This window comes from Phaethon lepturus, unplaced genomic scaffold, assembly GCF_000687285.1.
Source record: "Phaethon lepturus isolate BGI_N335 unplaced genomic scaffold, ASM68728v1 scaffold6496, whole genome shotgun sequence".
NCBI lineage: Eukaryota > Metazoa > Chordata > Aves > Phaethontiformes > Phaethontidae > Phaethon > Phaethon lepturus.
The window spans coordinates 96,328-160,315 of record NW_010545465.1 but is presented as its reverse complement, the minus strand read 5'-3'; the positions used below and the strand labels follow the sequence as shown (position 1 = coordinate 160,315).

The following is a 63,988-nucleotide window of genomic DNA, read 5'->3' as shown; positions in this document are numbered from 1 at the left end:
AAAGCTTGCAGAATTAGTGTAAATAAACACTACAAGGCAAAAGTCATGGCAGGATGGCAAATATGACACCTTAAAATCTGTCTGTGAGGTTTAATTAAGAAGTTCAGTTGAGGAGTGTTGCCTTTCGGTGTTTCTGATCTTGGTGCACTGGCTTCATTTGTTCAGGAACTTTGTTTTTGGAAACCCTATGCTGTTTTTAAAGCTTATTAAAAGCATTTCTAAGTAGTCAGCTGTTACTCAATTACTCTTTTATAAGCACATATAGAACTTATATCTCCCTTTATAAAATCATCCTGTGTATATAATTTGTATATTGCTAGCAGAAATTTATGTGCACCTAGCACTTCTCTTTTAATATATAATGCAAAATTTCTTCCTTCACTGGTATCTACCTTTTTCTGTTATGAAATGTCATATAAATTTAAAAAAAGAAAAACACATTTTTAAAAGGACTTTATTCCTGAGACAAAACAAAGATGACATTGCCCTTGCCTTGATATCCCACAGTGTGCCATGGTTAAAGTATTTTCATTGTCTAGTCCATAAACTTCATTTTCAAGCGTGTCTATTTTAATTCACATCCCCTTAAAATTCACTGTCTAAATTCTCAGCACAGATGTATAATCGTTATTTTTACTGCAGGACTATCTAGAAGGCCCAGCTTACTTTGAGGCTCTGTGGTGCTTGATACTGTATGACCAAAAAGACACAATCCTTGCACCTAGGCATTTTTTTTCTATATATGTAAGTATAGGAGGTATAAAGTATGGATTGCAGGGTTTTTTCAGTGTTGTAATTAAATTATTCATGCTGCTTTTGCAAAAGATAATCAAAAGCCTGTCAAATAATCTCATTACATATTAAAGGAGAACTCTGTTGCTCCGAACAGAAAGAATTACTCTGTTCCTGATGTTAAAAGGTCTTTTCTACTCTGTATGCTAAACTGCACCATCTGATGTCAGTGCACGGCAAGTGAAAGCAGCAAGAACTGCCCACACGTTTCCAAAGGTCGGGTTTTTCTCTGAATAGTTAACGCAGAGATTCTTCAAAATCTGCTTGGATTTCAGTGATATTTGTAGCATTGCAAGGCAATGGTACAACTCTGATTCATGCAGCGTATTCAGTGGCCAGCTGACTGCACAGCCTTGGCTACCAGCTGTGTGTAAGCTCCCTGCCATATTTTTCAGCCATTTGGTCCTTAACAGCCTTGGAGAGCTGGAGCAGCAGCTCTGACAGAGCCTTGCCATGCACCCGGAATTTCCTGGGAAAAGGAAACTGGTGAGCCTTGTGATCTTCTTCAGTAATTGCCCTTTGCTGTTTTTTTTAGAGTCCATTGCAGAAACGAGGCAGCTACTTCACGCTCTCCTGAAGCCGGCATGGGCGGCTTCACATGTGGGCTTCACGCAGGGGAAGGTGCCCTTTGCAGGTGGTAGGTAGCAAAGCCGTACACGAGTGGCTGCTGCGGCTGCTACTGCAGAGGCCGAACTCAAGAAGAGAAAGGAAGTCAAAGGAGCAAGAGAAGGATAAGGAAGGGAAGCCAAAGGGGCAAATGGAATAAAAGAGAGAAAGGAAGTGGTGAGGGAAGGCAGAGATATGGAGAGAGGAAGGAGAGAGATACTCCAGAAGGAAGAACAGACATAGAAACACTGGGACAGAAATAGCAGCTGTAATTGATTTTCAGCCAGGAAGGAGCTGCAGCTCGTACTACTGAAGATGTGTACACAGCCATGGTGCTGTATAAATAAGATAGAATTAAGCTTGTCCGATATTCACATCCCTTACCATTTTTCCTGCTAAGAAGGAATGTGGCAATTAAACTTCAGAAACGAGCAGCTTAAAATATTTCTGTGTCAGTGTAGTAAGCCATCACTCGGTAGAAAAATAAAGTAATCCTACATGACTATATGGTCTTTAAAGAAGGATCAAAGTAGGAGAGAGAGAAGCAAAAGGGAAGAAACGGACACAAATATGTTTCATAAGGTCCCTTTTCTATGCATCTACATGTAGGTTTTTCTGTGTTCATTGTGTGTAACTAAACATGTACAAGCACAATAATAGTATGTGCTATCATTAATATTACCTGCTCTCTTGATGTTCAAATAAAAATTGTTGCTAAGCTTTCCTAAGAGCTATTGGAAGTTTCTGGTACAGAAGCATCCAAGAGACTTTTGAATGGCAGGTAAGGCTCCATCACTTGCTCCGTTTTATCAGATGAGTAGTGCCTCTTAATTTCCATTTTCTTCATCTTTGAAAAAGAGATCAAGGAAGTTGCCATATGCCATGTTCCAGAGACAGGATGAAGTTAAACTTCATTGTAATCTATTGCTGTGTCAGCCCCCATGGCTGACCAAATCTAAATACATGTGAGCTTGTGAAAATTATTTTTTTAATGTTTATTCCCATCAGAAATCAGAAGGAATTTTTGCAAGTACCATTATGCCAAAAAAAATTGACAATACGCTTCTTCTGGAGTAAAGCCATCAATGGAGAGCAACCATGTCAAATTAGCATTGAGGCAGCATGAGAGAAGAATGGAAAAATAATGAAAGGGACCCAACAAGTTTTATTTCAAGAGAGGAGGAGCTTTTTCTATTCCTTCAAGATGAAAATTAAAACAGGTACACAGTAAGAAACGTACGTCAAAGTAGAGCAAGTCTGTTGTACGTTCATTAAAGAAAAGCGAGCACAGGTGCTTTCAAGGAGCGCTCTAACCTTAGGACTTCATGTGGGTGGCACCCCAGCAGGACATCGGCTTGGGCTAGACGTGTGGCAACACCTGGGAACCGGCCACGGTTTCAGCCAGGGTTGGGACCAGGCTCAGGGCTCTGACGTTGGGTTTAACATCACTGCTGCTTTGCAGCGTGAAATGCTGGCACGTGGGGCACCCTCTCGGCCAAGGCAAAACTCCGCTCACCAGAGGGGCTGGAGGCAATGTGCTGTCGGCAGCTCCTCTCTGCAGCTTCGTAAGAGCCAGCCCAGGGTGCCGGTGCTCGCTGGTGCTGGCAGAAACGTGCTCCCTTGCCGGGGCGAGGATTGCTGTGCGCAGGGGAAGCCGGATCCCGCTGCTGGAGACCCAGTGAGACCCGGCCAAGCTGCCTGCGCAGCCGCAGCCGTCTGTCCCGCTCCGGCACAGCTGGGGCGGGCGGGAATTAGTCCTCAGCTCTGGGACGGCTCTAGCTCTTGCTGTGCTACCTTAAATTGAATTTGAAAATAAAAAATAAAATCTGCTTTGTGCTTAACTGCACACCTTAAATGGGGAATTTTAATAATGTGCCAACAGCAGCAGTTTGGAGTGTCTTACTGAGGAAAAGGTCACTGTGCCCATAAGTTATCCTAGCATTTGATCAGTGGACTCTTTTCCAAAGACTTTAAGTCTCATTATTCACTGCTTATAAAGTCACTTGAGATATAAAAAGTCTTTTTATAGTAATGAAAGAACTCCCACAATTAGCCAGAAGGCAGCCATCTATCTTTTTAAACTGCTCAGTTCGGAGGAGACCAGGAGTTTCAGGCATCTGTATGTGGATGAATTGTTATGACAGTGATAAGCGTAACATTCATGTGGCAAAGCCAGCCGTGGCTGAGTTCATGGAAGGCTGGAGTTTTTATCTAGAGGTGAAAGAGAGACTTTTTTTATTAGTGAAATGTAAAATATGGTTCTCTGAAAAGAGAAAAGTGACTACACATTATTTACAAAGTCCTGAAATCTGCCATTCATTCTCTCCCATTATTCTTTTGGAATTGCAGTTGATTAAAGAATATTGTTAATTTTATCTTCTAAAACTTTAATGGCAAGTACCTTTTGAAGTGCCTCTTCCCTGCGAAAAATGCATACCCTGGAAGAGAAATTGGAGAGTGAGCTTGTGGTAGAGCAGAGACACCGTGAAGTTCACAGGAGAATACAGCATTCAGTGCCAGGCCTTCGCGATAAAAATGATTCGTTCTGAGCACACACACTGGCCTTTGATTGTATTTTTCCCCACCATCAAAGGGTTGCTGTGTGTGGTAGATATCATAAGAGATTTATATAATGTCCTATCCACAAACAGAAAAAGTTTGTAATAATTAATGGAATAAATGATGGTCTAATTATATCAAGAAGTAACTTGACGTATTTTATGCATGCCACAGCTAGTTTAGTCTTTATTGCCCTCAGGCAGAATCCTAATATCATCAGAAAAACTGTTTGTCAATACTAAGAGCAATTTACATAGTAAATACACTCCAGCCTTGTTACATACCCTCTGGGTTAGCGGAGCGTTCGTGCTGGTGGCAGGAGGTGCTGGTGAAGGCAGACCTCACGAGTGGGCAGACTCTCCAGCTGTCACTGTGGGAGGATGACGAGTGCCGGCGTTCCCACCCTGCGGGAAGGGGACGGGTTCAGTGAGAGGGCAGCAGAAGGCCTTCGTAGAGAAGGGTTCAGGAAAGGAAAGGTGGAGGGTGCTGGAACAGGCAGGCGTGAGATAAAGGAGACCCCTCAGGAGCAAAGAAGAAAAAGGCAGAGCGAGAAGAGCAGACAGCCTGAGAGAGAGGAGAGAGAGGCCAGAGGTAGCAAGGCAAGGGAGAGGAGAATGAGACTGGGAATACCAGCTGGAAGAGGATGTAAGAAAGATGGCCGTAGCAACTAGTAGCATGTCTGCTGGGCAAACTGAGGGAGTCAGAAAAGGAGAATAACAGCTGTTCACAAAGGCGCGTCTCCAGGCAGCTCGCTATGGAACTAATGCAGTGGTTCCTCAATTTAATGTGGTGTTTTCATTTCACTCACAAACAAAAGGATTGCAGATAATGGTGCGTTCTCTCTTTGGAAACTCAAGTGGACCTTTTCAGAGCAGTTGCTGTGCTTTCTGAGCTGTGCTTTCTGAGCTGAGCTTTCTGAGCTGTTCTGGTGTTGAAAATCAGCACTAAAGGACTTGAAAGGATCTTTGTGAGATGTGCATTGCTCTAACACACAGTGAGGAGGTGGAGGGGGTATTCTCCAGTTACACAGACTGCCAAGCCTCATGTGATGAAGTGCAGGAATTCAGGTTGTATTTTGACCACAGATTAAAACTGTTAACTCAGTAGTGCTTTTAAACTTGTTGGAGCGGGCATAGTTATCCTGGAGGTGTGAATTGTAGCATCCAAGTGTTTTTCTGAAATATGTCCCAAGGTGAGGGCCCAGATCCACAAAGAGACTAGGTATGGAAATGTCAGATGTCTCCCGGGGAGACTTTTCCATACACTGTTAGAGGAGATTGAAGTGCTCAAAGGCATTTGTGGTGAATGATGGTTATGCCTAACCCCACCAGCTGGAAGCAGGCTATAGGCATGCATCTAAAACACCACCCTTTTTCTATATTCAATACCTTAAATGCAATTAGGCAGTCAGTAAATTCCAGATTTAAAACCCCAAACCTCCTCCTAAAGAGCAGGGGCGGGGGGCGGGGAGGGGGGGGAGATCTTCAGTGATTTCTTTGCTTACAGTGGACTTGACTTCTTTCAAAACATGGAGCACAATCTGCACACAAAGTTTTGGGAGACTCTTCTTGTAGTAGCGCTTTTGTTTTAGTTAGAGATGGCAAAGATGGCTAGAGAAGGCAAAATCATGGAGAAAAATATATTAAACTAGAGTTTGTATTTGTTGGAGAACCAAAGTTGCACAAGTACTTCTCTATTAGTTACTTTGCTCACTTGGTTGCTGTTGTGATGAGAACTATTTCTCCATTCCCTGTACATCTATCTGGGGCACTTTTTCCAATCCATTTTAAAAATCTTTTGAATTCTCTCAGGTAGCTCATTAGGCAATACTTCCAGGCAGTGTCCAGCTGTTCGCTGGGGTCTTTTGGCAATGTCACGTGTCCTTCAAAGAGAGGAGTTGCAGCTGTCAGACCTGCCCACAGATACACTGATTGTGGTGGACTACTCTGACAAAATGAAGCATCGTCTTGAGGTCAGTTGAGAGAAGGGTGCTTTTTTCTGACAGCTGCTGTTTAGGTAATCAAAATTGCTGAGAAGTGACTGGGTTGTCTCCCTCTGGAAGGAAACTTTACAGAGTGGAAATAGGTACATTTCTATGTTTTCCCACTTTTTGTAGCATTGATTTTGTCTTGCTTAGGTTAAGGCTTATCCATAGGCTTTTCAGCCACGGTAGGTTTCTGCTAAATACTGGGAAACGGAAGCGGTGCTGGTTACACATAGGAAGATGCACAGAAGGCTGCAGTACTGGGCATTGCCTTGGTCTATTCAATATCATCAAACCAGCTACGTGAACTATCAAACAGGACAAGCCCCAGCTCTACAGGTAATGGAGATGTAATTCTCATTACAAGCCTGTGGTTCAGCCTGAGGGAAGCAGCCAGAGCCTGCGTCTTCAGCTGCTTGTGTCGCTTTCAGGAGGGATGACAAGATTTGGCGGTCAGGGCAACAAAGAATCAAATGGGAACAAGCATCACTTAACTCATCTGGCTAAGGAAGAGGAAATGTTATTAACCACCATAATAAAAGTTGTCCCTTTACTGAACTTGCATGAACCCTGACTGAGATAGTGATATTGGGTAATGGCTGAATTTGCTGCCTTTTGGATTAGCTTGCTCAAGAAATGCAGCTTAGTACTGAACTGTAACCTAAAAGGTCAGTGTGTCGAATGCCCTTTCTGTAGATGAGCTGTCACATTTGTGTTAGCAGAGCTGCAGTGTCCTCTCCAGCACACGTGTCCCTGGTAGCTCACATGTCCTCTGCCCCCCTGTCCTGCCCGGAGAGCCTCACAGCTGGTGGCCCTCAGCGGTGGAAGTTTTCTAGAGTCTCTATGCGCCGAAAGCTGTAAGTCTGGGAGGAAGGTGGTATGTTTTTGTTCTTTTTCTGTGACTTGCAGTTAGGGAGGGCTCAAATTCCTGTCCTAAAGAAGGACTGGTCAAACTAAGGGACAGTGTTCGATCCGTTGTGCCAGTTTGCCATCCAAGGATGCACCCAGGGTGTGGTAGCCTGGATATATTTAGGGTGAGGGACTGGAGGCAGAGTCAGCTGTGATGAGAGCAGATTTAGCACCTGTCAGGTCAGAAGTATCTTCTGCATGGGTGTTGAAATCTCCTAGGACAGTGAGCCTTGTGTGAACTCCATCATCACGTCAGACGGCATGTCTGTCACTTCTCCGGGAAACCCTTCTGTCTGGATGTCTCTGCTCAAGCAGAATGCTCCGGTTATTCTTCCCTTCGCTTTTACTTATTAAACAGAGGGTCTCCAAGGATTTTACTTCAGCAGAGCTGATCTTAAATTTCAACTTGCATATGCTAGCTATTTGCTGAGGATAGGAGGTTATCTCATGAGCTGCTAATGTGACACCATTTGTGATGGTTGCATTCACATGACTACGCATCTTTTTTCCTTTTTTCCCCGTTTTTCTTTTTTTCTTAATATTGAGGAAGTAAAGATGACAGGAAACATATCAACATTTCTAGCCCTCCTGATTCAAAAATTCTGGCCAGTGTTAGAAGAAATTATCAAGACCAGAAAAGTGTTAGTAGACAAGGCTACTTCATTTCTCAGTCACATGCACTTAAATCCGGGAAGCAGTCTTCATTGAAGGATTGATTGTTTTATTATTTTTTAGAGTTCAAAGCATGAGGATAACCTAACAACCATTTGCCTACTTCTTTCTGTAGTCACTGTTTTGTTATTTAGTCCTGTTCCTCCTTCCTTCTCTGCTGTCCACCTCTGGGTGAGTGGGAATAAGCCTATGTGCAGTGGTGCTGGCATTAGAAGTGGCAGTTGGCCAATGTCAGCTGATTTGTGCTGACAGATGAAAAACAAAGCCCATTTGCTTGTTTATTTCCTGATGCTGATGAAGTTTTGCATGTGGCTGGATTTAGAGCAAGAATGCAAAAGGGGATGGCCAGGATCCAGGCAGTGGCCACCAGTCCCTCTAGGGGAGATGTCAACAAGTGGTCTAGACTTTGCAGTGTGTCCAAAAGCAGAGAAGGAGGAGAGTATTCACTAAACAGAAGCTTAATCAAACAGGGCAGGAGGATGGTTTACATGAGAAAAGATATATTCTTTACTTAACATTCACAACTTGCTTGTGGATTAATTAGCCCATCTGCTACAACAAATGTATTCCCATGTCTTTGTGTTGACTGTTGAAAGTGACTGATTTCTCTATCCACTTAAAATAGTACCCTGGATTCCACTGAAAGTAAGCTTTCCAAGGCAAGGAATTTATTTAATCATCCACTAAGAACCTGTAAGTGGCTTGCTGTAAATAAGTGCTCAGCTGTCTACGGCTCCCAGGGTAACTAGATGTGAGTGTTAAGTTGGGGGATAATGCAGGAGGCAGAAAACCCTTAAAGAAGCTACGTGAAGAGAGCTTCCAACCCCATCTGTAGTATTGGCTTTAGGTTTTAAAATAAATTCTCTCTTCCCAGCCCCGAGTGGGCAGGACAGCTGCCAGCATAGAGTAATTCAGCTATAGATTTTCTTCTGAGAAAGGCGGCATTCATAAATTAGGTGACCTTTATGCAGATCGACAAAGTGGGTTGATGAACTTCAAGTGACAATTTAAACAAGTATTGGGTGTCTGAAGTGCTTCTATTTCATAAGAAAGCAACATAAAGGATGGAATGTTTTTGAAGTCTTTAAATTAAATAGGCATTTAAATGAAAATAGAGGTCAGCCGTAGGTTTCCAGGATAAATGAAAATGTGTATCTTTTGTGATTTTTAACACTCATGTGATTTTAAAATATTATTATTCTTTAGAAATAAATTTGCATGTAAATGGCATTGTTGTGAATTTATGTCTATTTCCTCAGAATAAGGGATAAGTACTGACTGATGTGAATAAACAGAGCTTCTGGTTTTCAAAAAAAAATCTAATAATATATTTTGTATGCTATCCAAATATCTTTTTGCTTTGCTGATGTGGATCTGTGATAAAATGGTCAGCTTGTGCCAAAAATCATGTGGTTCAGCTGGGATACAGAAGGATTGTGTGTTTTATACTTGAATAGGGGAAAAAATGATACGGTACTATGTGGTATTTATTCCCAAGCATTTGCTTTTAGAAGAAACACCATACAGTTATTTGAAACTTAAAAAGTATTAAAAAAGTTTTGTGAGACAGGAAAGTAATTTTTCTGTTCCTAGGGCCTTAGGAATGAGAGTTACTCAGAGGGCCTATAGGATGCTCTTGTTACAAAAACTGCAGAAACTGTGGAAAATTGTGTCCTTGATAGGATCTGAGTTAGAAGCAAGAATGAAGCAAAGGCTGGAACTGAAGAGTGACTAGAAGACCCAGGCCTGAAGCTTTATCTCTGATTGCTCTATTAGGCAGGGCTAAGTCTGAACACCCTGGCAGTATAACTCGTGCTATTGGAGAGGGTTTGTAGAAGCTCACTTCTTGGGGAAATTTCTTTTATTTTCTTATAACATAACTTGTTCTTTGACTGTTCTGGCCCTTCCTCTTATACACCACTGATACTTTTCCATGTAACTTAGATTAATATAACCCGATATAATTTGATGGATGGTTATTTAAACAATAAAATCTTAACATTTTTGGCTTGAGTCATCAGAGAAACCATACATATGCATTAAACTTAAGTGACCAATCCAGAGGCTCTTCATATTACTTGATGACAGTCTAGGCTGCAGTGGTATGGTACTTCTGGGGACCTGCGGCATTCAGCACAGGGAGTTTTGAGCTTTTTTATGTATAGAAAACTGTTCAGATAATTTCTAGCCTTCTAATCACCACATGCATCATCAGAACTAGCCAGAAAGATCAACTGACCTTTGCGTTGGTGGCTACACTACAGTGTGGTTATTTTGCATGTCCTCCTGAGTAACGTGGCCATGAAAGCACTGCTTCTTTGGAAATTGTGTCAGAGGAAAGATGGTTCTACTTTGTACTCATGCACATACTCTGGAAGTGTATGGAGTTGATATATACATGTAATTAATAGTCAACAATATCATAGCCATCCACTATATGAATAGACTATGGTTACACATGTTGCCTCAAATATGACATTTTTAATTGCAAATGCTTCTCCTGACAGGCTTAAAAATGTTACTGAAAGCTGCCAAATGTCTCTTTTGAGTTTACTGGTGGTGTTCTTGTTCGTGTGTTTTCCCTTTTTGACAAGAAAGTTCCAAGAATTTCTTGAATGAAAGAGTGATGTAGCAAAGAAATTTTGGTTTCAAGCAGTATTTGCAGGCATTGGGGAAAAGTCAGTGATGCGATCTGTCCTATTTCTGGGGAGGGTTTAGATGTAGCTCATTAAGCAAAAGTTTTATGACTTCATTGTCTATAGAACAAAGTTAATTCAGGCATGAACTTGCAGTAGAATCCTGTTTCTGATTTGCTGCCAGTGTAGAGATTTTCACAGGGATAAAAATTTTAATCATGTTTTGGTACCCTTCAGATTTTTGCATTTCTTACTTAGAAAACCTTGCCTTTCTACCCCAGCACAGGGTATCATCTCATCTCCACAGTACCTCCCAACAGTTAGGACCTGTGCAGCAGTCAACAGCAGTCCCATTGCTCTGGAAACAGCAGAATGGTATTTTAAGTGTAAAGATCTTCCACAGCCCCTGTGTCCAAGAGCTTAGCTACTGACTGACATTGACAAATTAGCTCTCACATTCTGTAGCGGGCTGATAGTTGGGGAATTTTGCCCTAAACACCTGAATTTGTATGAATTTAGCATCACACAGCTTTGCAGTTACCTTTTTTAATACCTTAAGGCCTCATCTAGACTGGGAGGAATTTGCTGCTTTGCCTGTAGCAGAGAGAAATCTTGCCACAGTCTTTCTGTTTTGACAAGCTATGCTGCATTTGCAGCATAATTTTCTCTGGTTTATTATTCGTCTGTTTGTAGCAATTTCTTCAGTTTTTTTGATTTAGATTCCTCTTTCGTTAAAAGAGCAGCAGCTGACTGTGTTAGTCAAATCTTCCTATCTTTGGTCTTAATGCTTGTATAATGGCCATAGCAGATTAAGTGACAAAACATTGAAAATTGGCCTTGTTTCTTTTTAGACATCAGAGACATGTTTATTGACATCTGCATTAATAACAATGCTGTGCCAGAAATCCTTTAAAACAGTTGCATGCCACAGAAAATGCTGAAATTGAAAATTAAAGACATTCCTCCTCTTTTATTTGTATTTTATGAGGTGAATAAAATAGCATGAGAGAAATAATTTTACATGTCCTTTTTAAATACTGCAGTTTCTTTGCTGTGTTCAGATTCCGTTGGGACAGTTATGGAAGGTTCCAAACCATTTCTGATTTCTAGCAAAGATTGAAGAATTCATTTCTCCTCCCAGCTTTATCTTAACTCTTGCGTGGATGCCAAAATATGGTCCAGTCAGTGTCAGCACATGGCTTGATATACTACAGAAACAATTCGTCCTCCTATATTTTACACCCATATTTTTATGCTGCCTTTTCTCTTGTGAGTAACCCTTGGTATATTTTTCTGTTTTTCTCTAGGTCAATGGGAAGGACCTCTCCAAGGCCACTCACGAAGAGGCGGTGGAAGCTTTTCGCAATGCCAAGGAGCCAATTGTAGTTCAGGTTTTACGACGAGCCCCAATTAGCAAAGCTCATGGTAGTTCTCAGGATGTTCGGCTTGTGGATGCCAGCACTCAGACTGACATCACTTTCGAGCACATAATGGCTCTGGCCAAACTAAGGCCTTCCACACCACCAGTTCCTGATATCTGCCCTTTCCTACTTTCAGACAGGTATGGTTTATCTTCTCCTGTGGGCTTGAGGCATGGCAGTGGTAGGCTTATAGTCTTCTCTTGAAAAAGTCTCAGGAACACTTTAAATAAAATATAAATGTTGTTGATAACCACTGTCCCATTCAGGCTTCAGTGACAGTTTTCCTAAACTTAATTCCTGGGAACTTGCCAGCCAAATGCTGGCTTGAGCCTACCACTTACTGCTGCGCAGCTAGGACCATGATATGTGTATATTTTTGAATTGTTACTGGATATTACTAAACTGTGTGCTACTGCGATTGAAGTTCCCACACCCTCAGCATGGGCAAAGGTTTCCTACCTCTGCTAAGACAGATACACACTGGGAGCTGCATGGTTGGGATCCAGCCTTGGGTCTAAGGCTGTACCTCAGTGCACATTATAAAGACCTCATTCTTTGTGCTCCAAGCCCCTTTAACAGTGCAGTTTACTGACATTTTTAAGTGTGCGGTTACTCAAATGCACTTCACCACCCTGTTATCACTTTAACAGAATAAGATAATGCAAGTTGTTTTATGTGAGTTCTTGAACAATCTGTGAGCCTGGTGTGGGTTGTAGATTGTGGATGTTTAAGATTTTATAACCAGATAATTAGTGAGTTGCCCCCAGCCATGACACAGCGCATGAATCTGGAGTTAGGTACCTTCATGAGCATAAGAAATCCCAAATTGTCACAACTAAGTAGTTTGGCCCAAAACAGACCCTTTTAAGAAATCACCCTGTGTAAATGTAACAAAAGGTGAACCCAGCAAAATGAACTCAGCCAGAGTATGAGTTTTTGAAAAGAAAACAGCTCATGCTACTTCTTGGTACAGTTTCTTTCAGCCTTTCAGGCCATTCACAGTAGCATTCGAGAGATGAGAAAACTACAGAGAAGTGGGGGGCTTATCACTTTTTAATTTAAAAAAAAATATTGTCTGATCTACTGTTGTTGTACTGCTTTGTTCCACATAGCTGCCATTCTCTTCACCCAGTGGAGCATGAATTTTATGAAGGTAATGAGTATCTTTCCAGCCTGCCTGCTGATGCAGATAGAGCAGAGGACTTTGAGTATGAGGTAAGATCACTGGCGCACTGCAGCCTCTCTTTCTGTTATTACAGATACGGTATTTGCACAGCTGATAGCAGTCTCCTCTGAGAAAAATAAGAGTGGGAACACTTAAAAAATTGGCACCAAATACTGTTTTATTTTACACCTGTGTAATGTCACAGGCTTTACTGCAGTTAGACTACACATGTGAAATGTGAAAGCCAAATTCTGCAGTGGGTGACTACATACAAGTCCAAGAGGCATATTAAACATGTTCCCTCTTAGTGCAGTGGAGACTGTAACTCAGATGCTTTGCTTTTTCAGTTTTAACAGTTTAAAGCAAGCCTCTCCAAAATTAAAAATAGCAACTGGAAGCTTAATTGCTCCTCCCTCCCCCAATTTTAAGAATTAATTGGCCTTGTATCTCATGCCTTAGGGATCAGTCTTCCAGATACTTGGGTGTATACTTGAGTGTTTGGAAGATCAGGCTACAACTTTGAAAATTAGTGTAATTTCTATTACTTGCTCTTTGATATTTGACATCGTAAGTATTGCAATTATAAGAAATCGTGCTCTGTGCCACCAATCTCCCTTTGCTGTTAATGCATTGTACTCTCCAGTGACAAGGGTGTTTCCGAGTCACTGGAAAATCATTATGTGAGGCTTCCCAAAATGATAACATGAGATTGGTGAGGTGGTTTTTCATCAGATTTTCATTTCAATATCTAAAGTCTTCTTGCTGGCCAGTCATTAGCTTTTCATGTTTTCCACTATCATCCAGTAACAAAATATTTGTAGGGACAGGCATAAGAAGCAGGTTCTTTTTATTATTAAACAGTGCTGAGTCTTTCCATAAGTTCAAGTTACTGTATTTTAAATAGGAGTAACTGTAAATAATTAAATATCTTTAATGCAAGGTTAAATATATCCTAGCCTCCTGTTTGCTCTACCTTAAGAAACCTTTTTAAAGGTTTCATAAAACTGGTTGACATTTGGAAATTAAATGAATGGCAAAAGCTTTGGCAAATATGCAGTGTGTTCACTTTTATCGTGTCTTTAGCAGCTAAGATGCTCTATTGCAAGTTCAGCCCATTGTTCGTGCCTTCTAGCAGCCTGGGGAATCAGAAGTTCTTCCCCCAGGAAGCAGAAAAGTCAAATAACATCTACTTACTGAATCTCAATCAGAACAAGCTAACTTTTATTTGAACTCCTCAAAAAATCATTGCTAGGGATTAGGGAAATCATTATTTCCTCCCAGTTGGGTTTTGGTGTGATATCTCGCAGCACAAGATTCTCAGAGCTTAAGTTCTGTTTTGACCCCCCATGTGTAATGTAATATTAAATTTCTCTGTCGAGTGTGCTTGTTTATGATATTTCTTCCTTACATGTAATAGAAGCTATTTTTCTAGTAATATTTAAATAAATAATGTAAGCACCTAGAAAGAATATTTTAAAAAATTGTTAGAGAAAAATAATTTTCACCATTTAATCAGAATATCAGTGACATATTAAAATACTGACAGTTTTTAAAGAGTCTACCTGGTGGAATCAAGTCCTCTTTATGACCATTATTAATCCCTAATAATAGCTGGCATAAGTATTGTGACAACGACAAATGCTTGGGCAGGTTCTCAGTTGCCTGTAATCTCTACTAATCACAGCATCATAGTCATTAATTTGCTGTCAGCTGTGATTCAGTTGCCCAGGGCAAATTCACTGAGCGACTGAAATAAAGTTTTTCATGTGAAATTTAAATAGGGAAGGAACTGCTAGCTTCCTTTGAGAAGAATGCTTTCTACTAAATATGAAAGTTTTGATGGAGAAACAAGAACACCTCGGAGCCTTTAACCAGCAGAGCTCTAAACATGAAAGACATTCCAAAAATTTAAGCCTGTATGGTAGTATTATGATTGAGGTTGGTTGTATTATCTGTTATCTCAGGTCCTTATAAGATGTTATTAAGCTCCCTTGCCATAACTAGGTAGACGAAAAAATTGAGAGCATTGTCCCCAGAGATGTGTCTCTCCATCCAGAAAAAAGTTTCATAACTGACAGAGTCAAAAGGGATTTACTAGTTGCTGTTGCCGATCCAGGGGAGAAGCAGCAGGACAGTGAGTGGAACAGAAGCTATGGTCTCTACAACAGTATTGGCTTAGGTGTACCCCACTGTGGCCACTCAGTCCCACGCTTGCCCTGATGTTTTCTGGCTCCTCGGTTATGCCAGTGTTACATTTTGTGAAACAGATGTGAGAAGTACTCCAATATTTTTTAAAAATAGATGTCTAGAAGGGTTGTTTTTAGCTGTCCCAGCTGCCTGATCTAGTTTCCAGCATAGCTCCACAAATTACTGTGCTGTGGCAGCAGCATCACAGAAGGAAAAAATGCCCAAGCACTTGGGAAGACAACAACTTATAAAATCAGCATTGTCCACCCACCACCTACGGGTGAAAGCAGCAAGAAGAGAGGGTGCAGAAGCTCTGCTCACACCACCCTGCAGGCTGCAAGCGCTGGTGTTTAGGGGAAAGAGGTTTCTTGTTAGTACTGTGCTTTCTGTAGAAGGAGGATTGTATCAGTGCTCCCTGATTTTATCATTGTTTTTTTCTGCGTAACAACTTTCTGGTGTGAACCTTATCTCATCACACACAGCAAAAAACCTACCTGCTGTCAGGAGTATGGTCCAGTTTCCAAACTGCACATTAGCTTTCCCATTGTACTAAAAGGATACAGATAAGCAGCTCACAGGTCTCCGTGGCAAACGTAATAATTTTTAAATGGAACCAAAGCCAAGCCTGGAGATTTCAGAAAGGAATTGAAACAAAATAGTGCGCAGAAAAAGAACTAGAGCAGCACCTCGTTATTTCCTAGAAATGGCTTGTAAGTGAAGAACTCATCAGTTCTGAGACACAAATGCAAAATACTCAGGCAAATTAGGAAGTAAGGAAATAAGATGACTCACAACTGAGGTGCTGTAAACAAGAATGATTTCCAAGAAAAGGAATGTCCTGGAAAGCTTTGACCAGCTTGGAACTTACTTACAGATACATGTTGGCGTTTAAGTACCTGAGTTACCACCATAAGAAACAAACAGGAGGATCACATATGATAGCCAGCACTGGGGATATGGACTTATACTTGCCAGTGTATTTGGTAGGATTAGACACTTAGAAGACTCTTCTCCATTTGTAAGCTAGGAAAACCCAATGGGTTGTGCTCAGATTGTCGCAGCACAATAAACTCGAGTATGAGCCAATTGTCTTGGAAGGATGAACTGCCTGAGAGGCTCATTAGGCTCCTTACAGTACCATACTTTAAACAAATGGCTGGGAAGATGATGAAGCTGAGGGATTGGTGATAGCCAACTTGAGCATCCTTATATTGCTGCTGCAAAACTTGTCCTAAAAAGAATCCAAATTGTTGGTAGATATTGAAGCAGGGGTCGGAGCCAGCATCTGTCAGTGTTGGCAGAAAGAGATCAAAAGATTTGCAATTCTGGCATAGCCAGATACCCATGAGAACTTTTAAGATAAAGCAGGAATTGACTGATTTGTAAATGCTTGGTTGGACTTGCAGTCAATAGCACTGAGAGAGAGCCAAAGATTCAGGACAAACCCACCCAGTCTGGCTGTGAGTGGCTGTTGTGCTGCTGGAATTACATCATGTGGTGTTAGAGTATACATCACACTCTCTGATACCAATGAGGTGAAAAGACCGAAAGCATCACAGCCCCCAGTAAGTCTGTGTTAAACATGGCTCTAAAATTTGTCCTTCTAAGAAGAACAGAGGATACTGGTGCAAGAGACGAGTAAATAAACTAATGGATGTGCACTGCTTTAATAACATTTCTAAACCTACAATCCAGGACAGAGAAACATCATATACTTGGTCTGGAACATTGGCAGTAATACAGAAATTAAGAGGACAAAGTCACTTAAATGGTGGAACAGTAAAAAAAAAGGAAAAAAACCCAAAGAATGTTGTAAAGACAAAGCTGGACAAGAGAAAGCATCACTGATACATATTCAGTGTGAGACTGCCTTTCAATAAGAGGGGCAGAAGAAAATGAGATGTTACAAGCAGGCACAAGCAGGTAGTGCCATTTAGTCAACAGGTCCTTATGCAAGGGCAGAGACCTTCGTACCATCTATGTACTGAAGTAGCTTTTGAGTAAAAGCAAAACGGGAAGTGATTGGTTTCTGCCGTGAGACCAAATATCTCTGGGGAATTGCAGCTTTGAAAACCTCTTATATCTGACAGAGGAAAAGATTCTTATTTCTGGCTTTCTGGCTGAATGCTTCTTACAAACACAAAAGTAGACAAACCTTGAGAAGGAATAGCAGTGAGTCGAGGTAACTATTCTTCCATATATGAGGAAAAGTAGGATGAAGTTTGCTCTCAGAATGAGGGGGTTTTTTGGAGGGAGGTTGGATTGTTGGAGTTGATGTGGATGTGTGAGGGAGACCAGCATAATTGCCTAAAAGACTACCAGCTCCGATTGTTCTCATTTTTAGGCAAAGGCACAAGTGATTGCTTCAGTACAATGACATAGCTTGCAGGAGCCTGGAAAGCCACATCAGTGGTCCAGCATGCCAGGATTAGCATTTTCACAGTGAAAAAGGCAGAATGGCAGCCATTGTGTTAGCCTGCCTGGGTCTGATGACTCCAGTTTTAATACATGCAAATAGTAGTGCTGACAGATTGGGGCAGTATTAAGACCAGTACCTGGGAGAAGTTGCTAAAGATTGAGTTGACTCTATATGAAATTATGAGGTACTCTGATGCTCTTCACTTAAGGTATTAGAAACCATTGAGGTTTGTTATTTTACTTTTTTGCTCAGGAAGTCAGTGTATGTCACTACATCAACAATCACGAGGCATGCGCAGGTGAAATCTTTCTGTGGTCAATTTTTACGAAGCCTTTTGTGTCCAGAAAATTAAAGGATCGGAGGTCCTGCAGGAAACAGCAGGCACAAAAAAGCAAAAAGAGCATAGTATTTCGAGAAAAAGTCATGTGAGAATTTTCCCACCTGATGCCTCTGTGAAGCTTGGAGCTTGAGCTAGAAACTACACACCTCCAGTTCTGGAAAATTGGACTTCTGGAGATTAGAAGATTCACATAAAAGTTGCTTTACTCCATCATCAGTATCTCCTCCTGCACGGAGCAACCCATAGTGCTCTGCGGGTTGGTTAATACCTCAGGGCAAAAATGAATACTCTTAAGTTCATGTTCTGCTTTGTAGACCCAAAGGACAGATTTTCAGTCAGAATAAGGAAATAAATGTGTGTGTATGTGTGCTGAATGTAAGTGCTAATTTATAGTTATGCACAGACGTTCATTTAAATGTTTTGATAAGTATTTGCACTGATAAATCTGTTAACTGTAAGTGTAGATTAGTCCTTTAAGTTTACCACTGGTGTTATCCAAACCTGTTAAGGTTTCCAGTTGACCTGAGCATTTCTGGATCAGATGCTCCTGGCTGTTTTCAGAAAAGGCTAAAAATGAGCCTTGAAGAGAGAGAAGCTAGAAAACTTTGGGAACTGGCCACAAGTAAGGTTTTGTGTAGACCTCTTCTCACTGACCACTTAAAACTCCCAGAGAGGAAAATTTTATCCTCTTCTCTGTGTTCCTCTTACTGTGTCTGAGCATTGCAGCAGATGCAATGCAGCAGTAACGCATTGGTTTACTCTTCCAGTAACACTCATGCCGTCATGATGAGGGAAGGTACTTCAAGCGCCATTCAGATTTCCCGTTTCTGTGACATAATGCTTTTGAAAGGATCGATTTTAGTGGGTTTTTTCCCTGAGAAAAAAAGGAGTAATGTTGTTCAGATTAGCAGTCTGAGTGAGGCTGTTTCAATAAAGTTACTTGAACACGTGAGTGTTGGTGGGTTGAGGCCCTCATGGGCCGCTAAAGCGTGGTCTCTGGTGACTTTCTGAGAGGCCCACCGCTGCTGTCATAGGCCAAGAGAGACCTGCCTGCCCTGTGAGTTCGTATTTAAGGCCTTTTCAACACATGGATTATTTAACCAGTAAACCAAACAGATCTGTCTATCTTGTAAATACATATTTAGGGCCTTTTTAACATGAGGATTGCTGTGCTGATAGCCCGTAACAGCTCCCTTCAGAGCTGTGATAGCCTGCAAACACCCCCGCGTGAGCATTACAGGCACGTGCGGCAACGCAATTGGCGCTCCTGCTCCGATTGCTAACACCTGAATAAACAGCTTCTATGGGAACAGCTTCTGCGCACACACTGCCAGCGCTTCCGATTGCTGCAGTCGGGCTCTTTTGTTTTGTTACCTGATGAGTGTTTCTGTACAACGAAGCTAACCCAGGAGGTGGACGTGTAACCATCAAAATGGAAAACATTTCTTAGATAAGAGTTTTCTAGAAATTCCTTACATGTAGCATGGAATTTCTCTGCACAGCTATGAAGTCATGTGTTTTACTTAATAGTGTAAAGGGATGAGAGAGAGAGAGAAAGGGAGAGGGAGAGAAGCCTTGTTTTGGCAGGGATCACTCAAGCCCAAGTTCCAGCCGTGTTCAGGTAGGATGACAGCGATGTGAAGGGGCAGAACCACTACAGTACCCCCGTGACTTGCTAATCAGGTTGTGCTTGTTTCTTCTGTATTTCCTACAGCATCCTACTGCATTCTTTTTTTCCTGAACTTCTTAAAACTTGGGATGAATCCAAAAAGAGCCTGTAGCAAATAAAAGGCAGGTTTTTTTAATTCAGCAACTACCAGATGTAACTTAAAAGAGAAGGATCCTATTGGGGAGGTGCGTGTTGCAGTGTAGAAGAGCTGAAATGGTGGACAAGGTTGTGTCTTTCCATTGTCATCCGACCCGACTGGTGTGGTAAGAGGAATGTGAAGAACCTTGCTGGTAAACATGGTGTGGATTTTCAGTGGAAAAGCAGATGCTTCTCACCACATGCCTTACCTTACACACCTGCTGTTGTGGTGAAGGGACTGATCTGACAGCTCAGAGTGGGCTTAGGTAAACTGGGACTTGCTGTATCACGTTTATTTTCTGACCATCAGTTCGTACCAGCCTAGCGGTTATGGCTGCATTGTGGATGCCATGGTATAGAGACATTTTACTGACACCATTATTCTGACTTTTGGTGGCAATTCTTAGTACGGCGTCTGCCGTTGAGAAGTATCATGAAGGAAGTGAACAGGTCTGTGCATGCCTGTGATCTGTGGTCTTAGTTGCTGAGGAGACTCCTTCTGGTTTGTGGGGTCTTGGGCTTTTTTTTTTCCATTCCTACCTTCGTATCGTACAACTCTTGAGGGAAAAAATGGACTGTATTTTAAAGCTATTAATTGAAAAGCTTGTAAGGAAGTCTTCTGGACAAGTAAACAGATTATTAGAGTTGTTTCAGTTGGACCTGAGAAAACACTACAATGATCAGGGCTTCTAAAACCCTTCCTTTAGATTTTTTCCTTTTAACTCAAAAGGAGTTCTGGGCTGCTAACACCTGGCCTGTGATCCAGCTGACTGTCACTACAGACTAAAAATGGAAAAGGTCACAGTTAAAATGGAGAAGTGGCGCTGGAATATTTTTTTTTCTGTAGTCCTTTGAATAATACTGCATAATGATTAAAAGAAGACTCTTTTAGCATGCATTGGGTGTACTACAGCACAAGATCATGTATTTCACTGGCATTTTTATTTTTAAAATGCCTGGGGATTTAAGTCAGCATAATTTACACATAGACAGTAATAAGTATGTAATTTCTCCCTAACTGTGGTCAGTTGTACACTGTAAATGAGCAAAGGAGCGGTAAAAGCAGCAGTCCTTTCCTTTTACTTTTTCAGCTGTCTTCTAAGAATTGAAATCACTTTTCAAGCATAATTTAATTAAACTTAACACCATTCCACTGAGGTTCTTCGGTGTTACTATGTCCTGTATTGCTACAGGAATTCCACAAGCAGGTGAACTAAGGACAGTCATATTGAGAGACTTGCCAAGTCAGTCAGTGACAAAACTGGCAGTAAAACCCAGGAGCCTTTACTTGTAATGCATATCTTTTTTGGCCATTAAATCACTCTTCTCCCTTGCTAGTCCTTGGATCATTTAGATGGAAAAGGATGTCAGGGTAGTTTCTGCCACGGTTGTTTGTTAATTTTGAGTGTGTTACTGTATGTCATCACAAAATTCTGACATTCAAAGTAGATGAAGTTGCTGTCATCTCACCCCCCCTAAGTAATGAATATCCCAATTTAGGGATTTGAACTGTGTCCCCACCTACAGAGGATCATGAGAGAGTGGGGAGAAAAAGACAAAAAGCTGACATGGGTAAATTTATCAAAGTTATTACGATTTATTGTGTTTTAAAACAGGAGGAAAATATATCAAGTCAGTGATACTCATTTTGTTTCATGATTTCATAAAGCAAACACAGAGTTGCTCCTCACTTCACCTGAAAGCTAATGAAAATTCTTCCTTGTTGTCAGAGCTTATGCTTTCCCACGAAAATGAAGAAAAGTGAGCTTAGTTCAGCAGCACTTCATTGTTGGGCAACATTACAACATATGGTATGTGTTTTTCACTCAGCAAAGGAAGAGGAAGATGCTGGCAATATTTTCATATTTATGGAAATCTGTGGATTATAAATCTTCTGTTTTGGAGAAATGCTTTGTTTAGACAGTTTTTATACTATCATCCCACATACCTCCATATATGCTTAACAGTGAAAATGTTTCTAAGGTTTTATTAATGCTATTTTTCATATGCCTTCTGCTTGAAAGCTCATGTAATCTGTCTTGGAGACATGAAATCTAGCTATACACACAAAAGATGTGAGAAAATAATTTCTTTTACACAGTCTTTTAAAAATAACCTAAGTCATGTTAACCAGCTTATTATAATGTCACTATTTTAAAGCTCAGTATCCTAGGAAATTCAAGAGCACAGGAAGCAAGGGCCAAATCCCCCTAGCAAGAGGGAACCTTTTACAAGAAAATGGACTTTAAACAAGGTTTCAATATTATGCATGCTGGGCCTTCAGAGGAGGAATCAAAAAAGCAGGAGAGGTCTTTTCTCTGGAAGTTTGCTTTTTTATTTAATGAGGCAGCTCTTCAAAGAGAATGTGATAGTCGTTCCTGGAGGGCATGGTTTGGTGAGCAGGAGTACAGGTGAAACTGTGCATCAAAAAGCAGATGATGAGTTTGCTTTGTATTTCATCTCATGATTTCACCAATCTATACAAGTATAAGTTTGGGGGTGGAGGACTCTTCCATGTGCAACAGAAGTTTGAACAGCTGAAACTCAGCATGGATATGGTGCCCATAGACCCCATTTTGGTGCCAGAAAAATAAAAATGTGTTTTAAAAGTCATTGCCTATTGCTTCATGTTCTTGATTTATAGGCACATGTATGTGATTAAAATTTGCATATTTTAACTCTACATATTTTAATATGTATGTATCTCAAAGTAAACAAGAGCATGGATGGGGTAGAATTTTAGCTTACTGCTTTCTAAGAATTTCTAATTTTGTAAGCTCAACTTTAAATTTAGCTTTTTCATAGTATTTTACCTTTACTGTGTCTGAAAGGCATAAGCTGAATTACAGGAAGGTACATTTCAAGGTCAGGTTGGACGGGGCTCTGAACAACCTGATCTAGTTGAAGATGCCCCTGCTCATTGCAGGGGGGTTGGCCTAGATGACCTTTAGAGGTCCCTTCCAACCCAAACTCTTCTGTGATTCTATATTTCACATAGCTGTTTAAAACTGAAAAATTACATTTTCAAGTTGATTTTAATTAATATTCAAAAATAGCCTTCACACAGCTGTAGATCAAGGCTGTCCAAACATGTATTTGTAACTGGTTAGGAGTTTGAATCTACAGCTACATGTTCTGCTGTCCAGATAAATGCTTACTGCAACAGATGTTGGTACATCTGTTATGCCTCCCCATTTCGATTGGCTGCCTGGGTGTTTAGGAAGTGCTGATGAGGCAGATAAATCTTCTGGCACGTTTCAGGCCCCAAGCAGGCAGGCAGCAGTACTAATGATGTTTACAGTACGGAGCCAAGTGCTGGGCAGTAATGTTTTGAAATACAGCAAAAATAAAGTATGATTTTACCTGCAATAGGTGAAATTTATTGTAAAAAGTGAAAGCTAATTACACCAGGTGATTCTCAGATGATTTGAACTGCAGCTATGACAACCCCTAAACCTCTGGACTTTGTGTATCTAAGGTTTGTTGCTTAGAAAAAGACACTTTTTAGTTTAGAAAGAGCTCGAAGCTATGAAGGGGCTCTTTAATAAATTTAGGGGAGTTGGGAATCAGGTTTAGAAACAGCTGCAGCATATGAGGTTTTTTGGAAGGGGAATAGCTGTCTTCTGGGGGCTTGAAGTTCCTGATCTTATCAGAATTCTTACTTTCAACAGATTTTCTTCTACCCTTTGAAGCATGTCAGATATGAATGTTTTTTATACCATTAGAGTCAGGAAAACTCCAGACATTGGGGTCTTCTCCTGAGAAGGTCCATGGTATATCAAAGAGGACAAGAAGGATATATCTGACAGTCTCAAGTGTGGAGACTGGTTTCCAAGCACATAGAGCCTTTGCAGGTGTTGGATCCCTTCCAGACTTTAATCTCCAACACAATGAATGGCAAACAGAAATGTAGGAGAAGTCACTGTAAAGATTTTAGCACTGATGTCATGTGCTAATACTGTCACATTCCTTTCTGTAGACATCACCCCGAAATTTTCCAAGTTGCTTTCAAGTACCGCTATTTGAGGCAAGTCCAGAAATTGCAGGGAGACCCTGTCATAGAGGGGCAAAGAAGTGGATGCTGATTATGCAGCTGATATAGTTATAGTTGGTTATGTTTTATAGTGTACAGTCTACAACGTCTCTGGACAACTCTTCTGGTGTTTGACTACCCTCATGGTAAGAAACATTTCCCTAAATATCTAATTGGAATTTTCCTGAGTAGCAACTCATGTCTGTTGTCTCGTGTGGCTGTCACAGTGCACCTCCACAAAGAGTCTGGTTCTGACTTCTCTGGACTCTTGCATTTGGTGCTTGAAGGAAGCAGTAAGATCTCCTTATTAAGAAGATACTTCTCTTCAAAAGGCTAACCGGATGCAGTTCTCCCAGCCTCCCCTCATAGGAGATGTGCTCCAACTCCCTAATTGGTTAGTGGACTTCTAGCCAGATGTGGTGTATTCCTACCTGATAACCAAGAGAAGGTCCATTCTAACATTTTATGTCAAAGCCATTTTCATTGGAAAACAAATTGGGGAGCAAATTCTGGAAAGCCCCAAAATCAAAAAAATTACACTGGTAAAGTTTGAGGGTTTTCTCCCCGCTACCCTTTAAATGGCTCAGACCAGTGATTCCTTAGCTCTATCTCTTATTTTTCAGTGTTGAAAGCCAAAGAGTTTCAATCTGAGGGTCAGGATAGGAGCTTTAATGAAAAGTCCAAATTTTTTTCTTCAAATACATGTAATAATAAATCTTTTTCTTTTATTTTTTGTCAAATTTGTCCAAAAGCAAAGGACTCCTTTGGAATATATAGGCTGTGAGTCAGTTTAGTGTGTTCACACACACTGCACAATGGAATAGTTACTACTCCAGTCTGCTTATCTCATTTTACCATAAGCTTCAGTTTCTGTCTTGTCTGTGCTATTCCCACCTACTTTGTTCAATTAGAAGAAAGTGAGAATGTAGGATCTAAGATTAGTGAAAAGGAAACCCTTCGCTGCATATCATCAGCTAGTTAATTATACTTTAAAGTCTTCCCGTATTCTTGCAACTTCACACTTGTATTGAGTGAAAGACCAAAAGTGAGGACCAAAGATGACTGCTGAGAAATACTATATATAAGCAGTTCATCATGGATATCTCTGATCAGAAAGCAAGAACTCATGGTTTTCACAAGTGCAGAACATACCAGAAGGGGTGTTGTGTCCCAAGCAGGTGAAAACATATATGCATATATAACATAGGGAAATATATGTATCTAGTTAAGTACTTCTAATAAATTAGCATTCATACTGCACTATGGGGAAGTTACAGAAATAAAGACAATTAATAGGGAGGTGGAAGAATTAGGAAGAAAAGTAAGACATCATGGCTTATTTGAAATAACAAAGTATGCTGAGGACATTTTACTTTCCAGAAAGTGCGATCATCCAGACAATAGGAAAAAAAAATGTTTTTTAATAGTGTTTAGGGTACTTTATGTTTAATACTTCCCATAAGGGTTGATTTTTTAATTTATCTTTTTGACAGGGATCTGAAGGTTTGGTATTATGCGTGCTAGCTAAGGGGGAAAACTCAGGTTCAAGTGGATGTTTGTGACTTCCTGGAGGATATGCTGTCAGCTCTTGAGCCTTTTGCAGCCAGGAAGCCTGTAATCTGTAAAGGATTTTTTTTTTTCCTCTTCAACTTCCTTATGAAATACACTCATTGTAAAGTCCACCATGTGTCTTTAAGCTCAAGGCTGAAAATATCCTTTAAAAGCAAGTCAGAAAGGCCACACCAAGCCTGCAAGGCCCACAGAATTAAAAGTTGTGTTTATCTCATCCCCATATGCTTAGACCCTTCCTCCCGCTGCAACGCTAAATTTGTTCATAGCACAGTGATCAAAGGTTTCTCACAGTCGTAGTCCAGCTCCATCGTTCATCCAGCCCAACCTGTTCCCCCATCTGCTCCGTGACTGCTATCCACCCCCCCCACCACCCATTGGGAGTCTTAGCTGACACTTGGGTGTCTTCTTCCTCCTCCTCCTCACAGCCATCAGACTGTTACTGATGATCACACATCAGACTGCTGAATATGCACTGGCAGGCTTGCCATGTCTTAAGTTACTCCACTGTTTGGTTTCCTACATAGAAGTGTAGTTGCGCACCAAAAATTTGCTCTCCAGAGCTGCAGGGAGAGAGTGAATTCCCATATTCGATGGAGCTTCTCTATTATCAAAGGATTCATCAGCTACAGGGCCAAATCCTGCTCCCACAGTTGCAAGATGGTATTTTATTAATAGGTGCCTATATGTCAGCATATTAATTCTGTTTTTTTCTCCTACTTTTTTTTTACTCCTTTTTTTTTTTTTTTAACACTGGTATCATTGTCTACAGCATCCTGCTGTCCCAGAGCATTCTTCGTCTGGACACAAAGCTGTGTGTGGCTCTAAGTATAGCTATAAAGCAGGGATCAGCAGAGAGTGATTTTGTTTTTAAACATTTCTCATTCCATGTTGTATTTGCTTTTGGATTATGCATCAGAGAAATGCTTGCTGATATTTTTCCTTTCCGCTTTGATGTAAACAAATCTTGTATCGGAGATTCTTAAATCTAAACCAGACTTTAAAAAATGAGGATTAAATGAGACCTTAGGCTTTAAAGTAGAGCCCCCACCCCTTGGACAGACCATTGTTTTTCCCCACCATGTGGAATGGAGATAACCCTCTGTTTCTTTGTGGTAAGCTACCAACCAAATCCATTCTGGCAAATCTGACACCCAATGTGATTTGTCCTTTTCGATGCTGTTTATGAGAAGTCAGGACAGTCTTCTGTCAAAATTGATAAGTGAGAAGACAGTGGGGAATGCAATTTTATTTGTAACGGCACAGCTGCCAGCAGTTCCAGCTTGTTTACATCTCGGCTGGCTCTGTCTTGCTCCATAGCTTTTCTATTTCCATCCAAATAGCCCTCAAGTACATTGTGGATGTGCCTGCCTATGTAAAATCTGCATAACAGAATATACTGGGAGTATATTATTAGAGAGGGGGAAAAAAAGAACTTAATTTCCTTAGGTTATTTTCACACCTCAAGAATGTCAGTCACTTTAAAAGCGAAATCTTGAACTCAAACAAATCTCCATACACATTTACAGAATGGGCTCTAAAACTGAACTATAATCTGCTAAAATCCTGCAATAGCAATGCTTGTTACCTTCCATGGTGAAGGTACCAGAGGAGTTAAGGGCTTTGCTTTTCTGATAGACGCGTTCTTTTTCCCGTGGAGGTGGACAGTGTCTGTAAATTAAATCCGCTACAAACATTTAAATATGAGTTTATTCGTCATGATGAGTGAACCTCCCTGCAGTGACCTGTGAAGGGGGGGCAGTTTCATTGCACTCTGTTTCATGCTGAATCCTTCTGCCAGGTAGCCTGCAATGAGCCTGCCTTACGTAGACATTAGTCTATTTCCTGGAAAATCCTTTCGACAAGAGAGCGTAACTCTTGATGGCATTAGGATAGTTCTCAGGTCTAAGAAGCCTTTGTTTGCCTGCGGTGTTACTTGCCTTCAGTCTGGCAGTCCCAGAATCCCGGGCGGTTTTGATCTTTTTTTATCGGTACACTTAAGAAAGCTGCAGTGCTGGACATTCCTTCTATATAGTCTCTCCTGTGAGCTGTTTCTTTACAGTAGCCCACCCCAAACATGCAGTTATCATGGAGGTAAAGTGAGAGAGGGGAGTTATCTCTGACTGATCTAGCTTATGACAGAGGAGCTTTTCTAGCAAACTGAAAATTCTTGCTTCCTTCTGCCATTTCTCTTTTTGAGAACACACTTTCTCTTTTTTTAACCCACCCAAGTTATTAATAAATAATTCGTCTTCTACGTGGTTTCTCATTAAAAGATAGAGTCCAGAGATGGCTGTAAATGTCACTGCTCTGGTTCTGTGAATTGTGGGGTCATCTGACACTTTTGCTTTCTCATTATAAGTGTATATCCTATCACGGTGTTTTCAAGAGTTGCAATCAGGCTGTTAAATGAATTGTTTCGTGATTGCCAGGGGAGACTCTCAGCAGTGTAACTGACCTGCCTGGCACGCGCGTACACACAGATCTAGTCACACTGTATGTACCTATATACTCATGTACATAAATTTACACAACATGCTACCTACCCTCCACACACACAGACATATGCACACACAAGTAAATAATTAAATGTTTGACACCCACCCCAAACCTGAAAACAAAATACCTGCCTTAAAATGAAATTACTTTGTTCAATGTGCATTGGAGGCATCACAGACTCTCTTCATCTAAACAGAGATAGATAGCACATAGGAAAAAAATAAGTCATCATATTTAAAACACATTGTTGTGATGACTTCTACTAGGATTTACACATCTTTTTTCTGAGTTTCCTCAAATTGCTTCTGGTCATTGCTAAAGATATAACTGCTAAACAAAGCCTAGTTAAGAGAGTTGGAAACATGATTTGGGTAAAGGGAAATGTGATACTTGTTTGAAACACAAAGCATCTGTTTTAAGTGTCTGGTCTTACCCTTTGTACGTACCCTGATCATTTGTACGTACAGTCACAACTCCTACTGCATAGTACAAATTCAGAGGTGAAATAAATGGTGTTATAAAAGGAAGTCTAAAGAACACCATTTTTTCTGCTCATGATGCTTTTTTATTGCAAACCCAGGCTGTTGTTTCCTCTGTTTTACACCTGTACTCATTTGCAGCATGTGCTTTTATGTAACATATAATACCATTCTCATCACTTCTGAATTTGAGATTAATTTTTCTTTTTAGTAGCTCCACTGTTAGCTCTCTACCCTCCTAGGACTTCATTAGATTGAATTGTTCCTATAATAAGAGTGAAGGGATATCTCTGGTTCTGTTTGTATTATTCATTTTTATTTCATGAGCAGAATTACTTGCCAGTGATGATGAGTGTGCGACGTTATGAAGATTAAATATTATAGAAGGTAGCAGTGTAAATGACCAGTGATTTGGCAGCCTGGAAAAGGTATATCCTTCCAGTCATGTGGAGGAAGAGGCCAAGAAAGTGAATGTGATTAGCGAGATGCTGCCAGGATGCTCAGCTCTTTGGAGCTCTGCCTGATAACAATCCTGGTGCTTACGTCACTCCCAGTGATGAGATAAGAGCTGCAGAGTTGGATTACTCAACGCAATTATGAGGTTGAGAGCAAGCTTTGCTTGTTTTCCATAGTTTACAGAAACCGCTAGCAAGAAGCTGTGAAAATTGATCTGACTTTGCAGGACAAACTTCTTATAGTAACCCTGACAGAAAGTGTGAAGACCAGCCAAAATTCAGCTATGCATATAAACATATCACCCAGAAAGATGCAGAAACAAGATGATACTGAAGAGTGAACCTTAATTTTAGGGTGTGCGTAGTCTCTGTAGTCCATGTGCACTTCTGTTTGATGCTTCAGAAGAGTGACACTAGCTCAGATGGATGAGGATTTTTTTTCAGTATAACCAGTGTATTAACATAAGTCAGACTTTAATGTACTTTCTCAGTTAATTCTTCATTGAGCTATTCTGTAAGTACTCTGTTCTTGGCCTTTTGTGCTTCATTCATTCAATTAATCATTCTGTCAGTTATACCATTAGCAAGATGAACATTAAAACAGCTTCTCAGCTATTACTACAGGTAAAAAGGAAAAAACAAAGATAAAGGTAACTACTCTTTTCTTATTTTGCTTTATTACTTTGGGGTTTTTTTTCTCTTTTATTTTTTATATTTATGGTTAATGCTACACTCCTCCACCTTGGATCGTGAGATATTGGGTCTGCTCATTGCAATCAATAAGCCTTGATTTCTTCCGAAAGTGCAGTCAAGGCTACAACACAGGGTAACTAGCATGGCACAAAGACACTGTTTTACGAGTGCTTGTGAAAGAAACTGATGAAAACAAGGATATAATCATAAAACCTGTCAACTAAACCTTGGTGTATTTTAGCATTTGCAAACTCTTAGGTCACCCTAGCTATGCGGTAAATTGTGTGAAGTTTGGAGCTCTGCCTGATAATGGTCCCTAAAGGTGTAGAACATGAGGGTGTTTCAGCTCACACCTGGGGTTGTTTCAGAGTATGTACATGGCCACTTATTTAGTGCTGGGCAGTAATTCACTGATTGGTGGTAACTGCATTGGTCTGAGTGGCTATGAAGGTGACATTTTAATTTGTGTATTTTTTTTCCTTGATGTTGCAATAATAGCAACTAGTAACAATTTGTAATCTGATTTTGATCCAAGAGGTACTAATAATCACCCTATGGCATGGAAAAATTGCTTAACCCAGAGAGAACTCTATAGACCACCTCTCCCTGAATTCTTTTGCCTTAGAACACATTACTTTACTGTGGGCTTTGTAGATTGTATTTGTCAGCAACCTTAGAGACTTGAGACAAGATACAAATCTTTCATACATTTTAGGATGAAGATAAAGCGTATCTGAATTGCAATGTTTGTTTCACCACACAAGGATTTCTCCAGACTGGCAGTTTTTTACCTTTCTTCTGGTGAAGTAGGAATCCTTCTCCAGTATGCTGTGGTGACTGCCTTTTCTAAAAGCTATATGTGTACTGTTGAGTTGGCTCTAATTTAAAACCTGGAAATTTCATACTCATAGATAGCAAAACTTCCCTTCTCCTTTCTTTTTTTTTCCCCCTCCCAAGGGGAGTTGTTTGAAGGGGAGAGGGAAGAAAGAACAGTGTGTTTGTTTTACAGGCTGGACTATACTGATACATAATCAGCATGAAAAGCTGACATTTTTCTTTAAAGATAATGCAGTTAAAAGGGACAAGGTAGATGATAGTTAATGCTAAGAGATTAAATAGTTGACTATATCATAAACAGAATATGTTTAGAGTCCTCTATCTTACCATGTCACAAAAATACAAACCCTGCAATATGAATCACAGTTTTTAAAACATCTTTCTGTTACACTGAAGAGTAATGCTCATTAAAATTAATTTGGTATTTGACTATGTCTCAATGATGAAATGATTTTCTCATTGTAATAAGGACTTAAATGTTAACTGAAATGATCACACACTGTCCATTTAGAAAAAATACTGTTGTGTTTTGATTCCGTGCTGTCCCTTCTAATGGTGTTACCAGAGTTCATGGGACCCATTACTCTGATATACTGTACAGGTGAGGAGAACTCAATAGCTATTACGATTTTGATAGTCTCTCTTGATCCTTTTAGTGGTGTACAACAATTGATATAAAGGCAGATGGGGAATATTGGAAGGATGTAGAGTATTTATAATATTTCTACAGTGCCTTTCAAACACTCTGTAATCATTTATTCTTTCATGTCCTGCTACTCTGATGATGTTTGCATTGTTTTCTGGAAGATGGATGAGGAAAAGAAGTCACAAAAAGTTACATGAGTATGCTCGTTTTGGCTGGGATACAGTTAATTTTCTTCAAAGTAGCTAGTATGGGGCCATGTTTTGGATTTCTGCTGGAAACATTTTTGTTATTGCTGAGCAGTGCTTACACAGAGTCAAGGCCTTTTCTGTTTCTCACAGCAGCCCACCAGCAAGCAGGCTGGGGGTGCACAAGAAGTTGGGAGGGGACATGGCTGGGACAGCTGACTTTGGCACCGCCAACTGACCAAAGGGCTATTCCATACCATATGATGTCATGCTCAGTATATAAAGCTGGGGGAAGAAGAGAGAAAGGGGGGACATTTGGAGTTACGGCATTTGTCTTCCCAGTAACCATTACCCATGATGGAGCCCTGCTTTCCTGGAGATGGCTGAACAATGGGAAGTAGTGAACGAATTCCTTGGTTTGCTTTGCTTGTGTGTGCAGTTTTTGCTTTACCTATTAAACTGTCTTTATGTCAACCCATGAGTTTTCTCACTTTTACTCTTCTGATCCTCTCTCCCATCCCACAAGGGGCAGAGTGAGTGAGTGGCTGTGTGGTGCTTAGTTGCTGGCTGGGCTTAAACCACAACAATGAGGTGACTGTACCAAAACAGTGCAGTTGAACAGGGAATAGTGACTTAAAAGCAGAAAACTTCTAGAAACCTGCTAAAGAGGAAAGATCTTACTAATTTTGAGAATGTAGGGAACTAAAGGGTCGTCTTCTAGGAGGGTGACACTGCTGACAGCTCAGCTGAAGTGCCTCTACACCAATGCACACAGCATGGGCAACAAACAGGAGGAGCTGGAACATTCTGTTTCAGTTCTGTGGAAAGAATTCAGTCAATGTCTTTGCTAATTCTGTGAATATGGTAGGTCGAATTCAACAAAAACAATATTATCACATAGAGCGTCAGGGCTTCCCTTAACCCACTTAATCCCCAGCAGTTCCTGGGCAAGGGACATACCAGATCTCAAGTTTATTCTGAGTTTCAAATCCACCCAGTTGTCTCCAAACACTGGAAGTTCTTCTATGGGCTTTGAGTGTCTCTTACCTTGGGAAGAGGGTAGCTTGCTGTTCATCACAACTGATTTGTATTGAGCTCTGATTTCTTTTTTGCCTTATTTTCCACCAGTACAAAAATTTCTTCTCATCACACAGAAGATGGCAAAACAAACAAAGGATTAGAGGATGAGAGAGAGGAAGGAGAACAAAGTGGCAGTAATGATAGGTTATTTTGGTAGTGCCTGGCTGCAGGTATATGTAGTGCATATATGTATAGTGAAGCAGTCCCTTTAGTGGATGGGACTTCCTGCTTACCAGGTAGTAATTTCTTCACGTATTTCTATAGGCTAGATACAGAATGGGTTATAAGATGGGAGTAAAAGGAAGGTGATTCAGGGGCTGTGTGGACATGGGCGCTTACTGACAATGGAAATGTTTAGGGGGAAATGGGAGAAGAGGGTGAGCGAGTCTGCTGTCTGTGAATATGGGTGAGGGACCGCTTTGCGAAAGAGTGAACTGAGAAGGGCTTTGAAGGTGAGGACTGAAGGAATACGTTTGTGGAGAGGCACTCCAGGACGGGGTGGTTCAAATGGAGATGAGAGTGGGTGACAGGCAGTGATGGGGCAGGAGCAGAGCTCAGCCACAGTGTAAATGGTTTGAACAGTGTTGAACAGGGAGTAGTTAATCCTGACAGAAAGTGGGGAAAGGATCAAAGGTGTGCATGGTTTACTAGAGACCACTGTCCGAGTGGTCAGCAAAGAAAAATGGGGCAGAGTAAGCTTTCTATGTGTGCAGTTGTTCCAGCACAGAGTCATCAGATGAGTAAATCTTGTAAACAACTTCTGGGTGTTGCAAGAAGAAACTTTCCCAACTTCCCTCTTAGGCTGTAATCTGTTTTCCAGTGTGTGAAGGGAAAATGTGAAGAGTTCAGAGCACTTTTTGGCCTCAAAAGACTGTTTAAGTTTGGGCACTGAAGGGTTCGTGGTCTGTTTCTTAACAGACCATCAGCTTTATTCTTTGTAACCTAGCTTTCAGTTGGAAGACCCACTAAAATTGCAAACTGATGCAAACTTTTACAAGGTCTCCTTTAACAGCCCTTAACCTCTTATCAGCAATTCTAGAAAGCCAGCAACCCAGCTGATGACGTTTATAATCTACTTCTCTACCACTTGAGAGAAATGACAGTATTAACCTGGCCTTCCCTCCCCAAATTGGTGACAGCTCCTTGTTTGGTCTTATGCTTCCTGAGGCTGGCAGCCTGCAAACTGGTTTTCCATCACTGAAGTGAATGACAGACTTTAACTGGGAGCCAGAGGCTACAGCCACCACTTCATCACTTTAGAGGAGGACCTATCTAACCAACCAGTTTTCAGTCCTTCAAGAGGATGACCTCCACATCTTCACTGTCCTTTCTATGTCTGAAGAAATGAGCTACCTTGGAAAAGCGCACCCCAGCCTTTCAAGACAGGATAATCCTTATTCTAATTTCACTGTCTATGTTATAACAAATAATTTATGGCAAAATAATTTAAAGTACTGTCTTCGCTGTGGCAATGCACTGAATTATTGTTCTGCCCACACAGAGAAAAGAAGCAGCAAGTCAAATATTTAGCAATTTGGCATTTATTTCTGTCGCTTGGCAGCAGAATACTCTTCATGTTGAGAGGCAGCTGCCCCCAGAGTGCCCAAAAGAGGGGGAGGCTGTCAACTCCCAAGCTCTCTCCTTGGTCCCTCTCCTTCCACCATCTGTCTGTCAGAACACTTTGTGAATCCCCAAATATTGTTTCTCACAGGTTTTTAAAATGCTGAATTTTGAAGACTGGCAGTTCAGTCACTACATGCACACACACAAATCCCAAAGAGAAAGCAACTATATGGGTGAGTGTGTGTGTGCCTGTGTGTATGTACCTAAAGGGATTTTAAAGAAGAAAAGTACATCCTTACAAATTCATTACTGCTGCCAAACTTATTGTTTCTTCTGTTGAATACCAGTAGGGAAAAAAACACTAAAAAGCATCTGTTGCAAAATGCAATGTCAAATGCTTTTGACCATGATGGTCCAGGTTCTCTGGTGTCTCGGTTGCTGCTGTTCTGTTGAAGTTGTTTCAGATGTGCTTGTTATATATGGCTAAGGATCAGACTTGTGGGCTTTTGGTCTGAGTGATGATCTAATATTTTATGCAAAGTGTTTTTAAATTTCCAAAGACGTTATATTAATCCTGATTTGTTTGAATGTGACTGAGATGTATTGTATTTGCTGTAAAAAAGGAGATGTCATGAGGTTAGTAGTGCAGATGTGCAGTGGGGAAAAGGCAGTTATCTGGAATGACTTCCAATGCAAAGCAAGAGACATCCAACTTCTCCCTCACACTGAATGAGATATTATTTGAGTAGGTACTTGAGTCTAGACTGAAAAACATGACATGTTGATTGGGCTTTTAACACTAAGTACCAGCGGCTCAATTGTAGGTATCTACAGCTTCTAAGTGACTACAGCCATGCAGAGTTATCAGACTATGCCCCACACAGTCATTTAGGGAAGAGGTAGTTCCAAGAGTACCAAGTACAGATCTCAAGTCTAAGCTCAGTTGCTGGGAGGAGAAAGGAAGGCTGTGGCAACTCAAGCACTATGCACAGTCAGGGCTGGTGCATCCCAGTCAGAGTATATTAGTCACTGATGTTTGTCACCAGCTGGTTCCCAGAGACAGTTTTAGCAAACTTCTTGGACTCCCAGGATGGACCCTTTAGGATCATCCTCATTTTCTTTTGCTCTTTCATGCCCTAAATGGTTAAATTATTCTGCTCATTGAGCCAGCGCACTGAAAGGGTTCAGTTTGTTCGCAGCCTGGAACATTCATACAACTTTGTAGTAACGTTTTGAGACAAATCTCCCACAAGAACTTCAAGGTCATTCCTGACTGAAGAAATTATGTTTGGAGCAGTCCTTGGGGCCCTTGTCCAGCCTCAGCGCAGGGAGACGGGAGGTTGTGCCAGCAGGACAATGAAAGTCAGTGGTTTTCAGCTTGTGCACAGCTCCTCATTTGCCTTGATTTAAAGGTCCCAGTCTCAGTCCTTTATGGTGTATTTAGGCTTCCTTATAGGCCTCCAAGGGACCACAAGCGTCTTTATTCCTCAAAAGTATACCTTGTTGCTGTAATTGAAGCCGTTTTGTTACTGTAATTTCTCCCTAATATTACAGTTCTAGTCAAGTGTTCTTTCCCTCTGGAGGCATCAATTATTATGGGTTTTGAATAGACCTCCCTTCAGTACACATACTTTCACTCCTAATGCCAAAAGCAGGTCACTGCAATTCTCTTCCCTAATAAAACACGGTTCTGTGTTTCTTCTTTCAAATCCGATGTGTAACGTGTACTGGCGACTAATTCCACTTCTTACCACCCTATTTAAAACTCCTGCCATATTTAAGAAAAACTAAAGATTACTACATGTTTAATGGTATTTTCTACATTTTCTTAGCTTTCATTAAGACATTGAATGTCCCAAGTCCAGAGGGAAGTTTATAGGATTTATGCAGGTACTGAACCCGTGTAGATGTGTACGTTGGTGAGGGAGCCAGGGAGCGAGCCATAGCAGTGCACTGCGTGAAAGATGTTCAGCTGAAATGAAAATGGCATGGGGTTCATTGGCTAACCCATGTGTATGAACTGCAGGTTTTTCTGTAAGCTGTAGTATTTCAACACCTGGTCCCCAAAACTTGATCGGACTCAGTTGTGAGTCCACACTGCTGCATGCCCTGTGCCTGCTTATGGATTAATCTGCGTGACATCTCTGGGGATGGGGAGGAACAAGCTCTGTATCACAGCCTGAGAACTGAAGCATGGATTTGGCTCTCTCCCTTTTTTGCACAGCAATGAGAAGCGGAAGCTGTTAAGCTCCAAATGTTGCCTGCAGACTTCCTTAAAATACATATATCAACTAAAGTTTCCCATTTGCAAACAACCTAATACTCTATGCTATTGGATTCATCAAGCTTTATTGCAATTATTTGTTTCACAGTGTTCAAACCAAGTGCAGCTTTGTGTTTTTACGAACGGTTCCCCCATGAAACCCTAAAGATGCTTGACTCAGATGAGTGCATGTAGTAGTTATCACTGGACCATCTGCCCTAAAACTTGCACTTTTCATGAGATGCCACTGCTGAGACATCTGGCACTAAAAATATGTTTTCTGCATCATCTCACAATTGAGGAGGATGCCACGGCTGTTCAGCTCCACATGAGATTCCTTGAAGCATCCTTCTGTTATCTAACAGCTTCTGCAATGAAACTATGGCACTAAACTGGCCAGGGAATGAATTATGCTATTAATGGAAGGCTGTGGTTTTGCTTTATGGCTTGGATTGCTGTTAGAAGGGAGTGGCACTTGCATGATGGATTGATTGATGTGTAGCCAGTCTGTCTTATATCCTATAAATCAATAGTTGGTGTGATAGGATTAAAATGACTATGTAATATACTGTAAGTCTGCTTCTATTATCCAAAAGCAAAAAAACTGCAAAACAGATGCATAGCCCTATTTCTCAAAGTTTGGCAGGTCTTACCGAACTGTCCCTGTATTGCTTGAACCTGCAATGTACTGGAATTTCCTTCTTAATTCACAGAGTATTTTTCCCCTTAAAGATGCACACACAATATTGTGTCTCGAGACTGGGTGGTATGAGTATGTCAGCAGCTTGGTGCTCCCTTGTGCTACTCAATTTTTTCCACCCTTGGCAAAAGCCACCACATGAGCCTGTGTGTCTTCTTGCAGGAAGTGGAGCTGTGCCGCATTAGCAGCCAGGAGAAGCTGGGGCTGACTGTCTGTTACAGAACCGATGACGAGGAGGACACAGGGATCTACGTCAGCGAGGTAAGGATATGGTGATGGGGAGGAGCACGGGAGATGCTTGTGGTAGCGGGTTGAACGTGCCAGGGAATGTAAGAGCAAGTGCTCTGAGACCAGAGCGCAGAAGTGTCGGCCATCAGCCAGCACGTGTCACTTTCAATTCATTTAGATTATCAGTTTAAATTATGTTGCCCAAGCAGTATAATTATTGCTAGTGATCTTATTTAATCTGAATGCTTTTAACTACAACATCATAGTTAAGGAAGTACAAAGCAGTCTGAGCATGGTCTGGATTTCAAAAAAAATGCTCCCTAATGTTGGAAAGCAGGCAGCATTTTTAAGGAGAAAAGTGCCTTTTCCACACCCTGCTTGCATTCTTCCCCTGCCACAGCCCCAGTAATCATAAGAGTGGGTAATAATTATTTTATTATTTGGGTTTTGTAACAGTTGTGGTATGCACAGACATACCACAGGTGGGTGGAGAGAGTAGCTTGCGAGAGGAGTATGTCAGAAAGCCTAATTTTATTTTTTTTTTAACATACAAAAAATAGAATACTGGATACTGAGGTGGGATGAACTCTCAGTTTTTCAATAGCTTCACCAGGAAAACATGGCATACTGCACACATCAGAGTGTTAGTGTTTCACAGGGTCAGTCTACAGTACTTCCAGGCACACTAGTTCCCTTTGAGTCTCCAGCCATTTCAAAGAGGTTTGTTGTTCTGGATAAAGCAGAACTCTTGTGAGTCCAAGCTCACTGGTGAGGCCAAGTGAACTGTGTTCCAAATTTGTTGCTTTTGTGACATGTTGAACCAAATTTGGACATTAGGAAAAGGTTCTTCACCAAGAGGGTGGTTCGATCACTGGAACAGGCTCCCCAGAGAAGTGGTCTGGATGACACTCTTAGTCATATGGTTTAGTTTCAGGTAGTCCTGCAAGGAGCAGGGAGTTGGAATTTATGATCCTTATGGGTCCCTTCCAACTTGAGATATTCTATGATTCTAAATTCTAAGTGAAGCTCATGGACAGAGAGGATCAGTAGAGAGAATTCTCCTATGTATCAGTGAACGGGGATGAAGACAAGGTTGTTCATTCACAGGCCAGCAGCATTGTCAAAGAAGTTGAAAAGCACAGCCTTGGAACAAGATTGAGGAATTAATAAAAAACTACCCAAGAATAAGTCTTCCACCAGTTGTATAAGTGCTGCTATTAAAGTCTGTTTGACCTTGTGAGGACAAAGAAAGTGCAGGAATCTCTTAATACACTCCAGGATTAAATCTGAAATGTGCTGGTTTCCTACATGGTAGAAATTTCTCAGACCTTTTTAAGTGAAGGTAATTATATTGTCTTTCATACTTGATTAAGCACTTCAGAATAATTTTTTTCTATGACAGTGCACCAGAAGAAAATAATAGCTAACAGCTGTAGAGGATGTAACCTGCAAACCAAATGCTCAACTCAAATGTTTGGTTTGAAAAAATAGCTTATGGCATGATGAAGCAAAATAGATGATTTAAGATAATCATCAAGAGAAAGGTGATAGATCGAATTGCCCTGCAATGAACTGTAGGTCATTGCTCAGAGATGAGCAATAGTGACTTTGATAAACTGTTAATGGAGCTCTAAACATCTATTTAGGTTAAACTAACTTAAAATTAACTGACTCAGACCAGGAGCGATATACAGTACCTATGAGTGATCTATACAGTATAGATCCATTGGGGTTTTTTCCTGTTTCCTTGCAAGCTGCAAAATTCCAGAGGAAGTAACAGATCGGTAACTGAGACAACCATTAAACAGTAAATGTTTCCATGAGAGAGAAATAAACCTACTTCTTTCCCAAAGACAAGACCCATTTGTATAGAGGTATCAACTGCTGCAGAACCACCTCAGTCCATGGTGGACTTCCAGAGCAGAGAGGCTCTGTCATTTATTCTTAGTGCTCTGACAGCTGAAGGTTAATGCCTGATGGTGCCATAGGAAAGTATTAATCTGAAAATCATATGCTCCCCCTTTCTGTCTTTAGACTTTTATCTGAAACAAGCTCATACGATTATTTAAAGAACTATTGATTTCATATGCCTGTAAAAGAAACTTCAAATTGCTTCTGTACAGAGTAAATATGCTACTTTTTCACATTGTGCAGTTGTTATTGTTTCCAGTAAAAATCTTTCCATGTTCAGTTACTGGATGTTGTCCTGTACAGGTTGATCCAAACAGCATTGCTGCCAGAGATGGCCGGATCCGTGAAGGAGATCGCATTTTGCAAGTACGTGACAATAGACTCTTCCTTAAACTCTTTCTTCAGACAAACGCGCAGTGCCACCTTCTCTGTGGACTGTTAATGAGGGAAGGTAGTTCTCTTTGTTACTGTGATCGATGAGAAAATCCATGTCTGTCTGTTTTTTAACACAATAGCTGGGAGCTAGAGTGCGTGTACTGAAAAATGAGAATGACAAACTCGTTCTGGCTCATGCCCTTATGTCCCATGTCTTTTTTTGCCGTATTTATTAGCAAATCTCATTTCCCCTATGTTCATCTCAGTGTTACATTCTGAACAGGGATCCTGCAGACATAAATATGAGTGTTAGAGACTTTCTGATCATTCAGCGATCGCATAAATTTGGGTAAAACTCACTCGTGCTGAGCATAGAAGGCAAGAGTTTTCACACAAAAGATGTGCTGTTAGTGAAGGATGATCTTGAACGTACTTGGGCGGGAGGGTTCATTCGGCTTTTGATAATATTTTCTTTCCTCCACCAGTAAAACATTGCTTTTCTGAGTTTTTTTCTAATCCACCATCTTGGCTTTTCTTTTTCCCCTTTGTTTTTATTGATCCACTCATTTAAAGGGCTGCCCTGAAGATAGTTTTTTTTGCACTAGTGACAAAACCACAAGGCTGCTACCAAAAATCAGTAGGCTGGAAAGTCTTTGCTGTATTGTAGCAATTCTTTTCCCAGTGGATTTCCCTTGTATTTTGACCTTTTTTCACTGAAGCCCCCAGAAGTAGTTCCTGGTGTGACAAGTCACTTTTCTGTACTCAGTTCCATAATTGCCCTTCATTAATTTAGGTACGTGAGCTTTCAGGTTGTTGCAAGATCAGCCTATTCCTTCCCTCCAGTCCTTTAATTTCTGCAGGAAACTTCTTTGCTGAAATCCATCACTGCATCTCTTACCCTGGTATCAGATTTGGGAGTCTAGCTAACACAACAGGGTCTACGATGTGGCTCACCAAGCTGGCCCATCTTTTGGAGAGGAAATAATTAGTTACATTTTAATGTCAGGAGTCAATCAGGGGCTGCTGGTTTATTCTCTGTGTGGTTGGGAATGTGAAAATGTTTGCAGGATGGTGTTCCCCTCCAGAAGACATGGGCACTATGGTGCGAGGGCAGTGAGCTCCTCACTGGGACTTGGGATGGCGGGGTGATGGGACCACATCATGAAGTGGAAAAGTCAGTGCACTGTCTTCTGCATCTTTCTAGAAGATACCTACTGAAGAAAACAAACAGGATATAATGGTATTTTAAACTTGTTTATTTGACCAAGCAGAAACAACTTTCATTCCTACTCTATGCATTTTGAAATAAGGAAATAGAGGGTAGGTCTGTTTTCTGCTCCTTTCCTTGCTTTCTAAAATTTCTGGGTGAAGCGGAGAGCCAACAGTAGTTCAGGCAAATATTCACCAGTTCCTAATGAAATTCATTTCATTTGTGAGTAAAGACTCCAGGGGCAAGACAAAAGCATAGGTAATTCTGCTGTCCTTTTGTAGACTGGAGCATTACTTTAATGTCAGTGCTGATATATAGCTATGAGTTTGATCATTAAAGTTAACACCCAGAGAGTTATGTGGGGTTTACTTTCATATCTGAAAACACATTGACCCTCTATGTACTCTTATTGATGAGATAACTCAGAGAAATAGAAGGTGACAGTGCCATTACGGGGGGATTACACTGAGGCTGGGAGAGAGCAGGATCGTTGAGTGTGGGGGTATTTTCTGCGGGTGGTGGATGGCATTGGTTAAGGCTATGGGGGGGGGGCACTCCATTTTATCTTATTTCTCATGAAATTACAGCACGTTTCCTCACGTTTTGGAAGCTGAATCTGTCCTCATTCTCACAAACCTAACCCTTCTCCCATTACCTTCACAGTCTTCCTAAGCATCTAAGAACAGCCTGAATGTTTTACATCAAATGTTACAAAGTCAAGGGGAAGGTTTTATACAGACACTCCTTGTGAGACTTGCCTATATTTCTGCTGGTTTTAGCTGTGAATCTCCAAGCTGACAAGTGCTGTCCATGGGGGTGGGATGCCGTGGGGCAGGCTGAAGTCCTGCTCATCCCCCATGATGGTGCTGCTGGTGTGGGGTGGGCAACTCCAGGCTGTGCGGGGCCAGCAGGGCCGCCGCCTCTGGGGTCTCAGAGGGACAGTTGCTCAGCTGATAAGAGTCACTGGAGCAGCCACCATGACTGGGGGTGTTTTGCCCAAGCTGGAGATCTGCTCCTGGGCTTCTGTGGCTGCATCTCTGCTTTTCAGGTTAGGGCAGCTCTGCATTGCCAAATGGTTGTCCGATCTCCCACAGACCACAGCTGTCCCTTCATGTAAGCTTTGAAGGGTCTCAGACCTTTTACTCATTGCTGGTTAGATGATCAGGATACAATGGGGTTTTCTTTGATCTGAATTAAAGCTGTCTTTTTGAGTGAAGGCTCTCAGGCGAACATGCATGCAGAAATGCAACTTCCTCTCTACTTTTCAACCAGGAAGTTCCTGCTACTTTGAAATAAACTCTTACAAGATTTTATTTCCCCCAAATACTCAGATCCTTCTGTCTTCCAGTTTTGTTTTCATGCATTTTCAGATAGACCAAGTATTTTTTTTTTGTTGCCACAATGAGAGTAATCCACTCGTGCTGTGTATTGGACAAAACCAAATACGTATGGAAAATAAGATTTCTATTTGATTCCCTCAATAAAGGGTTTTCGACAATGCAAACTGTGTTTGTTACCATGTAGTCATGGATGTGGCTGTTTTAATGAGATGGCAAAATAGGAGAAAGATAACGCGAAAACCACGTTCTCGTTGGAGAACCACTTTTATTTTGATTATCCCCTTGTAAGGGAGATACATATGTTTTGTGTGGTTCTGGATCCTAAGCTGTCCACACAAATATGAAATGATTAAATGGAGCAGCAATAAGCAGTGGCCTGTAAGTATTGCCTGGTGAGAGATAATACTGTAGCTCTCTAATTGGCTCTCTACCAGCATACAGTGTGACTGATTTCAGCTGTAGCATTACCAGTCTTGCTTCCCCCAGCACTATTATCTCACAGTGACACTTCCATTACTCTGAACGGAGAAAGATGAACGTCACCTGTCAGGGGCTGGTTAATTGTGTTGCTAGATGTATGTTACCAGGGCGCAGGTTGGACATTTATGAACATAACTGCTTCCTCTGATGTCCACCATCCTTCAACGATCGATGCAGCTCTTACAGTAAGCGCATAATTGAGTGAAGGCACTTACCACTGAGGGGCCGAAGATGAGCCCGTTGCACAAGTTTCATTGTCCATACATTCAGCACAAATGAGCTGATATCTGCCCTTTATTGTGTGTTGCTTTGTGGAAATAGAAACTAATGTGCCACTTTCATTTGTTTTCTAGATAAATGGCCAAGATGTCCAGAATCGGGAAGAGGCAGTGGCATTGCTCTCCAGCGAAGAATGCAAGAAAATCATTTTGCTGGTTGCAAGACCGGAGATGCAGGTTAGACTAAATAGATGCACTGAGCCAGAACCTGGGTTATACCGTACATTCACTGTCACTGTAAGTAATGAACTGATGAGAAATAGGAATGCCAAAGTTCCTGACAAAAGGATGAAACAACTAATTGCAGAGCTTTGCCCCTGTTTAGCCAACAAAGAAAATAACATGATATTGCTAGGGCTTGCTTTCCCCAAACTAAACAATTCCTTTCCAGCAGACAGAATGAGCAGGGATACAAATAAAGCTGACAGCACTAATATGATATTAGTAAAATATGAAGTAGGACTTGAAAACTACATATTACTCATTAGATGATTCTTATTTGTTCTGGGGATAAATTTCCCATACTTACCCGAGTCATTTATGTGAACTTACACAAAGCTGCAGCTGGTCATTGGTGATGTCTCTTTTTATCCTATGCACTTATAAGCAGGCATTTAAACTGTTCATTTATGTTCCAGTTACGGGACTTTCACCACATTCAGCTGGAATGTGGTGAAAACCTGGATCTAACTATTTTCAAAGCACCCTGGTCACAAAAACCTGCTTGTCTCTTGGGAGGTGCATTTTCAAAAGCTTTTAGAAACATTTATATGATTTTAAAAATAACATTATGCCAATGCCAAGAATCTTGCCATGACAAGAATTTTTTATATCATTGCAGGGGGCAGATGTTAGGTTGATCATCAGACTAAAGGAGAAGTAGAGTAGTAGAAGAAGAGTACTGTTCATACTTCCCTTTATATTCTGTTTATAGGCCATTGCAAAGCAAAAGACATTATATTGTCACTGTTCGCTCCATCTGCCAACAATTCAAAGTTGGTTATGTTGCTATTTGTCTCTTATGCTATTGATCTGATATTTCTCAGTCTCGCTAGCTGCATACTCTGTATAAATTAAATTGAGTAAGTGTAATTCTGTGCCACTCGAAATCTCTACTTGAGTAGGGTAGTTATAAAAGATTCACAATTCATTTCCTTTATGTTTTTCAGGAATCTAAACAATTCCCATAAAACTGGTGACATAGTACCGCAAAAAAAGCTATGCATCAATTTATATTGCAAAATTGTAGTCTTCACTGTAAGTTGCAGAATTTTTGAAAGAGTTATTTCAATATTATTCTTACTATTTTTTACTGAGATTTTGTTTTCCAAGTAGAGAATAGAAGCCCACCAACTTACAAAATACATGCCCAGGGAAAGTTCATTCTCTGTATTTGTTTAGACAGGTCTACATGAAAAAGTTACAGCAATACAACCTAAGGAATTACTTAGCTGTACTAATATAGCCTCCCATTTGGATGCTTCTTTGAAATTACAAAAGTGTGTTTTGGGCTGGGTTTTTGGCTTTGGTGGTTTTTTTGTTTGTTTGTTTGTTTAATTTATGGTTTTTTAAGAACATAGTCATACAAAAATGAAGAAAAAGACATAGTATGTCAGAAATCAGGCTGCCCACAAAGTAATTTCTGCTAGTTGTGTTGCTTTGGCTCCAGTAAAAGAGAGCAGGATTAAGCAGGCTTTTTTTTCTAGATAGAAAATGGTAATGGCAGTTTTGCAAACTTGAAGGATGACTGCTGAGTGCATTCATTGGGTAACAGGGAAGAAAACCTTCTCTGATCATTTATTTGTGCAGTGACTACTGATGAATAATTAAGTTTTGAAACAGAGCACCGGAGGAGTGCACAACCTGTTTAATATGTAAACAAATGACACAGGCATGTGCATTCACATGTATGTGCACACAGTGTGTGTAATGCGCATGTATACTAAACTATATGTTATTTTTATTCTAAAAGCTGTAACATTACATAAGCATCCTCATTAGTTAGTTACTGGGTCTGCCACAATCAAAGCAACAGATTTACCCAAGTGAGATTCATCTTTCACCCTCCAGATTTGTTAATCTCTACTATTTCCTCAAATGAGGGAAATTCAACTTCATCCTTTATGGTAGAGGAAGGCTGTGTTCATGCTTTCCTTGGGGGAAAAAAACAAACAAGACAAGTAAACAGAACTAGTGGCCAGTACCAGATGTCCTCAAGAAGAAAGCCCCTTCTAATCCCGAAGTGTTAGAGTCTGGCTTTGCCAAGGGAAACGGTGAAAGGCTTATGTTCTTTATAAGAGGAAAGAGTTCATTGGCATGGGCAAAAACACATCAGAGTTTGTGAAGGAAACAGTGGTTTCCTGCCAGTATTCAGCTAGAAGTACCCACACAGCGTCAGTCACTCCTTGTGTAGCTTTGAACTACTACTCGCTGGTTTGGTGGAACTGTTCTGATTGGCATCTGTGGCCAGAGCTCTCCTGGCTTTGAGGCAGTGGTACTTCTGCTGTAGGTGTTGGCCTGTGTTACGTTGCTCTTGCTGTCTTGGGACATGAATAGTTGGTACTCTTGTGATTGTCTAATGCTGAGACTTTTACCTTTTAGCAGCTTTTTGTCACCTTCTTCCTCTGGTTCCTTCACTAGTGACAAAACAATAAGCGTTTCCTTCTGCTACGATCTCGTCGTTACAGTCAGGAGTGCCGCTGACCAGTATTTTCCTTTCCACCGCAGTGTGCCGTCTAGCAAGGGATGACAGACAGAAACGGCCGTGTGCCCCGTGCACACATGTGCAGTGAACAAAATGGGAGGAATAGCTTTTTAGGCCAGAGGTGCCTGTTTTATCAGTTTAGAAAGATGTGAAGGGTGGAAAGTGGGTGCAGGAAGAGGATATACGCACTTGACAGAAAACATAGCATCCCCTCCTGTCCTTTTGCAACACTGCCTTCACCAAATGTCAAAGTATTATTTTACACTCGGGGGAAAAAAGCAAACAAGGATAAGCCTTGCTTGCAGGCACACCATGAGAACAAAAATAACCTCCCTTCAAATTACCACATCCTTCTGTCACCCTCTTCTGTTTGTTTGTTTACCTGGAAGATCAATGGGAAAGCGGTGACAGAAACGCAACACACGGTTTCTATTGAGGTGGCGGCAGCAGGGCACAGCGCTGGGACGGAGGTTGTTAGAGGAAAGAGCCCGGTTGCCTCCTGGCCCTATTAGTAACGTTGCCGCTCTCCCAGCGCAGGGGCTCTTGGCGGTAATGAACATGACAGCTTCAGGATTATGTGCTGCGCCTTTCATACCTTTTGAAAGGAAATAATGTCTGTGCTGTGCAGTCTCCTTCATTATGAGAGAAAATCAGTCATATACTGTTTCAAGAAAGGATAAAAGGCCTGAGAGTCCCATTTTTTTTATCCTTCTTTTTCTTCTTCTCTTTTTGAGACGTGAACTCCTACCGCCTGGCTTTCTGAAGAGAATCATTAGGATAAAAAGAACTAGTCAGGCATTGCCATTTGGGTTTACCCTGTTTTAGCATGTGTCCTTGCTGACATAATATAATGTACTAATGTATTCTTTGCAGCTGGAAGAAGGGTGGCTGGATGATGAAAGGAATGAATTCTTAGAGGAGTTAAACTTGGAAATGTTGGAAGAACAGCATAATGAAGCGATGCAGTACACAGCCAATGAGGTGGAGCAGGTAGGACTGCTACTAAACATATCGTTTGAAATTTCGCTAGGTGTACTTTTTTATTAATAGAAAATTAAATGGTATGCTGTAAAATGGAGTCAAAGGCTTTGTTAGAATTCTGTCTCAAAAATGCTGTGAACTCCAGCATGCTGTAGGTAAGGAAAAGGAGAACTATAGATGCTTAGATGCAGTATCACAAGTTAGCAAACAATTTAGGAGGCTGTGATAAGTGCATATTTCTCATTTTCTCTGAACTCTCAGGATGATATTGCTTTCTTTCTTTAATTCTGAAATGTTTGGGGTTTATGTTGTTATGTTTTATGTGAATTTTTTTTTAATTAATTGTATCGATGTGGCACCTAGAGCTCCAAGTGGAGATGAAGTCCCTCTTGTTGTATGTGTGTGAGGTATGAGCCAGCCCTTGCACCAGGGAGCTTGCAAAACAAGATGGAAGAGGTATTTAAAATAAACAACAGGTGTTTTGGTAATACAAGTGTATTTTTCTTTTACCAACACCACACAGCTCAGCATTTGTTTTGTTAATGGAGACAAATAAGCACACTGTTAGCATAGTCTCAGCTTGCTACTATCCCAACTTTTACCAGCCTGTATGTGCTGTAAGCGGTGTGACTATGGCAAAGTTGCCTGTGCACCCCCAGCCCTACAGTTTCATCAAGGGATGGGTCTTCTGAGTTGTAATTCATTGTAGAAGGCATAAGTGACCTTATCCACACCTGAACCAGATGATCTGTCAGCATGCACACCTCTGTAGAACCAAGAAAATAAAATCCAATTTCATCTCTTGGCTTATGTGTACGTGCAGCTGGAGAGAAACTGGTTTTCCACCCACAGAAATTTGTGACTTACAGTTTTTTCCCCATTCTGAATTGCTCGAAAGCACAGCCTGAGGCATTTTTCTTTGAAGTGAAGAGAGGGAGAAAGACTGTCAGAGTCTTCCTTCTTCTAGAAACCAGGGAGCTTATTTGGCTAACAGGAGACCTGGCTTCAAATACCTCACCACCTGGTCCAAACTGGGGGCCTGAATGTGCATCTAGTCTCTTTCCTCCTCACCTCCCCTCCAGCCTTGACGCTATTGACTGGGTGATAGCTCCTATTAAAGCTATTCACTGTACATAAATTAAATACTCATTGGGACAGACACAGTGCCAGAATAATTAAGTCAGTTATGTGGAATATGATAGACCAGATCACAAATCCTTGATCTTACACGCATTTAATTATTTACACAAAGTGGAATAACTCCAGGGTCAGAGGTGAAGTGAGCTGTGCAATAGGATTTATAGCGGCCTTTTAGTTATGACCCTCTTTTCCAGGCAGTGATCCAAGCCTCAGTTTCCCAGGTTAAATCTGCTAACTACTGCACTGCTAGCTACTTTGAACTGATATTTGGCATCTTGTTTATTTTTTTAATGACAGATTTTATCTCAGATAGCAAAAGATGCTCTGTGAAGAACAAGTGTTCTTTCTGACAGGAAAATTTCCTTTGCACAGTGACATTTTCACACAAACCCCCACATCTGGAGGAGATTCTTGAGCAGGTCTATCTACAAACTGCTACTAGCCCCTGACGTGACATGTTGGGGCCTCTAAAATCACTTCACAATTGTGACCTTCCACTCCCAAGTTCTTGTCAAGCTTTGGCTTTTTCACTGAATTGGGTTGCAGATAGTGCTAATTATTGAACAGCGGTGTTCTGTGAAGTGGTTTCACAGAAGCCATAGAGATTGCTCATTCTCCATTGGGATCTATACTAAAGATAGGGTGTTTTCCCTGTTGAGATTTTACATTACTGTAGAAGAGAGCTACACTTGAAAAAATTATGGTCATTTGTGCTCTGTCAGTGTCTGATGTTGGGTTGCTTGAAGTATTGTAGGACAGCCAGACATTTCTTTGCCCTTCTGATGAGTGATTGAATCGACCAAATGCAGCTTGGTGTGTAATGGGCCGTCAGTAATTTGTGACAGCTGCTGTCTCTCTAGACTCTATGTACTGACGCGGCAAGTTGGAAAAGTGGTTCTTTACTCCTTGTTAGGCTGGGAAACCTAGCATTTTCCTGAGGTGAATCATATAATCCAGTAGAGCAGTGAAACCACTCTCATCGCAGCTGCCAGTGGCCAAGCTGAGTATCTTCAAGCTCCCTGGTTGACCATGGAGATTTCACTCTAATGCCAGCCTTGATTTTTGTGAACCAAAACAGAGTCCTCTGGCTTCGTAATCATCTGTTGTCATGAATCTTGCGAGCTGCAGAAATGACTACACACTGTAGCAGAATATGGTTCCAAATACGAGTTTGTTTTACAGAATGCCATTTTAATATTTAGTTTGAGCTGTCGCAGAAAAATCTGGTCCGGTTTGTAATAGAAGAATTGAGTAGATAGTCGTTGTCTTTTCTGTATGTTTTTGAGCCACTCTACAGAATTTAATCAAGAATTGTATCTTCTCTGTATAGAATAGTCCAATAAACCTCAAGGAAAGATGTGATTCTCCATTTTTTACAACTCATTGTATTCCTTCCCCGTTACAACATCGTGGTTCATTGTGCAGCAGAGATAACTTTCAGAAGAATACCGTATATTTGCCATGCAGAAATTCTTACCAGTATCGTGGAATATATCAAAACCTATTAAGAAGAGAAAGAATAGGATAAAAAAATTCATTCAAGTTCATTCAAAGCTGAAATGCAGTGAAAATATCTGGGGGAAATTCTTTTTTGATAGAGGCCCATTTTAAAAGAACAGCGTTGTTTGCAGAAGAGCAAACACCCTTTTAGTGCACCACTGAAATCAATCCCAATCTTCCCTCATGGCTGGAGTAGCCCGTGGGTAACCTGCCCCTGGAGATTCCTTTCGCTGTGGTCAGTCTCCCTCTCGCTGTCAGAGACTGACCAGAGCCCAGCAGCTACAGTTCTTAAAACCTTCAACTGAATCTCACTGCCTTCAAACTTTAGTAGCAGCCTGGGTTTTGAGTCCCAATATATATCGTAAGTTGTAAAATGGGAATAGAACAGTGCATGAATTCCTGCAAGATTAGCCATTTTATAGACATGAATGCTTGCTGGAGCTGAAATGCGGAATCATTTGAGGTTCATTTATTGCTTGATTGTATGCACCGCCAGCTTTGCCTTCTCATTATCTGAGTTCTCACTGCAAAGATGAGGCCTAAGGAGCCCTTTGGTATTTCAAACAGATATAATTGTAGAAGAGATTGACAATGTAAGTTTGAAAACAAACACTTTGTTTGGAATAGATAATAGATAACACTGACAAAAGCAACGCACTGACAATTGGAGACTCTCTTGCTTTTCAGAAGGGACTTAACCTGGAATTAGGCTTACTACCTTTCAAAACAAAATTAAAATTAAAATCATCGCACGGTGTAAAAGACTGCTCAGTCTGCACGGGTTTAGAAGCTCTGGCAAGCATGACAAGTCCAGGACAGAAATGCCAGGAGCTACCTTCCTTGAGTCAGAGTGGATATTTTAAAACATGCGGTACAATAAATATCTGTATTACCTTCCATTTTCTTAATTGAACTAGCTGAAAGTATCCACATACTGGGGAAAGATTTATCGTGATATGGATGTCTGCTTTAGGTTGAGAAGAATCTGATTGTACAGGCACTTGTTTCTTCCTGACAGGGAGGGGAACCCAAAGTGACTACCTGACATTCAGGTGCCTGAGCCATAGAGATTTACATTTGGTGAAATCAATCCCACCCATCTGATTTCTGTTAGACTGGAAAGATGCGGTCTGCTTTATTTACGTCTTTTGTGTGTGTATGTTAATTATGGATAGTGTAACTTGAGTACATGGCAGTGTATTATATTCACTTAGTCTAAATCAAGTGGAAGTTGAAGGAGCAAAGCTTAAATTGTTGATAGAAGTGGTGTGCAAGACAAGAGACGCTAATTCTTAAGGTCTTGATTGCGTCGGCCTGAACTGCGAAGTCTGTTGCCAACACCTATACAAATACATTTTTTTTATTACATATATTAAGGGATATTTTCAGAAGTGCTTAAATATGTGCTTTGTTGGTGTGGCACCATGCTGGAGACATCAGAGGAAGCATCATGGGGCTGAGCTCCTGTAAGCTGTGTAACTGTGCTAACACAGTGCGGATAAGCCACCCTCTTCAGGGAGTAAGATGGATTTAGTCATATGAATGCAAGTTGTGCTATGTCACTCACCCTCAGGGTCAGAGAGCCGATCCTGGCCCTCCTTGTTTGCTAACGTGAATGGAGCTCTGCTTTTGGGGCAAGCACTCGAATCCCTGCCTGTTCTGCAGCACAGCCCTCCCAGTGTCTGCTGGAGCTGTTCTCCCTCGTGTCAGTAGTTAACTGTTTTCCAGAGCAGTGGGAAACATGGCTTACACAGTGCATGGTTGCAGTGTATGTGACCCAGGCTGGAGTCACTTCTCTGCTGAAAGGTTTGGAGGCAGAGGAGGTCAATGCAAGGTAGAGCAGCTCCAAAGTGGGTGAGAGAAGGCACCAGAATAGCTTATGTAGCAGCACTCACCGGGCGGAGGTAAACTAGAAAAATATGAAATTAAACTTAAATCTCCAGCATTCCTGGTGAATGCCCTGGCCACTTGGCTGGTTGGAGTGCTCTTCTTTCTGGTTACTCTTGGTTTTCATGAAGAATTCTCTAGACACTGGGTTTTTCCTCTGTGTGTAAAATGTGGTATTTTGGAACTCTTACTAAACAGGTGATGTGGGAAGATATTGCATTCCCACCATTTCTCCAGCTGCTCCTGAAAATGGAAAGTGCTGCAGCCACTTTGGAAAAATATAACAAGAGCCTTAATAAAAGGCTTCCAATATACTTTATAGTCCTCCACAGCAATGCATAGACTGGGGAGAGAAAGATGAATGATAATTACAGAACAACTCTGCAATAGTTAGTTATTTAGAGTGTTATTGGTACTACTCGTCATATCACTTTTTCCTGTGACAACAAGATACCCTTGTTTTTAAAGCAGATAAGCAGAAAGATCTGAGAGATTCTCAGATCGGGAAAATACATACCACTCAATTTTTTAAAACTTGGAGAATTTTCATGAAAGTCTGCCTTTGTCCCTTGCAGTTCCAAAATCTAGTTTCTAGAAAATTCTAACCCTACAACATCAAGAAACATGGAACCTTTGCATTCCAAACCCTGGAATAATGCTGAATACATTCTGTCCCATGATGTTTAAATTCAAGGAGAAAGTTTCTCCCCATTTAGGGAGAGTGAGAGATAGTAATTGGCACATTGTCAGTGTGGCTGCCAAAGCTACATGAAAATTACACATTTATTGTGCAGTTTGTTATCAGCTGCACATGGTACGTGCAAAGGATGAGTATAAAATCTATGCTACGATGTTAAAGAGAAGCTTTTCTTTGCAGGTCTTGCTTGACAACAAATTCCTAAAACACTTTTTCAGAAATTTTTAACTGGCCTGTCAGAGACACTGAATTCTTCAGGTGTTGTGTTTCTTTCAATATTTATTCTATTCCACTATTACATTGTATTTGGGGGGTGGAGGTTATTTTTGGTTTTCTGAGACTAGGCCATTATTTTTTCCTAACAACTGAAGAAAGGAAACCAGTTGAAGGGTGTGTGATCATGAGGTGCACATGAAGAGAGGAAAGGATGAGATAGGAGGCACATTTTCATCCTGTTTTACTGTCTGTCAAAGTAAAGAAAAAGGGAATCATGACAGTGGCCTCTTTGAGTTTGTTACATTCTTTCACTGGGTGCACTGTACCTTTTTTCTCCCTTCATTATTACTACCATTATAACTAATTATGCAATTATACCTCCTAAAAGAGAAACAGCATTTGATTGGTACTATGTACACTTAAATATTTAGCAAACAGGCCATATAAATTGCACTTGTTGTTATTGCTCTGTAAGAGGAATAGGGGGGAATTCTTTGCTTATCTAGTTTGAAAAATAAAAAGCATCTGTCTCTTCAGAGAGGTATTATCTCACATTCTTCGAGAATATAAATAGGTTAGGTACAATGAGTGGAGTGTGAATTAAACAACAGCCTAAAAGCTTGACATTATGCCCATGGCGAGCACTCAGTGTTGTTCGGCGCTTAATGGTAAAAGGCTGCTTTTATTTCTAAGGGACATAAACTCTAACTAGGGAACAAAAATGGTCTCGAGGGATGCAATGCAGAGAGGTCTACTTGAGCAAAACCTTAGAATTCAAAATGAACAGTCTTTCAGAAAAAGACTACTGGAAGCAAGAAGTGTGAGACAGAGCCATGGAGGTTGTAGTGTAACAGGCTAGCCCTCTGCAGGCTTCAACCCTGCCTGTCCCCATGGAGCAAACAAGTTCACTGGTTAAAAAAAAAAAAGCCCCACTAACGAAAGTAGTCTTTTTGCACCCTCTTAGATTCCACTAGCCATTGTTTCATTGGTGCTTGCTCTATTTTTTTGAAGTGATACAGTACTGAAGCTTTTTCTGAAGTTTGAGAAGATTCCGGCTCCTCCAGTCTCTGGCCATAATCCAGAATCAAAAACAGTGCACCATCTGGTGATCATTATCTTTAAGCACTGCAAAGAGATGGCTTAGCTAGAGAGGGAAATATTTCTTTGCAGACTTTAGAAGATATGTCACTAGTGCTGTAATTCATCTACTTCACTCAGTATGGCCACCACAGCGTGATTCTCAGATACATTTAAAAGCCATGAGCAGTAGGACTGCTGCTTAGTGATCTGTTTTAATTCGGCTTAAATCAGATCCCAGCTGTTTAAGCAAAATAAAGCTGAAAAATATTCTCATGTAATATGGTCCGCATTTGATAATCATTTTGGTTTGCTCATTTTTTTAGCCAAAGAAACATGAAGAGGAGGATGGCACTACAGACACTGCGACCTCATCATCCAACAATCATGAGAAGGACAGTGGGGTGGGACCTACAGATGAAAGTCTGCGTAATGACGAGAGCTCGGAGCAAGAAAATGCACCTGAGGAGCAGAGCAGCGCTACCCTGCAGAGCAAACGGGAGCTGGGCCACAGCCAAAATACGTTAGGAAGCGTTGAGCTCCAGTGCAATGAAAGCTTTGTGTCTGGGGAATACATTGAGTCTGATTTCATAGGAAACCCAGAAGAGGAATGTGAAAGGTTTCGGCAGCTGTTGGAACTGAAGTGCAAAATTCGAAACCACGGGGAGTATGACCTGTATTACTCAAGCAGCACTATAGAGTGCAACAGAAGAGAACAAGATGGAGTGGAGCATGAGCTGCAGCTACTCAATGAGGAACTGAGGAACATTGAACTCGAATGTCAGAATATTATGCAAGCTCACCGGCTCCAGAAGGTGAGGGATCAATATGGAGACATTTGGGCTTTACATGACGAAGGGTTCAGGAATTATAACACCAGCATAGATGTACAAAGAGGCAAACTGGATGACATCATGGAGCACCCTGAGAAGTCCGACAAGGACAGTTCCAGTGCCTACAACACAGCCGAAAGTTGCAGGAGCACTCCACTGACAGTGGAGCGATCCCCCGATAATTCTCTCCAGAGGATGATCAGCATCACAAACAGGAAAAACCTGAGGAGCACAATCGTGGCTAATCAGTCATCCTCAGGACAAAGCAACAGGGAGACAACCTCAGCCAAAACCAAACCCACTGAGCAAAACAGTGCTGCTGAGGATGCAGTGCTGGCATCAGAAAGCAGCAAATTCACAGACCAGGAAAAGCAGGGCAGCGAGCACATTCCCTACCTGTCTCCATATCACAGCTCTTCTTACAGGTACGGGAATATACCTGCTCATGCAAAGCATTATCAAAGCTATATGCAACTGATCCAGCAGAAGTCTGCTGTGGAGTACGCCCAAAGCCAGCTCAGCCTGGTGAGCATGTGCAAAGACTCGCAGAAGTGTGCGGAGCCCAAGATGGAATGGAAAGTGAAAATAAGGAGTGATGGGACGAGGTATATCACAAAGAGACCAGTTCGAGACAGAATCCTGAAGGAACGTGCCTTAAAAATTAAAGAGGAGCGGAGTGGGATGACGACAGATGATGATACGATGAGTGAGATGAAGATGGGTCGCTACTGGAGCAAAGAAGAGCGGAAGCAGCATTTGGTGCGAGCTAAGGAGCAGAGGAGGCGGCGGGAGTTCATGATGAGGAGCAGGCTGGAGTGTCTTAAAGAAAGTCCACAGAGTGGCAGCGAGGGCAAAAAGGAAATTAACATTATTGAACTGAGTCACAAAAAGATGATGAAAAAGAGAAACAAGAAAATCTTGGACAACTGGATGACAATCCAAGAACTGATGACACACGGTGCTAAATCTCCAGATGGCACAAGGGTACATAATGCCTTTTTATCAGTTACTACTGTATGAACGCAACTTCTTTCAGAGAGTATACTACCAGTTTAGGTAGAGTACGATTGCCTCGTTCAATGTGGCATTTTTATATATTTTGTGACTGTTTATAGTTTGACCTTTTTTGTAAGCAAAATTACCTGGTAATTTTTAATTTGTTTTTCATATAACAGTACCTTCTTTATCTGGCAGTCTTTCTTTATCCTGCAATATATTCATATTATTCGTTTCTAGAAAAAAAAAGAAAAAGAAAAACAAAACAAAAAAAATGGAGAAGCCAATTAATTTCTTAACCTAATACATATCCTGTAAGTTAAGATCTGGATTTATTTCTCTAGTTTTCTTTTTTTCTACTTTAGTAACAATACAATACCAAAACAAAATGCTTTATACTGTATCCTTGGCTTAACGAGTTTTAAAGTTTTACATCTTAGATTGCATCTGTTTATAAATCATATGCCACATCCCATCATATAGATAAGAATGACATTTTTCCAACAACACATTGTACAGTACATTTAATCTGTAAATTACAATTGTATTTGTCCAAGTAAAGTGTAGGTGGGCAATTCTCCTGTGTTATGTAGTGGCATTGGTCATGTAGCTGGGCGGTATGTGATAATTGTGAAGATGAAAGAGAAATAAATTATTGCTTATCTTTAAGAAAAAAAAAGTCAAGAGTTCTTTGATTTAAATTGATCATTTGCCTTTAAAGGATTGCCTTTAAAGGATCAGTCATTTCACTATGCATGATATTTACAGCGTATAGAGATTTCAGGAATACAGGATACCATAGACTAGTTCTTATGAATTAGCCTTTAATTTTGCAGAACACAGAAGGGTCTTTCTGGCTTTTTGTTCCCTGCTATTATTAGTTGATTGAATGATTCAGTGATACATTACTGTGTTGTATGCTGTCAGTTAACTACTGTGGGTCCTTTCCCTGGCTGAGCTAGACATTTGTTCCACACATACAGAACATAAACAGAGCACATACCTAACTATGAGCCAAATCTCATGCAAGAAAAACTAGCAGCGGCTGTCTGAGTTAAGGAAATATAGAGAATGAAAGGCATCTAAATGAGTTAAGGGTTTAACTTTATTGTTGAGGAGCATCCAAGTCTTTTGGAAGAGCCCCAGTGGGAGCTGGCTGGGGCTCGGGAGCAAGGCCAGCTTGCTGCCTGGCTGCCTGATGGAGTAGGGTGTCATCTCTCCTTGTCTCTCCCTGCAGCACAGGCACCGCGGCTCCCACTGGGGCATCTTCTGAGCCGCTGCTGCTGGCACCCCAGTGAGTTACAGCAAGCTGAAATGACTGGTCCGGAGCAGTCAGTGGGGTTGAAGACTTTGCCCAATAGCCCCATTTTCATTGTCTCTGTGCATGACTAGATGACCTTTAAAGGTCCCTTCCAACCCAAACTATCCAATGATTCTGTACTCACAGCAGTTCTTAACTGACTGAAGGGCTTTTGATAGCAGGATTAGATGCTGACGTCACTTGGCATCAGGCTTTAAAAGATACGCTTAAAGATGCAGAAAGGCACATTATAGTATTTCCAAATAATCCAGTTCTGGAAATTAATCATTTTTTTTCTAACCACTTCTGGCACGAGTAGGCATTGGCAGTGCTGTCTGCATCTCCAGGCATGTAAGTACCGTAAGAGCACTGCTCCCCAAGTGCTTAGGAAAATTATGCCACTGACAGTTCACAGTTTGATAACCAGAAAATTCTCCCGACCAGACTCAGGGAAACATCATGCTAAATCCTCATTAAACATACAGCTATTCACGTGCAATGAAGAATACTTCCACTGTTTTTTGTTAAATTAGAAAGACTGTGGAATCCAAGTCCAGAGAGGGTCACAGGGTGATACAGTCCTGCTTCAAGGGGCTGTTACCAGATTGTCCCTCCAGCTGAGCCAGGGAATTGACTTTTACTAACCTAAATTACCTGGAAAGGTACACATTCTTCTTCTGGAGACATCAAAGCACAGAGATTTGGCTGTTTCCCTCACATTCCAGTGATCACACTCCTAAAAACAGGTCTCATTCCTAATCAGAGTTCAGCTGCCATTAGCTCCAGATAATGGCTACTGTTACGCCTTTCCCTTAGACACAGTACTTACTATTTTCTTCCCATTATTAAATCATGACGCAGAGCTCCTCTCAAACTAACTATTATGACACACAAATTAAGAGAACAACCTGGATCTTCAGAAAATGTGGTATCATTATTTCATCACTGAGAAAGAAAATTAGGAAAACCCATGTCTGATTAAAGACCGAACTGGATGAGGGTGGAGGGTGTATTAAGTAGTAGAGAATAATTAGAGAAACAAATAAACAATATTTTTAGAGGTGATACATTAATAGGTTGTAAACAGAAATGCATCCAAATCTGAGGAACTCTGTCAAAATCTAGTGAGAGACAGAGAGAAGTCTGAGGGGTCATACAGCAATGCTGCTGGTGGCACACCGTGACATGGTTTCTAGCTCAGCACATCCCTGACGGACCTCAGCCACCTTCTCCCTCCTTCTTCATCTGCTGCAATCAGCACATCCGTGCCCAATTCTTAATCTGGGGGTTTCCCACCATGGTTTTCTCTCCTTTCTTCTTCTACAGTTATTAAGTGACATTACCTTTCTCCCCTAAGCAGCCTTTGGGAGAAGAAGTGTTGTGTTTTGCCCTGATGAAATGCCTCGATCATTTCTGCTAGCATGGAAAATAAACACATGAGCCCAGCGCAGGGCTGCGAGGCGGCCGAGGGTGGTGATGCAGAGGGGCTGAAGAGCAGGTGAGGGTTTCATTGGTCACTGCTCTCAGGTGGTTTCTCTGCAGGACAGGACTCGGCATTGGACTCCCTCATCCCAGCAGTTCGTCATCGGTGAAATCCAAGGCTGACATCTCACATGCTGCTTATTCCTGCATATACTTTTTTCCAAATGTCATAATTTTTAATGAGGAAAATAACATTCTGGCACCAAGGCAAATTAAAAGAGAAGAGGCACAATACATTTCACGTTGCCATAAATCTTTAAAGAAAAAAGACTTGTCCATTGTGAGAACTGTTTTTTTTCATATGAAGGAACATAAAAAAAAAATGCTTTCCAACTAGAACAAGACCAGATTTTGCTTAAGAGGGTTGCTTGCACCTCTGAGATGAAGAGCAGAAGGCAAGGAAGAGGAGCTGCATCGGTGTGTTATCATGGCCACATCACAGCTGGGGAAGAAGTTAATGTCCCACTCACCTGACCCCCAACCCAGTACCCAGCTGAGACCAGTGGGAGGTAGTTTGTCCTACAAAGCTAGCAAGATGGCCTTGTAAAAAGACTTGTCTTGAGTCACTTAACAACTGATAGTCAGCTGATTTAGGAGCATTGCTCACTATAAGTGAAGTTAAAATCTGTGGGATCCCTAGATCTTGCTCTCCAATGTAAGTGTCTTTAAAGGGAAAATTATATTTTTGGTACGATCGTGACAATAAACTAAACCTACTGCATCAGATTATTATGTTTTTCAAAAGAAAGAAACTGATAACACTATCTGAATTGAATGAGAGCAGTCAGAGATGAAATCTAGCCTGTGCTTGATGCATTGCCCTGTAAGAGGGCTGCAAGAATCTCAGAAGCAGTGATAGAGCAACCTTGGCTTTATGCTTTCTGAACTTGTGGGGATTGAATTATTCATTAATATTATGATGCCTGATTTTTTCCCTTTTTTATTTAACTAATGTTCACTTCCAACCCCCATTTCTTGGTACAAATTACAGAACAGCACCCTTGGTGCATGACATGGCTTTGGTGCTAAAATACTTCTTGACTCAAGGCTGGAACTACTCCAGTTTTTGTTTTACTTGGGTTCTTAACCTTTAAGCTGCTAATCACAAACGTGTATGTGCTAAGTGCTCTATTAATATCCATTTTATGGACCTATTGCTTTTTCAGAGCACTAGATGCTCTTGAGGAGCCAGGATAAAATGAATGCGATGGGGACTTGCATTTGGCTAAAGAAAAACAGAGCAACTGTCATAAACCTGGTGGTGTTACTCTCTGAGAGAGGCTGGCTAGCTAATGCCTGCTGGAGGAGAAAGGATATTGCAGAGAGATCATGAGCAGGTTTTTTTTTCTTTAAATGCCTTTGCTCTGAAGCATGTTTCTTTGTTTAAAGAAGCCATGGGTGGCTATTGCTGCATTTGTGAGGCTAAGCACTTTGCTCCACTTTTTAGTTACAGATAACTGCATCATTTATAGATTTTGCCCAGGTTTTCAGATGTCATCAGTCTTGCCCAAATATCAATCCTACCTGGACAGCTGACTGGCTTTGGATGGCATCTCTGAGACAAGGTGCAACTAATTTGTTCATCTCATGCTGATATTCCCTGCTGAAAACTTCTTTCTTCAATAAAGGTACAAAGATGTCCCAAAATAGTATCCTCTGACATCCCAAAATCCAGAAGTGACAGTGTCATCCAGGAGATCAGGGGTGTCCCAGCACAATGGGTTCTGGATGTACTCAGGGACCAGGAAAAGGCCATCAGCAATGCTTCACGGAGAAAATGTATGCCTCCTCCCACTCCAGATTAGTTCATGGTGTCGGTATGAACCTTTAACTTTCCTTTTTTGCATTTGGATTTTAAATTTGGTTTAAAATTTGAATTTCCTGGCTCTGTTAGCTCATGTTGCACTTTTAAGTCTCCTTCTTTCCTCCTTCTTTCCTCCTTCTTTCCTTCTCCTTTCCTCCTTCTTTCCTTCTTCTTTCCTCCTTCTTTCCTCCTTCTTTCCTCCTTCTTTCCTCCTCCTTTCCTTCTTTCCTTCTTCCTCTCTTCCTCTTTCCATCTCTCTCTCTCTCTTCTTCTTTCTTTTTTAAGCAAGACTTTTCTGAACTTGAAAGGTAATAAATATTGGAGGGGGTTTTCATTAAAAGAAGTAATTTTCTTCTCACCGATCAGCTTATCAACACAAATGCAAACCCTTGTCTGACTGTAGCTGTAGGTTTCCATCTCTAGTCAATATGAGGTGATTTGGTTCATTTGGGACATATTTCCTATGCCAGTTGAAGCTCATTCTGCTGACGTGCTGCAAATGTCTTTGGTGACGTCTCTGTACAGGGTGCCTTTTTAAGCCTTGGAGGAAAGGAAGACCTTTTAAAACATATGTTCTCTTGCTTGTGAGACACACAGTAACATACACAATGCATATTAACCCAAATGCTTTTATAATGAAGAGACTTGCTACAAACACTAAATGGTGTCAATCTGTGGATGTACATGCAAAGAAACATTTCACTTCCTGTTGAATTTTAAGGACCTCCATTGCCCAAAACTAAAATTGAGAAGTAAGACATTGGTTCTACTCTTTTATATTTTTTAAACAATTCAGTCCCTAATTTTTCTGCTCTTAGCCAATGCTAAAGCAGATTAAGAAAGGTTTTTTGTCCTCAGAACAAAACAGTAAGCTTCAAATAGTGCAACAATGTCTTATGTCAGTCATTTATTGAGATCGGGTGTTGGTCATCAAACCTCATAGCTTTAATTCTTTGACTTCACTTGGAAACATCCGCACTACAGTAAGCATTGGACATACTATGGTGTTTGTTCTTTCAATACTTTCCCAAAAGTGTTTAACTTATTGCTGAGCACTAGGAACAAATTGAAGCTGACATCTGGCTCCAGTGACAAAAAATTGAGAGCACAGAGAATTTTAAGTATGAAGAGAATATAAGAAACTCTCATCTTGACAGTGAATAAGAAGCCAAAAGAAGAAAATTAAAATTGCATGATGAAAGATGAAAAGGTTGAAGTCACTGTTTTGACTACTGGACCATGCAGGAAAGATATTTGAAGAAAGAATGAAATAGAAAGTTAAGCGAGCGAATATCACATAAAATTCACCACAGATCAAAATATTACTTTTTTTGCACTTCAAAGGCAACCCTCTTATTTTCATAGGTTATTTAACCCCACTGGCAATCTCTGCAATGCATAAATATTTTTGATGGCATGCAAAGTGTCCTCTTAATGGTGTACAGACACTATAGAGTGAGCAGGTTGAACAGTATAAATATTCATGTCAGCAAAGATGCTGTCAAACTCCTGACTTGACATGATATCAAAAATTAAAATATAAAAAGGATATTCTGTTTTGTCACCTCCTTTGTCTCCCTAAGTTTGGCACCTGGCTGTATGGTCAGGGTAAAAAAATGCCTCTGGAAGATTGTGTTTTGGTTCAGGTACAGGGAATTCAAATGGAAGCTCCTCAAACTCGACAGTTTAATTTGCTTCTCTTAAGCTCTTTAATACCAAACTTATCAGTTCTCTCTGTTAGGCATTAACTTGTTAAATGAGTCTTAATTATACATAAGCAGATGGAGATTTGAATTAAAATTACCTTACACTCGAGTGGCTTTAGTTCATTATAACATATCTTCCTCTTAATCATTTAGGCAGTCTCATCATCTTTCATATAGAAAGTTATTAAAGTGTTCCAATTTCCATATTTCTTCGGATACATCCACTATTAAATGGCACATAATACACATTAGTTGGTAACTTATACCATGCAATAGTTAGTGAATTATTCATGTCAGTAACAATTTTTATACTTCTATGTCATGTGTATCTTTTTATTTTAATGGGTTTATATTTACAGAATATCTCATATTTTACCTCATCACAGTTTTCAGTGCAAGGTTAAATGCCTCACCATTTTTGCTGGTGTCAAAAGGAATAACGTTCACTGTAGTTTTTGCATTCCTGTTAACTGAGGAATGGAAGTGGATCCAAAGTGGGCCCCTCACTACAAGAAGGATATTAAGTTGCTGGAGTGTGTCCAGAGAAGGGCAACGAAGCTGGTGAGGGGTCTGGAGAACAAGTCTGATGAGGAGCGGTTGAGGGAACTGGGGTTGTTCAGCCTGGAGAAGAGGAGGCTGAGGGGAGACCTTATGGATGTCTACCTGAAAGGGAGTTGTGGTGAGGTGGGTGTTGGTCTCTTCTCCCAAGTAACTAGCGACAGAACGAAAGGAAATGGCCTCAAGTTGCACCAGGGGAGGTTTAGACTAGATATTAGGAAAAATTTCTTTACAGAGAGAGTGGTCAAACATTGGAACAGGTTGTCCAGGGAGGTGGTGGAGTCATCGTCACTGGAAGTGTTCAAAAAATGTGTAGATGTGGCACTTCAGGACATGGTTTAGTGGGCATGGTGGTGTTGGGCTGATGGTTGAACTTGATGATCTTAAAGGTCTTTTCCAACCTTAATGATTCTGTGATTCTGTGAAGTGAATGTTTACTGGGAGCCTTGGAAAGGTTTGAGAAGGAGATAAAACTTCTAAAGGAAATCACAGTTGTTCTACTTTTCTTTTATCTTGCTTTAGCACTATCATCATCTCTGGATTCTCCAACACCAAGAAGATGCTCCTCAGGATTTGCTGGTTCTCCAAAATTAGAATAAGGTTTCGCCTAAAAGGAGAATATTACTGAAAGCTTTTGCTTCAGTGGGCATTACATCACCTATCTTTAATGACCTCAAAGTTGCGATATTAGTTAAATCGGTCATCTAGGTTAAGAGTTCATATTAGCTCCAGGAATAGAGAGGAGAAACCTCCAAAAGACAGATGATTTCCCTCTTCAGGAAAGATGTCCTGTGGGGGACACTTGTCCACCTAATTCAGACTGGACCTCAAACTAAAATAGCTTTAGCTCTGTGCAAAAAGTCTGTCTTAAAGTGTGTTAATGCCTTTCCAAAAAAGGACAGACAACAGGGAACTAGGTATGAAAAACTCGTTGTTTTGGGGTTTTTAAAGACTCCTGAATGCATATGCTGAGAGAATCATGTGTCTCTTCTAGACAGAGAGCAACACCAAGCAATTTAATCAGCCCCTGCTATGTACCTTCTGGGTAAAATCAAGAAAGAATTGGACAAAAAGTGGCATTTTAGTTCCAGTAAGCAATTTACAGCCATTCACAAAGGAAAGACCAGTGGGACATTTCAAAGACAAAAGCATCCAATATTCCCTGCTAAAGGCGGCAGAATATTCTCAGTATCCCTTTAGCTAATATATTAACCAGGTATCTTCAGTGTCAAATAACGGGTCTATAATACAGAAATAACTGTGTTAGCTAGATGATGGAGAATGACAGCTCAGCCAAAAGGCTGAGACTGCACTGGCAAATGCTGCAGCCATCATCAAGCAAAGGGACAGGTCTATGAGAGGCTTTGCAGAAATAGGGTGCTGCCGTTTACTTGAGCATGTTTAGAAGGAAAATGGACTCACTGCATCCTGGAACCCTCAGCAAGACACTTGGTCTACGTGCCAAGTCCCCTTCTCTTCAGGAAGCCTTGGTGCACTTTAGGATGTGGATTTAACATGGTTAGTCTCAATGAATTCCAGTTTTGCTTCCTTGAGAAAGAGGATACTGCTGCTTGACTTGCAGGGGAGTTATGAGAAAAAACACCAAAGCTTATGAGGCCCTGAGGAGTTGGGGATCTTGTCTAAGGGCAATCTGTGAACCCAGTGTGAGGAGTTTCTTGCACTTGACATTAAAAACCGCAAAACCTAGCTTGAATATACAGATTATTTGAATTTTCTGTTGTTTTCTTCACATGCCCACAAGAACTCTAAGGATTAGTAGTATAAAGGGGAGCAGAAAAGCTCGAATGAGTTGTGAAATTAAACGCTCCTCCACTGAGATGTAAGTAAGTGCTCTAAACAATAAGCTGAAAGTGACCTGTAGTCCCCATTACCATTCAGCTGGTAGGAGCCTGTCGTGCCCTTTTGAGGTGTTTCGGAAAATTTAATGAAAAAAGGAACAGGAAAGTTGCAAAAGGGCTGGGTCCTCTCCTGAAGAGCAGTGTGTCTGTGTGTTTGTGTGAACATGCATATTTGTGTATTTGGGGTGGGGTAGGGCTGTAACCTCAGGAAGAAGGCACTACAGAGGCCAAGTGAAGCAGTTTCTGCTTTTCTGCTTATCCACTGAAAACCAGACAAGGATGCACTAAAGCTTAGGGCACCATGTTCTGCACATGTGCTTTTTCCAGTAAAAAGTCATAAAACTATAAACCCCTCTCAAAGTGTGCCTGGGTGTCTGGTTGCTGACACTCGCCACATGCCCCTAAAGAGTTTGCGGTTTGTACGGACTGGCTACACATCTGAAGGTCTGGAAGAAGGTGTATTTGAGTTCGGGTACCTCTTTAAAAATGTTAACGCTTCGGGTGGCTGTTGCTGTGGGGCCCTGCTTTCTTGAAGACTCTTTCTTCAAGCATGTATTCAAATATTATGTCAAACAAGCAAAGGGAGTAATCTCTGATGGGGCCAATTTAGGAAGCTTGAGATAGGTTCACAACCCCTGTTTTACAGCATGGCCAAAAAGCTATTTCCCGTGTTGCTTTTTATAACGCATACCTAGTCTCAATTATTTATGTCTGTGCTGTACACAGTGGTATGCATGTGTGCAACTAGGATTTTGGGGGACATCCCTCAGGTTGATTGCACCCATGGAAGGACCTTGCAAGGAGCTGGTCTGTGCTGGGACACAAGTTTTTGAGAACCATGAGGCAGAAGTAATTTCATCCTGCCTTCAGTTTCAGCAGGATGCCGCAGCACAGAGATGTTCAGTTATGAACAGAAACATGTGAAAC

At 41.0% G+C, this 63,988-nt stretch overlaps 1 protein-coding gene across 1 annotated transcript; it reads left to right on the top strand.

Moving 5' to 3' along the window:
• The first annotated feature begins 4,337 nt into the window (after positions 1-4,337).
• PDZRN4 (PDZ domain containing ring finger 4) lies at positions 4,338-54,878 on the top strand. The gene is given in 9 exon segments (XM_010288953.1): positions 4,338-4,548; positions 5,769-5,929; positions 11,451-11,719; positions 12,692-12,794; positions 36,662-36,760; positions 38,942-39,004; positions 42,397-42,498; positions 45,899-46,015; positions 52,850-54,878. Coding segments are annotated over 9 exon segments (2,652 nt in total). The 3' UTR covers positions 54,377-54,878.
• The last annotated feature ends 9,110 nt before the right edge of the window (positions 54,879-63,988 follow it).